At 43.7% G+C, this 72,089-nt stretch overlaps 1 long non-coding RNA gene and 1 pseudogene across 1 annotated transcript; both read left to right on the top strand.

Moving 5' to 3' along the window:
* Positions 1–25,272: 25,272 nt before the first annotated feature.
* On the top strand, positions 25,273–70,473 carry LOC141132961 (uncharacterized). Its single transcript, XR_012242993.1, has 4 exons — positions 25,273–25,359; positions 69,561–69,765; positions 69,959–70,043; positions 70,339–70,473. It is a non-coding gene; the product is annotated as an uncharacterized lncRNA (long non-coding RNA).
* LOC141124340 (U2 spliceosomal RNA) lies at positions 40,698–40,862 on the top strand (annotated as a pseudogene).
* Positions 70,474–72,089: the final 1,616 nt, after the last annotated feature.

Raw genomic sequence — 72,089 nt, 5'->3', positions numbered from 1 at the left:
GAGTGATTCTTAGTGGGCAGGATGGGACGTTTCCCTATTTTGTCAGAGAATGAGAAAGGGAATTGGATCAGATATTGACAAATACACAAATTAAAAAGATGATTAAATTAACCTATTCCACATCTATAAGTTCAAGGGTGCAGATAATGGCCTATAAATTTCTAACAAGATGGTACAGGACCCCAGTTAAATTATCACAGATGTATCCAACAACAGACGATCGGTGCTGGAGAGGTTGTGGGCAGAAAGGCACATTTCTCCATCTGTGGTGGACCAACAAGGGAAATTTGAAAAGACATGGGCGGGGTGGGTATATTATATTACAGAAATAGGGTAGGGGGGAAGTACCGTTGAGTAGGTGAGATTAAAAATGGTATAGTCCCTAGGAACCTATATAATCTAAGAGATTGACTTAGAAGTGAATTATGAATAATTTGTATACTGATCCTATTTGTTTAGGGGAAAGGGGGAGTACGCTCTTCTCTCTCCTCTTCTGTTCCCTCCTCCCCCCCTTTTTTTTTTTTGAAGAGTCTGGTGTGGTTGATCAGGGCACTTTATATTCACCGTGTGTATTTTGTGTTTATTATACTAGATGGCTAAGCTTTGGGCAATATATGGCAGATAATGGCCTCTTACACAATTTGATAATTATTTGAGGATCACACCTTTTTTTTTTTTTTTCTCTTTCTTTTTGGGCAATATATGGCCAATAATGGCCTCTTACACAATTTGATAATTATTTGATGATCACACTTTTTTTCTCTCCACGGGGGATAAAGAGAAGGGAGTTATTATTAACCCCTTACTCCATCTAGTTATTTGAAGGAATTAGTGTGGTTGATAAGGGCATTTTTACTTTCACTGGGTTTTTTCTTTCTTGTGTGTTTTTTTTTTTTAATTTTATTACACAAGGGTCACTAGGGTTAGTGAGGAGGTGGTTATTATTAACCCCTTATATTTATTATATTTTTTAGATTTTTGGGGTAAACAGAGTGGGGATAAGGGCACTTACACAGGGGGTATGGGAGGAAGAAGGGCAATGCTGGTAAGAGCAGGATGTAATTAGTGGACTTTTGATCAACAATGAGGGAACGAAGGGTAAGGGAGGAGAGAGTTGAGGAACTTTTCCCTTTTTTTTTTTTATTGGTGAAGGGTTATTTATGTAAGATCGTGGAATGAATGTAATTGTATAGTCTTTATCTATGGTTTTGTGGAATATAAAGCTGTATAATGATGAATGGATAAGTTGTATTTATAAAAGGAAAAAAAAAAATGTTGATTATAAAAAAAAAAAAAAAAAAAAAAAAGAGCTTTGGCTGTACTGCTCTTTTTAAAATGGAACTAAACCCATCAAATTGACTGTTTCCCAAAACAGTCCTATTCAAGGCATGGTGTTAATAACTGGTATGGTTGCTCGTGCTCACAACTGAGCTGTCAAGCAAGTAAATGGTCAGTTCATGGAAGTCGCACATCTCTGCAAAACCCTCCAAGAAGGTGCACGACAGCCTCAGCCTGGGCTCCAACCTGGCCACGCCCCTAATATGCATAACTCCGTCCACGGAGCTCAGTCATGGGGATAAGGATCCCATGCATATTTTTCTTAAATGGCAGCTGATGCATTTATTTCCCCCCTATACATGGGATCCTTATCCACATAACTAAGCTCTGTGGGCAGAGTGAAATGCGTTGGGGGCATGGCCTGGTTGGAGCCCAAGCTTGGGCTGTCATGCACCTTCTTGCAGGGTTTTGCCTTCCGTTCCTTTAGACAAAGTTGGCATGTCCACTGCAAGGGATGATTTTTTTTGGTTCCCCGGAATTAGGCTTTTGGGAGGATAAAAGAATAACTTCTTGCCAGGATCACCAGTTGAAAATAAGGGGGGAAAAGAGCTTTCAAAAAAAAAAAACTAATGCTGACACATCTATTAATTGGTAAGCGGCAATATAAAATTTTGTTTTTAAGTACCACTGTAAGCAGACTACGTTCCTGTGAATTTTTTTTTTTTTTTACTCTTTTACCACCAGGAGAATGTTGGCGGCATCTAGTGGTCAAAGTAGGGTATTACTACTCAAATTTTATCCCTAATATTTTATTACCTGGACTGTTTTTTAGAGAAGATAACAAACTGGTTTGCATGAACCCTGGAACTGCTACTTTGTTGAAATTATGTTTGGGGAAGACTAGAAAAATTTTACCACAAGTTCTGACTAGTAACAAATTCGTTCACCCATCATCTCTCTTTGCCAACTGACTCTAAAACTGTCTACTAAGTATGAAGGTTTGCCTTTACAAATATCACCTACGTAATCTGTGTTCTTGTAAGAAAAGCTGCAGCCTCAGTGTCTTTTTCTGATCACTTTGCTGATGTGAGCTTTTCTCTGCATTAGAACACTTTTTGTGGTTTGAAAAGAGTTATTTAATGCATATACAAATGTGTGAAACAATCAGCGCCACCCTAAATTAATCAAGCGCAAAGTTGCAGCTGCTATACACTTTAAGTAAAATCACCACTACACTTTAAAAAAAAAAAAAAAATTATATGTGTACCAAAAGACGCACACACACACATAGTGCAGCGCTACTACAGTGATAATTCACTGCTATACTTCGTGCTATGTGTACATGCAATAAAATTCAAATTCATAATAAATGTACCAGAAATCAATATCAAGCTTGATAGTAGTGCTCCAGTGTTATCATATCACCGTGCTTCTCAATAATTCTTATTGCTTGTGCAAACCACCACCAAGTTAATCTGCCCACTTCAAGGATGAGTCAGGAAGACTCAAATGAACTCTATGGGGTTGATTTACTAAAGTAATAATACATTTATTATGAATTTTTTATGAATTTGAGTTTTATTGCGTGTATACATAGCACTAATGCCGCGTACACACGGTGGGACTTTTCGACCGGACTGGTCTGACGGATGCCGACGGACCAAATCCGGCGGACAATCCGATCGTGTGTGGGCTTCCCCGGACTTTCAGCGGACTTTTCCAGTCGCAAATCTGACAGACTTTAGATTTGGAACTTGCTTCAAATCTTTACGTCGTAACTCCGCCGGACCCAGAAATCCGCTCGTCTGTATGCTAGTCCGACGGACAAAAACCGACGCTAGGGCAGCTACTGGCTACCAACTTCCTTATTTTAGTCCGGTGTACGTCATCACGTACGAATCCGTGGGACTTTTGTTTGATCATATGTAGTTAAGTCCGTTCATTAGAAAGTCCGTTGAAAGTCTGTCGAAAGTCTGTCGGACAGGCTGTCGGACTTTTGTAGCCGAAAAGTCCGACCATGTGTACGCGGCATAAGTATAGCATTGAATTATCACTTTAGTAGCGCTGCACTGTGTGTGTATGTGCGTCTTTTGGTACACATACACATATATTTATATATTTAATGCATATGTTTGTTCTGTATGTCGTCAGTCCAATGAGTGGAGAATGTGGAAGCCCTGAGATGGGTGTGACCTGCGTTTTTTCCTTTTATGCCCCTCATATCCGCCCACTGTCTGCCAGCTTACTCCAACTGTAGGAAAAGAGCGGAACGAAAGTTTCGAAAAAAGTGACTATGGATTGCTACTGGATTTGCTGGGGGTATGAGCATGTTTATGTGGATGCAACAACAAAAAAGGTAAGGAGGAATTAAAAAAAAAAAAAGAATAATTAAAAACAAACCCCCTACCCCAGTGCTAGAATTGTAGGAATAAATTGTCATCCTATAAAGAATTGGCTGAAATGTAGAAAAGCACAGTCAAACCATACAGTGGGGAAAACTATTATTTGATCCCCTGCAGATTTTGTACGTTTGCCCACTTACAAAAAAATGAAGGGTCTATAATTTTTATCATAGGTGTATTTTGAATGATAGAGACAGAATATCAACCAAAAATCCAGAAAAAAAAAACACATGATACAAATGTTATAAAATGATTTGCAGTTCAGGGAGTAAAATAAGTATTTGATCCCCAAGCAAAACAAGGCTTAGTACTTGGTGGAGAAACCCTTATTGGCAAGCGCAGAGGTAAGATGTGTCTTGCAGTTGGGTGACCAGGTTTGCACACGGTTTGCACACATCTCAGGAGGGATTTTGGTCCACTCTTTTTTACAGATCTTCTCTAAATCCTTAAGGTTTCTTGGCTGTTACTTGGCAACTTTAAGTTTCAGCTCCCTTCATACGTTTTCTAGGATTAAGGTCTGGAGACTGGTTAGGCCACTCCATGACCTTTAAAGTGCTTCTTCTTGAGCCACTCCTTTGTTGCCTTGGCGGTATGTTTTGGGTCATGATCATGCTGGAAGACCCATCAACGACCCATCTTCAGTGTTCTGGCCGAGGGAAGAAGGTTCTCATCCAAGATTTTACAATACATGCCCAGTCCATTGGCCCCTCAATCCGGCAAAGGCGGCCTGTACCTTTAGCAGAGAAACAGCCCAAAATCATAATATTTCCACCTCCGTGCTTGACTGTAGGGATGGTGTTCTTAGGGTCATAGTCTGCATTTTTCTTCCTCCAAACACGGCGAGTCGAGTTGATGCCAAAGAGCTCAATTTTGGTCTCATCTGATTACAGCACTTTCTCCCAATCCTTCTCTAAATCATTTTGATGTTCATTGGCCGGTACATGTGCCTTCTTGAGGAGGGGGACCTTACAGGTGCTGCAGGATTTCAATCCATGTTGGCGTATTGGGTTACTAATTATTTGTTTGGTGACTGTGGCCCCAACTGCCTTGAGATCATTCACAAGTTCCTCTCGTGTAGTTCTGGGCTTATCCCTCACTTTTCTCATGATCATCCTTACCCCATAAGACAGAATCTTGCATGCAGCTCCAGACTGAGGGCAATTGATGGTTATTTTGTATTTCTCCCATTTGTGAATAATCGCTCGATCAGTTGTCTCCTTCTCACCAAGCTTCTTGCTGATGGTCTTGTAGCCCATTCCAGCCTTGTGCAGGTCTACAACCTTGTCCCTGACATCCTTGGACAGCTCTTTGGTCTTACCCATGATGGTCAGGTTTGAATGGAAGAAAGAGATTCTGTGGACAGGTGTCTTTTATACACATAATGAGTTAGCGTTAGGAGCACCTTCTTAAATTGACAGGACTTATCTGTGTACCACAAGAGCACATAATGTACTCAGTCTATGGGAGCCAGAATTATTGGTGGTTGGTAGAGGATCAAATACTTATTTCACTTGCTGAACTGCAACTCAGTTTATAACAATTGTATCATGTGTTTTTTCTGGATTTTTGGTTGATATTCTGGCTATCATTTAAAATGCATATATGATACATTATAGACCCTTCATTTCTTTGTGTGTGGGCAAACTTACAAATCTGCAGGGGATCAAATAATTATTTTCCCCATTTTGTGTATATAGGGTTAACATTTGTACCTATCACTCCTGCATCTTTCAAAGACGTTGTTTAAATGAGAACATTATGATGATAATGAAAGAAACTGTGTTGCTACCTTGTAAATAGTGGGTTATATACTGTAGGTTGTATATTTACTAGTAGCACCTGAAAAGTCCCAGTATCATCCTCCTTTTTTTTTTTTGGTGTTCATATTGTCGATTTAGGATATGGTGCAATCACATTGTAGGCTGGCCACCTAATGTATGTAGCAATGATATACTATACTTCAGCTTTGGGCTGCCATTTTTCTAGCTCAGCCCTGTCTTTTAAGAGTAAGGGCCCCATACACACTATTAGATTTTCTGCAGATTTTTGTCTTCAGATTTACCAAAACTATATAATATGAAGTCGAACCTTAAGAGTTTCAATTTGTATGCAGTCAGGCAGGCCCTTGCACTACATGTTTTGGTAAATCTGAAGACAAAAATCTGCAGAATATCTAATAGTGTGTATGGGGTCTTATTCCAGGTATGGATCTTTAATACATTACCATATCTGGATGGTTCCCCCTGGAAGCTTAAGACTACTGAAGTAGACACCGCTACTTCAATGATCCCCACTTGTTTCCCTTCTGCATACTGAACACAGAAGGTGAGCAGCTCGGCACTGGTGGCATTTAGAGGATGCTTTGAATTTTCTGATTGGATGTGGTGGAGAGGCGGAACGGTGATGTCACGCAATTCACCATGTGAAATCATAGAATGCTTTGCATCAATTCACAAAATGCAACACGTTTTCTGAATGGTGCCCAAGCCAAGCAGGCGACCTCTTGTGTTCAGAATGCAGCAGGGCAGTCCCTTGGCACAGGACCCGGAAGCAAGTGGAGATCACTGGGGTAGCTATGACAATGTATAAAATATCAAGAGAAAAACTCAGCCAAGCTCTACCGCTATATAGTATAGTTGGATTGTGGAGTAGAATGTGCTCTGGCTAATTAAGATCACAAAAGATCCATAGTACTTTCTATAGATCTTTTATGTATAAAATATCCATATCTGGAATTCTTCTTTAATGTAAAAAAAAAAATAACAAAGCTGTGAAAGTATTTGCCCCCTTTCTAATTGATTTTTTTTGCATATTTGTCACACTTAAATGACTCAGATCATCAAATAATTTTTATTATTACGCAAAGATAACCCGAGTAAATACAAGATGCAGTTTTTAAATGATGGTTTCATTTATTAAGGCAAAAAAGCTGTCCAAACCTGCCTGGCTTTATGTGAAAAAGTAATTGCCCCCAAAACCTAATAATTGGTTGTGCCACCTTTGGCGGCAACAACTGCAATCAAGCGAATGCGATAACTGGCAATGTGTCAGAAACCATGAACCAGACCGAGACAGAAGCACAGTAAAATCACACTTGTTTATTAATAAAAATAAAAAGGTAAATAGAGTAAGCGTAGTCAAAGCATAGCCAGAGTCCAGTAACCGGATCGGGTAGTCAGCCAAGCCAGAGTTCAGTAACCAGATCGGGTAATCAGCCAAGCCAGAGTTCAGTAACCAGATCGGGTAATCAGCCAGGCCAGAAGTCAGGGATCCAAGTAGAGGAACAGCAAGCAGGATAAGGAGCCAGAAGGGATGTCAGCAAAGCCAGTCTTTAAACAGGAACGCAGGAGATGGTTTCTTGTGATGTGACCAAGGCGAAGGCAGGAATGAAGTGAGCTGGAGATCTTTAAGTAGGCGGGACTGACGAACAGATCCACAACAGCTGGTTAACTGTGGAGAGAGATGAGAGCTGGCAATTAGCCGACAGCTGAGCAGCCAGCTCAGAAAAGGAAGGGCTGAGCCAGCACTGACACAATGAGTCTTTCTCATTGCTGTGGAGCGATTTTGGCCCACTCTTCTTTGCAGAATTGTTTTAATTTAGCCACATTGGAGGGTTTTCCAGCATGAACGGTCTGTGTAAAGTCATGATACAGCATCTCAATTGGATTTAAATCCAGGCTTTGACTAGGCCACTCCAAAATCTAAATTTTGCTTTGTTTGAACCATTTGGAGGTGGACTTTCTGTTGTGTCATTGTCCTGCTGCATAACCCAAGTGCGCTTGAGGTCACGTACTGATGGCCAGACATTCTCCTTTAGGATTTTCAGGTAGAGCTCAGAATTCATGGTTCCATCTATTATGGTAAGTCGTCCAGGCCCTGAAGCTGCAAAGCAGCCCCAGACCATCACACTGCCACCACCATGTCTGACTGTTGGTATGATGTTCTTGTTATGAAATGCTGTATTAGTTTTATGCCAGATGTAAGAGGATGCACACCTTCCAAAAAGTTCAATTTTTGTCTCATCAGTCCACAGAATCTTTGCCTAAAAGTCTTGGCGATAATCAAGATGTTTTTGGTAAATGTGAGATGAGCCTTTGTGTTTTTTGGTCAGCAGTGGCCTTGGAACTCTCCCATGGATGCCATTTTTGCCCAGTCTTGCTTATTGTTGAATCATGAACACTGCTCTTACCTGAGGCAAGTGAGGCCTGCAGTTCTTTAGATGTTCTGGGTTCTTTTATGACCTCCTGGATGAGGAGTCGTCATTATCTTGGAGTAATTTTTGTAGGCAGACCACTCCTGGGAAGGTTCACCACTGTTCCAAGTTATCTCCATTTGTGGATAATGGCTCTCCCTGTGGTTCACTGGAGTTCCAAAGCCTTAGAAATGGCTTTGAAACCCTTCCTAGACCGATACATGTACATTAGAAACAAAGTAATCTGTTCTTGAATTTTTTTAGATTGTGGCATGATGTGTGCCTTTTTGTGATTGGTTAGCGTGCTTCCCTTTGTCAGACAGCTTCTATTCATGTGATTTCTTGATTCAACAGGTCTGGGAGTAATCAGGCCTGGGTGTGGCAAGTGAAATTTAACTCGGCTTTCCAAAAAATTGTGGTTAATCCCAGTTCATTCATGATTCAGCATGGGAGGGGGCAATTATTTTATTCACATAGGGCCAGGCAGGTTTGAACAGCGTTTTTCCCCTTAATAAATGAAATAATAATTTAAAAACTGCATCTTGGATTTACTCGGGTTATCTTTGTGTAATATTGAAATTTGTTTGATGACCTGAATCATTTAGGTGTGAGAAATATGCAAAAAAAATAAAAAATCCTGGAAAAATACTTTTTCACAGGACTGTATAATAGGAAATGATCCACTTAGCCTTCTGCTCTCCACAGCTGAATCGTGTACAGTCCACTAGATGGTTAGTAAAATTCTCCTTATGCTACGTACACACGGTCGGACTTTCCGGCGGACTTGGTCCGGCACACTTTCTGACGGACTTTGTCCGCCAGGTGCGCCGGACTTTAAAACACGACCGGACTTTTCCGGCGGGCTAAGTCCGCCCGTCTTTCAGACGGACTTTCGCCGGAGGTACGGCAGACTTTCAGAATGAACGGACTTGCCCACACACGGACAAGTCCGTTCATTTTGAACGTGACTCATGTGCGACGGGACTAGAAAAGGAAATCAATCTTGCCGCTTTTATCGGCAAGATTGACACCTTGCGAGCCCCGTCGCGGGGCATACCAGGCCCTTAGGTCTGGTATAGATTATAAAGGGGAATCCCCTACGCCGAAAAAAACGGCGTGGGGTTCCCCCAAAGATCCATACCAGACCCCGATCCGAGCACGCAGCCCGGCCGGTCAGGAAAGGGGGTGGGGACGAGCGAGCGCCCCCCCTCCTAAACCATACCAGGCCGCATGCCCTCAACATGGGGGGTGCTTTGAGGGAGGGGGGCGCCCTGCGGGGCCCCCCACCCCAAAGCACCTTGTCCCCATGTTGATGAGGACAAGGGCCTCTTCCCGACAACCCTGGCCGTTGGTTGTCGGGGTCTGCGGGCGGGGGGCTTATTGGAATTCGGGAGCCCCCTTTAATAAGAGGGCCCCCAGATCCCGCCCCCCCACCCTATGTGAATGAGTATGGGGTACATGGTACCCCTACCCATTCACCTAGGGAAAAAGTGTCAATAATAAAACACACTACACAGGTTTTTAAAATAATTTATTAAACAGCTCCGGGGGGGGTCTTCCTCCGGCTTCGGGGGTTCCTCCGGTTCCTCTTCTCCCGGCGTCCGGTTGGTTCTTCTCCGCTCTCTTCTCCCAGTGTTCCAGTTCTTCGGCCGGCTCCTCTGCTGTCTTCAGGTAGCTCTCTTGCCAGCAGAGGTCCGGGCTTCTGGGCTTCTGGGCTTCTTGGCTTCTTCCCTCTTCTCTTCTCCAGATGTTGACACGACGCTCTCTCCGGCTGGACTGCTCTCTGAGGGCTCCGTTGTGACTTATATAGGCGGAGACCCTCGCCCCCTAATGATGTCACAGTCCCTGGGCATGCTGAGACTGTGACGTTTTAGGGGGCGTGGTCAATATCGCCCGGTGACCACGCCCCCTAAAACGTCACAGTCCCAGCATGCCCAGGGACTGTGACATCATTAGGGGGCGGGGTCTCCGCCTATATAAGTCACAACGGAGCCCTCAGAGAGCAGTCCAGCCGAAGAGAGCGTCATGTCAACATCTGGAGAAGAGAAGAGGGAAGAAGCCAAGAAGCCCAGAAGCCCGGACCTCTGCTGGCAAGAGAGCTACCTGAAGACAGCAGAGGAGCCGGCCGAAGAACTGGAACACCGGGAGAAGAGAGCGGAGAAGAACCAACCGGACGCCGGGAGAAGAGGAACCGGATGAACCCCCGAAGCCGGAGGAAGACCCCCCCCGGAGCTGTTTAATAAATTATTTTAAAAACCTGTGTAGTGTGTTTTATTATTGACACTTTTTCCCTAGGTGAATGGGTAGGGGTACCATGTACCCCATACTCATTCACATAGGGTGGGGGGGCGGGATCTGGGGGCCCTCTTATTAAAGGGGGCTCCCGAATTCCGATAAGCCCCCCGCCCGCAGACCCCGACAACCAACGGCCAGGGTTGTCGGGAAGAGGCCCTTGTCCTCATCAACATGGGGACAAGGTGCTTTGGGGTGGGGGGCCCCGCAGGGCGCCCCCCTCCCCCAAAGCATCCCCCCATGTTGAGGGCATGCGGCCTGGTACGGTTTAGGAGGGGGGGGCGCTCGCTCGTCCCCACCCCCTTTCCTGACCGGCCGGGCTGCGTGCTCGGATTGGGGTCTGGTATGGATTTTAGGGGGGACCCCACGCCGTTTTTTTCGGCGTAGGGGGTTCCCCTTCATAATCCATACCAGACCTAAGGGCCTGGTATGCCCCGCGCTCACCGCAATAGGAAAATCTGTTTTTCCTATTGCAGCGAGCGCGAGATGCAATACCCTGCCCTCGCGTCGTATCTGGTCCGTCGGACCAGCATACACACGAGCGGACTTTCCGTCGGACCAGCACACAGACGAGCGAACTTTCCGCCCGAAACTGAGTCCGGCGGATAAATTTAAAACAGGTTTCAAATCTTGGTCCGGTGGACTTTGGTGAAAAAGTCCGCCGGAAAAGTCCGCTGGTGCCTACACACGGGCGGATTGTCCGGCACACTCTGGTCCGCCGGACCAAGTCCGCCGGAAAGTCCGACCGTGTGTACGCGGCATTAGGGTCAATAGGTAAGGATAGAAGCTTCAGGGATGCTTGCAGAAATGAAAAACAAATAGGATCAGAGAGCACAACAATCTTGCACAATAAAACTTTTTTTATAAATAAATAAAAAGCTAATGCATTCACCACATGTACCAAATGGAAAAGGGCCCAATAAGTACAGAGTCAGATGGTCAGGATGTGGAAGTCAATACCAGTGCTCATGTCCTTGTCCTGTTAACTTCCTAGCAGCCACGTGGTTACCAGGACATGAACACTGATGAGCAGCGCTGCACAGACAAGGGCTATCACCGAAGCAATTCAGTGTGGCTACCAGGAAGTTAACAGGACCTGAGCACTGGCACTGCCTACCACATCCTGACCATCTGACTATGCAATTGTACCCTGGGTGGTGCTTGTGAGTGCACTAGCTGTTTTTATTTATTAAAAGTTTAGTTTTGTTGCACAAGACATACATTCAATTTAGATGTGATTTGATCTGAGTCGATCAACCAAGGAGGAAAATTGTTTTGCATTAATAGGCAGCACCAAGATACTTTGTTTATAAATATGATCACCCTTCGAGTGATTAGATTATGAGATTACCTGGTCGAAACAGAGATGCGATCAACAGTTTATGATCATAAATTACAATTGTATTTTAACTATTGAATATTGACTAAAATTCACTTCTCTGTGTGCGACTCATTGATCAAATGGGTTGTCAGCTATAGATCCAATCGGAAGAGAATGATTGGACAAGAACCAAAAGGCTAATATATATATATATATATATATATATATATATATATATATATATATATATATATATATATTCTAAACTTTTTGGGAAATGTAAGACACGCCACTTTGTACGGTGCTTTTGTTGGATTAAAGAGAATGTGTGCAGCTTTTCTTTTGGGAAATGCACTTTTCATTGCTGTGAATTATAGTTTTGATTGTCAAGCGAACTGACTTAAAGTGTTAAGCTTTTTTTTTTAAAAAGAAACTGCCAGCCGCCCTATTAGAGGCTGGCATACAACACTGCGTAAATCCTTTATGAAAGCGAGCAGTGTAAATAGGTATTTAGAGCTGTCTTCAAGCCAGTCACGTGACTCGCAGCCGCTTTTCAGCTCTGATACACAGCTACTGCAGGAGGGACTCCCTCTGACGTCAGCCGGGGAGATCACGTGGCCGCTCGGCTCCTCCCGCAGAAACCATGTCTCGGAGCTGTAAAGCGGCAGAGAGTCATGTGACCGGCCTGAAGACATATCTAAATAGCTATTTACAGTGTTGTATGCCAGCCTCTAACAGAGAGGCTGGCAGTGACAATTGTAGGTGTTTTATTTTCAATAATAGCGGTAGGGCAGGTTGGAGACAGAGAGGGCGCTGACAGGCAGGAAGGAGGGGGGTAAGGGGGGAGAGAGGAGAGCAGGGCAGCGTATGATGGAGGGACGCACTGTGACCACGGTGATCAGGGCTGAGTAGCCCTGGTTATCGTGGTCAGTTTAGAGAGGGGCATAGAGAAAGTGGCAGATTCAAGGAGGTTTTTTTTTTTACAGTTTAGAGGGGGGCAGATTACACAGCATAAGCACTGTGCTGTTAAGTCTGCTTTAAAGGACCAGGATCTGTATTTTTTTTTGGGGGGGGGGGGGCGGGGGGGGTTAACAAACACTTTAATATATCCCTTTTATGAGATTTACAGCTAACTACAATCTGCCATGCTTCAAGCTTCCTTCTATGCATGGTTCGGTACACTTTCTCAGGGTATTATGTTGATTTACGCCCAGATGAGCATTCATCCTCTGCAGGAGATGTGTTGAATATTTGCCTGGTTTATTTGACATTCCAGTTTGATATATAAGCCAAATGCTTATCAACCAAAGCTTCTGATGATATATTCATTTTGAGGCTGCACAGCAGCGTTGAATAATTCCTTCAAAAGACATCTGGTATAAGAATAATGTCATCATATCTTTTAGTCTGACAACTCCCCAAACCTTCAAAGTGCTCAGACAGAAACCCGGAGAACTTATCCAGCTGTTTATTGTTTTCCCTCAAGGTAGAACAATTGCATGTGGGGTGTCCAGAAGATCAAGTGCAAGGCTGTGACTGAAAACCAGCATGTGTACATAATACAGCCCATGGCCTAATACACAGGGTTACGGCTATGCGCACTTGTTTTCACGCTGCTACACCTTAGCGTGTGTGAGCATGCATGTGTGACACTGTCTTTGGTGCATATCACCCTATTTAAGACAGCACACTGAGGAGAAGTTACTGAGTGGTCATTAGTTCCTGTGACTTGTGACCAGACCTGTATCCTGCTATCCTGTGTTTTATCCGGTTTGTCGCCTGATGTCTGCTGCATCCAGATCCCCTGTTGCTGAACTTGGCTTTCGTCTGCTGTTTTGGTGCCTCCTGCTTCTGGTTGGTTATTGACTCTGGCCTGGCTTCTAACCCTGCTCCTGCCTTCTGATTTGGTTCTTCTGCTACCTGGTGGTTGTTAACTCATGTCTATGGCTTTGCTTTCGGCCCCTGTGAGTTCTATGTCCCACCGGTATGCTACAGTTCTGCACAAGTTCCAGTTCAAGCATCCACATCATTTCAGCAGTATCCCAACTGTTGTCTAACCACCCACACTGTCAGGACCTACCACAGGAACCTATTCCTCTTCTTTTCCTGATACACTATTGCGCCAACTCCAGAGGTTATCAGACAAGAAGTGTATGGGAAGCCCTCTCGTCAGCTTGGCCTCTACCAAGTACGTGACAAGGAGACATGAAGAATATGTACAGTGTAGGTAAATTTAAAAAAAGTTTTAGATGTGTTTCCTAGTAAACACAATGTACGGAGATAAGGAGTAATAGGTAGTGATTGTAAACACATAAAAACACAGGTTGAACTGGTTGGACAGATGTCCTTATTGAAACTTAACAACTATGTAGCCATGTAATATCTTTGTATGATTGCCTTTAGCTAGATAGAGGGGCCTTTGGGTAAGTGTGACTGATTTTGCATTTAATAATTTTTAATAATTCTGGCAGCATTTTGGCTACAAATGATAGAAATGCATTATTCACTTATAGCTATTTTATGGTTCCACTTAGAGAATGCTATTTCAATCTATTACATGCATTCCTGAAGAAGACTACATCCTAGAAACGCATTAAGCACCTTCAGAGGAAAATAACATCCAATGTTGGATATGTGTTGCTATCTTGGTGTATCAGGGTTATTTTGTTCTATTTTATTGAAGTGACTTTTTGTGCTGCTTTGTATTGTGTACATTGTAAAAATCAGCGTCTTAATACCCTTGAACAGACAATATAATAAATAATAATAAAAAGTCAATCGGCGCAATCACTATAGTAATCAGATTTTAAAAGGATATTGCCAGCTGAACACTAAGTACCAAAAATAGTGCAGCGCAAAGAAATGGATAATAAATGGTAAACGCTCAATTGAAAGATATAATAAACATAAAATGGTCTCATCATAATTTCATGTAAAAAGTTTATAACAAAGCCCAAAAGACCCGAAATGAGCTATAGAAAGTCCATATATTTGTGAAAAAAGATCAGAAGCACATTTCACTCCAGGTGGTTGGTCCCTTCACCCACAGATAAACACTGCGCTCACCTCAATAGAATGACCCCTGTATTACCAGAAGGTCACTATCGCTTGTTCCATACAGGAAAATAATGTGTGAAGCAGCAGGGGTCCCGGGCACCAACTCGATCCCAGATGCATGTAGAGAAATAACAATCTATTTAAAAGTAAACTACTCACAAACACTCCTTGACATAGAGCATATCACGATACACAGCAAACGCTGATCTCCTGTTGGCACCGTAGGGTAGCTGCGGGTGACCTCATCAAATGCGGCTTCTCCTCCTCCTACGTGTTATGCCCAATGGGACTTTGTCGGTGGGGTGGAGCCTCATTGTGACTCTCTCCTTAATAAGCAACAGGGGCTGCCATGGAAGTCGTAGCTGCCGCCATCATGGTTTTTAGGAAGTGTGCCTGAAAAATCCCATTTAGTTCTCATAATTTCACGTTTAAATTTTGGCTAAAAAGGTTAATATACTATATGTCACCTATGTAATGCATATATCTGAGCTTTCTGTGCTGAGAGCACACTCCCAGCATAGTGACTGAGCTGTTATAGACAGCTCCTGATCTCTCATTATGACCAGGAGCTGGCGGGACAGGCAGCACAGACAAATAAACACCTGACAACCTGGGTGGGCATCTGCCTATAGCACACCACTCAGCTTCTCAGAGACCGGTATATAAGAAAGTAAGGCTGGGTTTCCTCTCTTCTCACTCAGTCCCATATGTCTGTCCCCCAAGGGATGGCAACCTGTGCAGGTACAAAGAGCACCATATTGTAGCTGGTAGAGTACTTTTTTTTTTTTTTTAATCTTTTAACCTGCCAACCACAATATGGTGCCATTTGCAATGCTCAGATTGCACAGTAAGGTATTATGGAGTCTTAGTGTACCACCTGAGTGAAGGGACAGCATCTTGTGGTAGGCAATGTATTAACAGCTTTTTTTACCTCCTTAGAAACATTTCATATAATTCCTTTACACACAAAGGCAAAAAAAAAAAATAAAAAACAGTGAATGTACTGCCTGCCACAAGGTGGGGGCCTTTGCATCTGCTCAGGTTGACTATAAGGTTGGCTATTATCCAGTTTTGGGTCTCATTAAGACATCCTAAATAGCCATGGTGTTGCAGGTATGCTGCAAATACCTACCGCCAGGATCTTAGGTGTTCCAATCAACGTAAGTTGCTCAGCCGGTACACCTGAATGACAAGCTGAAAAGAGCCAGGGCTGTCCACTGTTTTAAGCATGTATCTGCTCATCCAGTAGTTACCTGCGGATAGGGATAGATGTCTGCCCCTGGACGCAATATACATCTGCATCCAGGATCAGATATTTGTCCCCAACAGTAAAGTAGTGTCAGTATATTTGCTGCACCATGGCCATTTAGGACCAATAAATGAGACCAAAGACATGACCAAAGCTGGACCTCCACCCCAAGGCAAAAAGAAATATCTATGGCCCTGTACAGTGACGGCCCGTCCATAGAGGGCGCACGGGCGCTGCCCCCCATCCATTGTCCGGCCCCCTGATCTACATATCGTGACACCGGACTATGGATTCCAATGCCAGAGGCTCTAATAGGCTTCAAAAAAGGGACGGCCACCCAGTTGTGTGATGATAGCGAATGAATTTCCACTATTTTCACACTAATGTACCTCCCCGCCAATCAGGAGGCAGATCGTGAGACCTGATATTCCTTATTATGAATCGAAAATTACACACACACACACACACACACACACTTTTGTGCACTGAAATTTGCACATGCAGTTTAAGGCTTGACATATTTGGTATCTATTTACTTGGGGGAGCCTCATATTTTATATTTTACAAATTAAATGAGTAAAATCTAGTGTTGGTGTGCAATAAAAGTAACTTTAGTGTTTTTTACTGAAAATATGAGTTTGATAAACTGTTGTACTAATATAATGTAACTTAAAAAATCTGGAGTTTTAACTAATCTTCAGCCCTAAAATGTGCATTTTAACATGTGTGCAATACATACCAAAACAGCTCTAGCAGTGATAGGGTTAAATATCATTATTCATTAATCTTGACTACAATAAGCTGCCATTTAAAGTACCTTATGGCCTCTTGCTATGGCATTTTATGTAAAATGGCCAATGTGACAAAATAGTAGACATGTGCATTCGTTTTTGTCCGAATGCATGTTCATCCGAATTTCGGGTATTTTCGTTATCGTTTGTTAAAACGATAACGAATGTGCAGAATCCGAAAACCGAGAGATCTGACATAAACAAATGCTTTATTTTCGTTTTCGTTGCGACAACAGTTCGATATTAATAGAAGATTCAACATGACGCTGACAGTAGTGATCTGTGTCCATCGAACCTGTGGTCAAATGTGCCTAACCTTAGCTCTATTAGTCCAAGATTATTCTACATAGAGAGAAAAGATTCGACATTATAGAGACAATAGCAAAAAAGGTCGAATGTGCCTAACCTAACTCTATTAGTCCAAGATTATTCGACATAGAGAGAAAAGATTCGACATGAAGATTCGACGAAACAGTCGCCACGAGCGGACATTTATGGTCAAATGCTCCACCCATAGGCTATAGAAGAATTCTAATGTTGGTTGACTAGTAATAATAATTAATAAATATAATTATTACTAGTGTCATACAACATTAGAATTCTACTATAGCTTGTAGGCGGTACATTCGACCGGAAATGTACGATTGCGGCGTCGTACAGTTTAGCTGCTCCGTCGAATCTTCTTAGAACATTCGACAGACACCATGAGCCTTCAATGACAGATTCAACCTTAATTATTTCGGATTTTCGGACGAATGCATTTTTTAACGAAACAAAATAAATAAAAACAAATTTCGGGAGTAACTAAATAAATGTATTTTTTTGACGAAAACGAAATTTCGAAACAAAATATTTCAGTGTACACATGTCTACAAAATAGACGGAAAACATGTTCTACCTTATGAACTTGTTCACACGGCCAATAAACTGTAGGACCATGTTTTGCCAGCACGGGAATGAACAGGCGTTGCGTGTATGTGTTGCGTCACATTGGGACACAGCGGCTGTCTGTGCAGCCACATGTCCCAATAGACATCTATGGGACTACTAGCACAGGGATGCACACAACCAGGGCAGGACTTAGGGTGGTGGGGACCCTGGGCTTGAGTCACTTTCAGGCTCTACCTTCTATACGTATGCACAGCTCTATATGACAGAAATAGAAAAGTACAAGGTGCGCCAGACTCAGTGCAGTGCAAAGAACTTCTGTTTAATTGGACAAGACAAAACAGCCAAATGGCTACTCACAAAAGTAGATAATATATAAGCGTATAAGTGGGGGATACTGTACTGGTATTCGTCCTGGGTCCACGAATAATAAAAGCAATAAAAATTGATAAACTGATAATTACCGTATTTATCGGCATATAACACGCACAAAAGTTTAGGAGGGAATTTTAAGGAAAAAAACTTTTAGGAGGGAAGTTTAAGGAAAAAAACTTAAATGCCCATCAATGCAGCCATATCAGTGTCCATCTGCAGCCTTGTCAGTGTCATTGCAGCCTTGTCAGTGTCAGTGTAGCCTTGCCCCAGTGTCGTTTGCAGACTTGTCAGTGTAGCCTTGCTCCAGTGTCATTGCTGCCTTCTCACTGCAGCCTTTCAGTTTAAAAATGGCGCCGCCAAGATACAGAGCTGGCTTTTGGCCGCTGTCAGAGAGGTCCCAGAGCAGGGTTAACGTCGGGCACTCTGGTGTGCGCCGCTTCGCGCTGGCGCGCGGCCACGCCGTTGTGCGGGCGCGCACGATGTTTGGCGCCAATCGCCCTATTTAGTGTGCTGGTGCACTGTGCTCGGTGCTGTCCAATCTGCAGCTTCCTGTTCCCGTACTTCCTGTTTGCCTGTCTGAAAGTTTGATCTCCCTGTGACCCGGCTTGTCTATTGAATCCTCCCCTGCTATCTGCCTGCATCTGACCCCTAGTTGCCTCTGACTTCGAATCTGCCTGCTCCCTTGTACTGTGCTGACCGTCTGCTGCCAACCCTGCCTGTGACCTGGACTTTGAATCTGCCTGCTCCCTTGTACTGTGCTGACCGCCTGCTGCCAACTCTGCCTGTGACCGGACCTGCCTACTCTGCTCCTGCTCTGCACCAGTTAACTGTGCTTCAGCCTACCAAGTACCTCCAATCCGCTTGCACCAGGATCTGGGGCCTTATCTCCGCAAGTCACCCGCCAGGCTCTCATACCACTCTGCGCTCCTGTGCCTTCTGTTTGCTCTACCAAGGGCCGGGAACCAGATGCGTAAGGGAGGCCTTCCCCTGCTATATCGGGTTCGTCAGTCAGGTACGTGAAAGTCTGACAGTATCGGACAGCCATGTCCGAGCCCGAGCAGGGGACCTCTCCCATGGAGGAACTGTGCAGACACCTGGCGGGTATCACACAAGCTGTGAAGAGCCTTCAAGAAGGTTATACTAGACTGGAGGAACGAGTCCAGGTGTTGTCCTCACCTGCTAACCCTCAAGTTTCTTCCGCTGCTGGACTCTCATCTGCACCCTCTGTGGTTATGTTACCCCCTGAACCCAGGGTCCCTACACCCGAAAGATTTACTGGTGAGCGTAGTAAATACCGATCACTCCGCAATGCCTGCAAACTTTACTTCGCTTTGCAAACACGCACTTTTTCTTTGGAAGCAACCAAGGTGGGCTTTGTGATTTCTCTTCTGTCCGGTGAACCACAGACCTGGGCCCACCGCCTTCTGGAGCAAAAATCAACCTTTTTGGATAGCCTGGATACCTTCTTTGCCGCTATGTCTCAGTTGCATGAGGATCCCCAGTTAAAAGCAACCGCTGAATCCGCCTTGCACACCTTACAACAAAGGCGCAGACCCGCTGAAGACTATGTTCTGGAGTTCAGGCGTTGGAGTTCGGATACGGACTGGAATGACGCTGCCCTGCGTTACCAATTTTGTATGGGGTTATCCGATTCACTCAAAGATGAACTGGCACGGGTTGGAATACCCCAAACACTGGATGACCTTATCAACCTGTCTATTCAGATTGATTGGCGTCTAAGGGAGCGCCGTTCCGAGAGGTCCGCCAACCAGTTCCGTCCCACCTGGGTCCTCCCCAAGGTCCCTAGTGCTACCAGCTCTGTAGGCCAAAGCCTTCATCTACCACCTACCTCAGTCCTCAAAACCTCCGAACTGATGCAGCTCGGGTTTCTCCGCCCATCCCTCACTCCAGAAGAGCGACAGCGCCGACGAGTCAATAATCTATGTATGTATTGCGGAGAATCGGGTCACTATATGAGATCTTGCCCTGACAAGACACATAAGTCCCTTTCAACTTCTTCTAAGTTTGCACCTGCCTTGCCTAACCTTGCTAACCACCTGGCTCTCTCCATTATTCTCCAGCTTCCAGGACAGGATCTGCCAGTCTCGGTCATAATTGACTCCGGAGCATGCAGCTGCTTCATTGATCTAACTTTTGCTGCTCACCACAGCATCCCTCTCCAACCGAAGTCTCAGGGACTTGCTGTCCACCTTGCTGATGGTTCCACCCTTAGCTCTGGTCCGATCACCCAGGAGACTATCCCACTGCTGGCTATCATGAGCACTCATCATCGGGAATTTCTTCGACTGGACGCCATATCTTCACCACTCTTCCCTATTATTCTGGGGATGCCCTGGTTGCAGGCCCATAACCCTAGCATTGATTGGATCTCTGGGGAAATCAAGTAACTTTCCAGTTATTGCCAACAGCACAGTTTGTACAGCACTCCTGTGAAATCCAATCAATTCCTGTGTCTGGACATTGACACTGAATCGCAGCAGGCGATTCCCGCTCCTTATCGGGACTTTTCTGATGTCTTTAGTAAAAAGGGGGCAGAGACCCTTCCGCCTCACAGGCCTTATGATTGTCCAATATAACTTTTGCCTGGATCTGAAGTTCCCTTTGGGAGAATCTTTCCCTTAACAGAGCAGGAGCTGGACACCCTCAAGATGTATATTGATGAGAATCTGAAGAGAGGTTTTATCCGTCCATCCACTTCGCCAGCCGGAGCCAGCATTTTCTTCGTTGAAAAGAAGGATCACTCTCTATGGCCTTGCATCGACTACAGAGAACTAAATAAAGTGACCATCAAGAATCGTTACCCTTTACCTCTCGTGCCAGAACTTTTTCAAAGACTGGGTTCAGCAAAAATCTTCACCAAACTTGACCTCTGTGGAGCCTATAACTTCGCATCAGAGAGGGAGATGAGTGGAAAACTGCCTTCCGTACCAGGTTCGGGCACTTTGAAATCTCGTCATGCCCTTTGGTCTGTGCAACGCACCAGCGACTTTTCAACACTTTGTTAATGACATCTTCCGTGACCTTCTGGACTTATACGTTATAGTATACCTAGATGACATTCTGATCTTTTCCTCCTCAGTCATTGAACATCGCAGGCATGTCCGGAATGTGTTAATCTGGCTCAGGCAGCATGGACTTTATGCCAAATTGGAAAAATGCGAGTTTGAACTCCAGTGCATTCAGTTCCTTGGCCTAATCATCTCTATCAATGGCATTAAGATGGATCCTCAAACGGTGGCAGCTATCCTGGACTGGCCCACTCCCTCTGATAAAAAAGGGGTCCAACGCTTCATCGGCTTCGCCAACTTTTACCGGAAGTTCATAAGGGGCTTTTCTGCAATAATTTCCCCATCACAGAACTGACCAAGGAAAGGAGCCGATTCTGTTGGTACCCTCAGGTGCAAGCCGCCTTTGAAAAGCTCAAGGAACTATTTACCTCCGCCTCTATTCTGAAACACCCAGACCCTGCCTTACCGTTTGTCCTTGAAGTGGATGCATCAGAGTTCGCAGTACTTTCTCAGCGGCAAGGTGCCAAAGCTCTCCTCCATCCAGTAGCCTTTTTCTCACGGAAGCTCTCCACTGCGGAGAAAAATTACGACGTAGGAGATCGGGAGCTCTTGGCCATTAAAGCCGCACTAGAAGAGTGGCGCTACCTATTGGAGGATGCCGCTCATCCCATTTTGGTCTACACAGACCACAAAAACCTAGAGTACCTGAGAACAGCCAAGAGATCGAGACCACGGCAGGCAAGGTGGGCCCTGTTCTTCTCTAGATTCCAGTTCCACATTACGTACAGGCCGGGTACCAAGAACATCAAACCGGATGCATTATCCTGCATGTTCCATGACTCTAGGGAATCCTTGCCTCCAGACACCATTCTCCCTGCTGGAAATTTTCTGCTACTTCAGGGGGATCTTATATCTCAAATTAAACAAGCCTCCAGGAGTTGGTCTTCTGCGGAAGTTAATGTAAGCATGCAAGACGGCCTGTTCCGATACAAGGACAAAATCATGGTCCCAGAGGATCTGAGGGTGGCAGTACTGGAACTCTGCCACGACCACAAGTTGGCTGGGCATTTTGGTATTTTGAAGACAACAGAGCTGGTACAACGTACCTTTTGGTGGCCTCAGCTGGCAAGCGATTGCAAGAGTTTTGTGGAATCACGCATCACCTGTGCTCGAAGCAAGAATAGCCGAGCGAAGGCCTGGGGCCTATTAAGACCCTTACCCGTTCCAGAAAGGCCATGGAAAATGATTTCGATGGATTTCATCGTAGAGCTCCCTCTGGCAGAAGGTTTCTCCACCATCTTCGTCATCGTAGAGAGACTGTCTAAAATAGCCCATTTCCTGCCCATGAAAGGTACACCTTCAGCTTTGGAAACAGCGAAGATCTTCATCAAGGAAATAGTGCGACTACATGGAGTGCCTTCAAGTATAGTATCGGATCGTGGTGTTCAGTTCACTTCCAGGTTTTGGAAGGCTCTCTGTAGTTCCCTTGAGATTGAATTGGCGTTCTCGTCTGCCTACCATCCCCAGACGAATGGGCAGACAGAGAGAACTAATCGGACGCTAGAACAATACCTCCGATGCTTTTCTGCCTTCTCACAGGATGATTGGGTCTCTCTTCTGCCTATTGCTGAGTTTGCCTACAACAACTCTGTGCACTCGGCCATTAAACAAACACCTTTTTTTGCAAACTACGGTTTTCACCCGTCCTTTCTGACAGGCTCCTTACCTGAATATGCGATTCCCGCAGTCTCCGAAACAATGAACTTCTTCATCACCAACAATAAGTTACTATGAGAAACCTTGGCTAAAACCCAGGAATGCAATAAAAGGATGTATGACAGGAAGAAGCGAGGAGAACTCATGTTAGAACCTGGCAACCAGGTTTGGCTGTCTACTGTTAACTTAAAGATGACTTGCCCCTTGAGGAAGTTGGGTCCCAAATTCATGGGTCCCTTTTCGGTCAAGAGGAAGATCAATGATGTGACCTATGAGCTTGACTTACCCAATACTCTGAAGAACCACCCGGTCTTCCACGTGTCCTTGCTTAAACCTGTTACTCCCAATTCCTTTTCGGGTCGTAATAATGGCCCGCCTGAACCCGTAATCATCAACAATGAGGAAGAATTTGAGGTGGAAGCAATCCTGGACTGCAGGAAGAGACACAACCAAGTCCAATACTTAATCAAGTGGAGGGGGTATGGACCAGAAGATAATTCTTGGGAACCGGAAAACAACCTGCACGCTGAAGAACTCTTAAGGGATTTTCAGAGTGCCCACATGGATAGACTGGCCCAGCTGGGCATCCGGAGGCTGCCCTTAAGGAGGGGGCACTATCAGAGAGGATCCCAGAGCAGGGTTAACGTCGGGCACTCAGGTGTGCGCCGCTTCGCGTCGGCCCACGCTGGCGCGCGCCCAGGCGCGCCGTTGTGCGGGCGCGTGCGCACAGTGTTTGGCACCAATCGCCCTATTTAGTGTGCTGGTGCACTGTACTCGGTGCTGTCCGATCTGCAGCTTCCTGTTCCCATACTTCCTGTTTGCCTGTCTGAAAGTTTGATCTCCCTGTGACCCAGCTTGTCTATTGGATCCTCCCCTGCTATCTGCCTGCATCTGACCCCGGCTTGCCTCTAACTTCGAATCTGCCTGCTCCCTTGTACTTTGCTGACCGCCTGCTGCCAACCCTGCCTGTGACCTGGACTTTGAATCTGCCTGCTCCCTTGTACTGTGCTGACCGCCTGCTGCCAACTCTGCCTGTGACCGGACCTGCCTACTCTGCTTCTGCTCTGCACCAGTTAACTGTGCTTCAGTACCTCCAATCCGCTTGCACCAGGATCTGGGGCCTTATCTCCACAAGTCACCCGCCAGGCTCTCATACCACTCTGCGCTCCCGTGCCTTCTGTTTGCTCTACCAGGGGCCGGGAACCAGATACGTAAGGGAGGCCTTCCCCTGCTATATCGGGTTCGTCAGTCAGGTACGTGAAAGTCTGACAGCCGCTCTCGGCGGCTTTCGGCCGATCTCGGTGGCTCTCGGCCACTCTCGGTGGCTTTTGGAACGGGCGGGGCTGACGGGGCCCGTGGGGCCCCCTATTGGCCGGGGCCCATGGGCTTGAGCCCCGTCAAGCCCAATGGAAAGTTCGGCCCTGCACACAACACCTGTTCATCCCCATGCTGGCAAATCATCCTTATTGTGATCACAGGTTCTCTTTTAATAGTCAGGGTAATTTTAAATACCTACTGACAGCAATTAAAAGGACCATATAGGATTTTTAATAATACTTATGAAATAATCAAGGCTGCAGGTTACATAATAAACACTTTTGCTCTAATTAGCACATTTGGAAGGGTCAGTGCTTCTAAACGGACATCTCTATAAAAGCTGAGCTTTTAAACTCCACTCACACTTTCCCTGTGATCCCAACGCACTTTAGAATTAAGTCTTTTGGTCGGTATAGTGATGTCATGGGACATTCTTGTGGCGCGATCCCTAGTGCTGCACTGATGGCGCTCATGTAATGATGTGTGAGTGCTGAGCCCAGGCTATATTGACATCCCCTTGAGCTAGCCTGAGTTCAAAGAAAGTGGATTGAATGAAGCTGCCCATTGTTCAACCCAGAAGACTAATAGCATCTGGTCCTGAAAAGAATTTACTGCAGGGGGAGGGAGGAGGTGAGCTCCGAATTGAGGGTTAGTATTGCTCCTAAAGCCTTTTTTTTAACTTTGGGCTTTTTTATTTTTTACACATGTGTAAAAATAGAGTTCTGCTTTAGGCCTCATTCACACGAGTGTACTTATCCATACACTCATGTAAAGGTGGATGAGTTATATAGTTACATACAGTAGCCAGGCTGAAAAAAGACACTAGTCCATCTACTTCAACCAATTAAAAAATAAAAGTTGAAGTTGGAGAGGTCGTATTCCTCTTTTAATGAGTGAAAGGTACAGAGGTTGCCTGTCTGAAAGATATAATTGAGGACTTGAATGCCAACCCTGCCAAATAGCAGGATTAATTGTTAGGTGAGGGTCGGGAGCATGGGGTTGGGATTAGAACAGGCCTCAAGAGTACGTGACTAGTTACCTTGACTAGTGTCAACCTATTTTCTTCGGTTGAGTAACAGCCAGGGAAAAGAAAAGTGCATTATTACAGGAACACGGAAGACTATTGTTTCAATTACAATTAGTTGGCTCTTGGTCACTATCTCATTATTATTCATTCTCCCGTAAATGTCCCAGCTGGTTGTTCTGTATATTTTTCATAGATTGTCATGTGTGCTTCATTTGCATGTATTTAATTAAAAAAAATGTATGATGGATGGCTGCTGATTGGTATCGGAAAATTCCAGTCAAAACTCTTGAGCAATGGCAATATTATTTTCCCATGTTCCTGGAACCAAGCCTTGCTTTCTGGCCAGGTACAATGGTATTTCATCTGCCTTGAGCGAGTCAGAGGTTCTGGTGTGCTGCTGTAGCAGCGGAAAGGACTGCCTCTAGGTAAGCCTGCTCTTAATTTATTTATTGCTATGTATGTCCCATAGGGGGAAACCCAGATAGTTTAGAGTTGGGGACCACAATTCACAGAGGAATCTTGATGTGGCAGTGTGACTTCCACATGTATTTGCAAATGTATGAAACGAAAACCTCTTTTAACCTAAAATGTTAAGTGCTTGAGTAGAATTTTTGGACTCGGCTGATCACAGATTGGGTAAAGGGCCAATTCCAGTGGGCCCTTTACCGTGTGATCAGCTGTCAGCCAATGACAGCTGATCACTGAAGCAAACAGAAGCTGGTTATCTTTTTTTTTTCTCTCACACTGCTGGTGTGAAGAAAAGAAGAAAGCCATTAACTGGCTTCTGTTAGAGGGACATCGGTCCCACACAGTGCACATCAGTACCGCTAATCAGTGCACATCAGTACCGCTAATCAGGGGGAACTTGGTGGAACTCAGTTCCACCACCTCTGGCTCAGACCCTTGGGGGGCTGCTCACCACAATTACTTGTAAACATAGAAGTCAGGTTTCTGTGTTTAAAAGTGTAACCCCCCTGAACTCTGCACTTTATATGTAATGCAATCCTGGTATTTAATGCCCCTTTAGGACCCTCCTACTGTTCGTGAAATTTGACTGACCACACCCACTATTTGATGTGATTTGGAGGGTGTGTGTAGGGGGAGGGGTTTTGGGGGGTCGTGGTTGAGTTCCAGCACCTATTGTTTGGGGAAAAAAGCCCTGCCCCTAATCCGTGCACATCGGTACCGCTAATCAGTGCCCACCAGTGACACCTATCAGTGTTACCTATCAGTGCCCATCAGTGCTGCCTCATTAGCACACATTAGTGAAGGAGAAAAATTACCTGTTTGCTAAATTTTATAACGAAATATGAAAAATGTTTTAATTTTTTTTTCAAAATTTTTAGTCTATTTTTTGTTTGTTTAGCAAAAAATAAAAAAACCAGTGGTAATTAAATACAACCAAAAGAAAGCTCTATTTGTGTGAAAAAAATAATAAAAGTTTCATATGAATACAGTGTTGCATGACCGTAAAAATGTCATTCAAAGTGTGACAGTGCTGAAAGCTGAAAATTGGCCTGAGCAGGAAGGGGGTATAAGTGCCCAGTAAGCAAGTGGTTAAAAAAAGAAATAGTTTTACCAAAGTTGTTGGAATAGACTCCCACAGAGTTTATAAAGTCTCTGTTCATCCTAAAACGTACACAGGATAGGTTGCTTTATATATAGGGGAACAGATGTTAGTTCGATGAGGCACGGTCAGGTGAGCAGCAATATTGATGGTGATCATGACAAGTTTGCTTGGAGATTCATCTTGAAGAATTCTTGTCAAATTTGTTTTGTGTTTTGATTTCAAATGCTGAGTTTCCCTCACGGGGCAGTACAACATTCCACAGGCATTCCTTTGACGTTCTTCTGCCATCACCTTTCCAGCATACTTCCTCCTTTTTTGGAGTAGGGGGCAGCCTGCCTCCATTGTTTTGACTGGGGCCCGTGTGTTTGTCAGCCATTTGACCGGCTTCTGTCACATGAGCATGCGGAAAACCAGCAGCCCAGCGGCTCCCGATCAGCGGGGCGGGGGGGTGAACAAAAAAAAATCTGGGTTGAATGAAAAAAACGACTACTACCACTGACTCCAAGCTAACTTGGCGTGTACCAGGCTTTACCCTGCGCAGGGACAATCATTCCCTAGGGAGCTCAGCAACCTCACAGATAAGAGGACACCATTGCAATTTACCTTCTCTTCCTATATTTCATACAATTATCTGTCAAACTAATACACCATAAAGAACTCTCCCACAGCCTCTGTCTCTTTTTCTTTTTTCTCCTTATCTTTGGAGGTACCCCAGTTATACAGCCATTCAAACGGCTGGAGCCTGTGAACCGGGAAGGAAGACCAAACGAAGATGGAAGCCCTGGAGGTTATCGTTTTAGGTCAAGTCTGTCATAATGTCCTAGAATTGATATTGACGTGCTAGCACATGTTGACATCATCCTGCAGGAGCAAAACGTTTTTTTTTCGTGATGTACTGCAGTTCTAGTTTTCAGGTCAAAACTTTAAGACCTCCCTTACTTTAGCCAACTTACAAATGATTAATGCTTTGGAAGCTGTGCAAAAAGAGAAGGGGCGGGCAAAGGACTAGTCACCAGACATTGCATAAATTTGCCATCATGGCTCTTGTGGGTTACTGACTAAGGTAGCAAATTTAGAGGACAGAACTAAGCCTCATAATTTACAAATTGTGGTAACTTTTTTTTTGTCTACCTCTAGACATCTGTGGCTTAAATCATCAAGAGAGCTGTAGGGGAATGGGGCTTCAGGGGATTTGAGAGTAATCAGAAGGCTTGTGATAGTTCACAAAACATGAAATCAGCTCCTCTTTCTTTTGTAGGGTGAACATAAACATAATAAAAACATAATCCTGCATGTAAAAGATCCAGTGCTGCTCCCAATAGCACATGCTTACATTAGTTTTAACCAGGGCTTTTTTTCTCAGAGAAAAGGTGCAGGAACTCCTCCTTTTCTCCACCCCTACCCACCTCCAAGCACCGTTTCTTGGTTCCACCCCCTACCCAGCTCCCATACTGCCCTTTTAGAGAATACAGAACCAAGTATTTTGTGCTGATCAGTAATTTGTATGGCGTGTGTTAATGATAACAGAAAAAGCAGTAAAATAGGTCCACTGTAGCCAGTAACAACAGAGCCCCCTCCAGCAACAATAGACCCCCCCCCCCCCAAAAAAACAATAGACCACAACAAACAGCTCCCCCCAGCAGCAACAACAGATCTACCAACAGCCAGCATCAATAGACTCTCCAGCAGCCAGCAACAATAGACTCATCCCTCAACAGTAGATCTCTCCCAGCAATAACTGACCCCCGAGCAATATAAGACCCAGCCCCAGCAACAATAGCTCCCCACCAGCAACAATAGACCCCCCCCTGCAAAAATAGATCCCCTCCATCTAGAATAGATCCCCTAGCAACCAGCATCAATAGACCATGCAGCACACCCCAGCACCCCTTACCATTTCACACAGTCAGTGCTGGAGGTGCCGGAACTGCGTTCCCCCATGTTCCTGCTGAAAAAAATCCCTGGTTTTTACTAAAATAATCACATGGCCAAGGGGCCAGACTTATAGCAAAAGATGCCACTATTCAGCTATGTCCTGGGAAACGGTATATAAATGTACGAAGGGAAATGGAAGGGGAATATGGGACTTTAAATAAAGCCGTGGTCTGGTAAGGCCACGTGCTTCCATCCCTATCAACATGGTACAAAAAAGGAGAGCAAGAGGATGGGACTGAAACATGTAGCAGCAACTGAGTATTAGGTGGACATGTAAAAAAGTGTTTATTGGTACAAAACACTGATATACACACATAATATAATCTATCTATCTATCTATATATATATATATATATTGTAATGTTTGGGGTATTTAGCTCAAGCGATAAATGCGTTTTTAGTGCAGTGAGTCCACCTCAGACAGGCATTATAGTTAAGGGCCTGGTAGCCCGCGTTTATTAAACCGAAAAAACAAAAAGCAAACAGGTCCATTCAGGATTCCCACGCAGGGGTTTAACTTCATTAAGCACTCCAAAAGTAAGGAAAACATACCAAGCCACCTGGCTCTCTTGTCAGCAGTTCCTCTGCTTGCTCTCAACAGATTTGCCAATTCTTTACAGCCCCCTGGACTCACTGGCTTCCTCAGTCTCCCCGACTCTCAAGGCTGGCCAGCCTTTCCCAGTCCCTGGGCAAAGAATCCCCTTTACATAGGCTGCAGACTCCCACAGGGCAGACCACTCTCCAGACACAGGTCTGTCTTCACACAGCAGTAGCAACAAGCTACACACACTCCACCTTCCTCCACCCTCTGCTCTCACTAGCCCCTCGTTATATGGGCTGTGTGCACCTGGGCACACAACCTGCTGGCTCTCCATAAGACATGGACACAGGGTTAGAGATCCCATCCCTTTTCCCAGTGACAGGGACTATTACATATCCCCCCCCTTTGTTTCGATCCGGAGGGAGGAACACCAGCACCCGTCATGGTTGGGACACCTCTGTGCTGGCTGTCAGCCACGTAGGCCCAACCTTTTTTTCGGGTGCGCTTCCAGGTACGTCCCACCCTGGATCTTAACAGGGTCCTACATTTCCCTATACTCCCCCCTTGTTTCGCACCGGAGGGAGGAACACATAAACCAGTCACTAAGAATGGGACACCTCTGTGCCAGCCATTCGCTGCGTAGGCCCATTTCTTTTTCCGGGTATGTTTCCACCAGCACTTCACCTTGAACCATGGGCTCCCACTAATCTCTCTATCCCTTCCACCTTCTGGCCACGGGATCCTCCTTTTCCCTCCCACAGACCTACTCTCCTGGGACTGTTGGGGACCCATTTCCATGAAATCTGTCAGGGACTGACCCCTCTCACTACCTGACGCAACACTAACCAACAACATCTGTTTATCAGGTTCACTAACCCCTGTGTGGTTACCCTTGGCAACCAAATCATCTGAGATCAACACCACATACTTCTGTTTAACCTCGATAGCAATGTTCCACAAGGGGTTATTTAATTCAATATCATCATCATCATCAAGACCTCTTGTCACCTGGTTTGCTAGGACAGGGTCTAGGGAGGGACCATCTACAGGCAAGCAGTTACTCCCTATGGGACATTCCCGCAGTTTCACATCGCTCCCGGTTGTCCAACACTCCAATAGCGACTGTCCTACCAACACACATTTTGCGCCACATTTTTCCACACCAATCTCTTTAACCATTTCTGTGTCCATTGGTACCTCAACCAATACCTCTGAGTTGTCCGACAGTGCTCTACAGTGCTTCTCATACACTTTTTCATTACAGTTACCAACACTGCCATTTCCTGTCAAAGTGTCTCCGGGTACCTCAAACTGCACCTCCCTGCGAGTGATGGATTGAATTCCCACTACTGCTGCGTCTTTTCCGGGCCCTTCCCTTTCACGAGGTCTAGCGGGTGAGACAGCACACGCGCCATGTACCAACCACTGCTCAGCTGCACCTCGGATCGCACCAGCAGGAATGCACCTCATCACACCAGCATACGGAGAGACTTCTACTATGTCTATCATTTCTGATTCCTTTAGCAGTTCCCCTGAACGCCTTCCGCACATAACTGTCGCTGGAAGCATTCTCGCAGAGAACTGCGAGACCACTTTCTGCAAAAGTAACCAACATTGCAGTAACCAATTTTTATCAACATTGCTTAACATCGCCTGTACCACGTGTCTCCACTGATTGGTACTACGCAGTACCAGGTCGCCCATCTGCGGTGGATACATGCAGGTATACAGCGGAAAGATTTTCACCAATTCCAACAACATCTCAGTTATTTCTAGACATGCCACATCTAAACACAGAACTCTAGGGACTTTTCCCTTACTAACGACGTGGAGGGGCTCATTTGCTAAGGCTTGAGAGGCTGAGACACTCAAAGAGACCTCCACCTCAGAGGCCACTGACAAAACTTGCGGCTCCCAATGAGCACCGCTAAATGCATGTGTCACACTCATTGTCTCATTTTCAGCAACACTGAGCCCTTCCAAGTCCCTATCCATTATCCCATCATCCTGGCACTCAACATGACTCATCTCTTTTGCTGTGGACAAAACTTCTGCTATATATGCGCCCTTTTCCGATCCTTCCGCCTGGAGGGGGTTAAGTTCTGCAACAGCCAACGCACCTGTGTCTACTGGCTTTGCAGCCTCTCCATTTGTCACAGCAGCAATAGTGTCCAGCTTACTATTACCTTCAGAAATTTCTTTCCACCACGCTATCACCTTAATGGCGAGACTATCCCAGTCTATCCTGTCTGTGCTCCAGTCATCAGCACTCTGTAGTACTGCTCCCTCTGCCCATGGAGACACAGGTGGACAGAGTGGTTTAGCAGCAGACAATCTGCACCAGTCACTGTCAACCACATCAGATTGTGATAATACATACTCCCTCATTTGAGCTATTTTCCCATTGTTTTCCACCTGAGCAGTATCAGAGCTGTCCTGGAGCCCCGCCGGCTCCAACACTGGGAATCCTCCTGAGATTTCCTGGGACAACTCTGCTGCACTACCTGTGGTTACCATGGGAGACACCAAACCATCAACATTGTCAGTAATACACTTTTCAACATCATCATTACTTTTGAATACATCACAATAAGTACATGTATCATCAGCCATAGACATAGCAGTGTTATAAGCTTTAACAGGCTGTTTTTGGTCAGAACACACAGCACCCCGTGTAACGCTCAGCACACCACCCTTCCTCTCCAAAGGCATTCTTTTGCCCACTAGGGCGGCTCCACAGTTGTCCTGGGAAACCATGTGCCTCACCACTGCGGGCTCCTGGGAGGTTTCCCTGGGCATCTCTGTAGCACCTGTCACTAGGGAACCTGGCACACAAACTGTATTGGTCACCCCTAGGTTACCACTTCCAGCACTCTGGTGGATTACACCAGGTACATACAGAGTCCAGTCTTTTTGAGTTCTTAACCTTGCTGCAGGTTGAGCTTCAACCTGTGTCTCCCCACTACTCGGGGTAGCAAACTGCAGCAAGTCCATTTTTACCACTTCTGCTGATCTCCCAGCCGGATATACTCCCACTTCACTGGGATCAGTCCCGCAAACTGCAACAGTCTTACCATAATCTGTAGCAGGTAACTCTGGCTTCATTTGAGTACGTTGTCTATCCTTTATCGCACTTTTACTGACTAACTCTCCCTGGTGGCCATGGGATGAAACTGCAGCAGCCACTTCTGACTCCTTAGCACCCCCTGCAGGCACAACAGGTACTTCCTCACTGTTGCCAGAGGTGACTGAAAATAGGTTTGCACAAAAATCTGGGCTTGCAGACAAAGACTTCTGCCCAGTAACCACATCTCCAGGCATGTTCCATAACCTGGGACAAGAAAAAATTTCATGCCCCAGTTGACCACATTCCAGGCATGGTACATTTTTACACATATCTTTAATGGGATGCCGCTCCACATCTCCACTGTATCTCCTCCTTCCGGTTAACACCCGATCCCTTGTTGCTAAGGGAGATGGCACTCTTCCAGCTGTACTTTGCTGACTCTCCCAAAAACAGCGACTTTGCGCTCCTTGAAGCATTGTTGCTTTAAACATGCCACGATCCTCTGTCGGCAATACGTTTCTCGCGTAGTCCACAGACTTGACATCACTGCCGTTGCTACGGGCAACCACATACTTGTCAAACTTCTGATAAGCCTTTTGGACACTCCTGGGACTTAAATCAGGCTTTCTAAACATTGTTGCAGACCTCTGTCTGGCCGTGTCGCCTTGTATTGGAGACTGAGACAAAGGGCACTTGGAGATAACATGCCCCCACTCTCTGCACCGAAAACAGCGCTCTTGCTTCAGAGCCTTGACAGGGCTTCCCAAATTGCATCCTCTTGTAAGCTTGGGACTTTGCACCTTAATAGCTGGCCTGCTTGCACCAGCGTTGCCAGGGGCAACAGCATGCACTTCCCCTTTAAGTGTAGCAAAAAACAGTCTGCAATATTCTCCGGCAGGCTCAAACTCTTGCTTCATCTCTGCAGTCACTCCACCACACTTTTGCGCTTTCCAGCAAAAAATGAAGCACTGTTACTTTAAAGCAAGTTGCTTTTCACTTCATGCAAGCTTTCCTCACCTGCACAGTGCACACACAGATTGTGCTGTCTCATGCACACAAACACAGTTCATCAATTTAACTTCTGCGCAATGCAGTTTGCCTGGCTGCCACACACCGCTAGCAGCAATTCCTGAAATGACTCACTACTGGCGCAGAGACCCGGACTTCACCGTCTGTCTGCCCGCATTCGAACACCACTTGTAATGTTTGGGGTATTTAGCTCAAGCGATAAATGCGTTTTTAGTGCAGTGAGTCCACCTCAGACAGGCATTATAGTTAAGGGCCTGGTAGCCCGCGTTTATTAAACCGAAAAAACAAAAAGCAAACAGGTCCATTCAGGATTCCCACGCAGGGGTTTAACTTCATTAAGCACTCCAAAAGTAAGGAAAACATACCAAGCCACCTGGCTCTCTTGTCAGCAGTTCCTCTGCTTGCTCTCAACAGATTTGCCAATTCTTTACAGCCCCCTGGACTCACTGGCTTCCTCAGTCTCCCCGACTCTCAAGGCTGGCCAGCCTTTCCCAGTCCCTGGGCAAAGAATCCCCTTTACATAGGCTGCAGACTCCCACAGGGCAGACCACTCTCCAGACACAGGTCTGTCTTCACACAGCAGTAGCAACAAGCTACACACACTCCACCTTCCTCCACCCTCTGCTCTCACTAGCCCCTCGTTATATGGGCTGTGTGCACCTGGGCACACAACCTGCTGGCTCTCCATAAGACATGGACACAGGGTTAGAGATCCCATCCCTTTTCCCAGTGACAGGGACTATTACAATATATATATATATATATATATATTATATATGTATTTCAGTGTTTTGTACCAATAAATACTTTTTTACATGTCCACCCCATACTCAGTTGCTGTTACGTGTTTCATTCAAAGTCCCACCCTCTTGCCCTCCCTTTATACCACCGAAATAAACTGTGCTGCTTCTCCTTTCACTGTCCAGTCACAGGTTGGGGGTGGGTCCCAGATGACCTGAGATCAGAGAAAAAGGTTGAATGATGCTGCCCATCACACTGAGGACATCTAGTGGAAGAAAAGAGTACTGCTGGGGAAATCTCTCGGTTACATGTGAATATTGTATGCCTCCCACCTTTTTGAGATGGGAACGAGAGACACCTACAGTGCCTTTGAAAAAGTATTCATACCCCTTGAAATTTTCCACATTTTATCATGTTTTATCAACCAAAAATGTAAATGTATTTTATTGGGATTTTATGTGATAGACCAGCACAAAGTGACACATAACTGTGAAGTGGAAGGAAAATGATAAATGGTTTTCAAAATGTTTTACAAATAAATATGTGAAAAGTGTGGTGTGCATTTGCATTCAGCCCCCCTGAGTCAATACTTTGTAGAATCACTTTCACTACAATTACAGCTGGAAGTCTTTTTGGGGATGTCTCTACCAGCTTTGCACATCTAGAGAGTGACATTTTTGCCCAATTTTCTTTCTAAAATAGCTCATGATCTGTCAGATTGGATGGAGAGCGTCTGTGAACAGCAATTTTCAAGTCTTCCCACAGATTCTCAATTGGATTTAGGTCTGGACTTTGACTGGGCCATTCTAACACATGAATATGCTTTGATCTAAACCATTCCATTGTAGCTCTGGCTGTATGTTTAGGGTCCTTGTCCTGCTGGAAGGTGAACCTCTGCCCCAGTCTCAAGTCTTTTGCAAACTCTAACAGGTTTTCTTCTAAGATTGCCCTGTATTTGGCTCCATCCATCTTCCCATCAACTCTGACCAGCTTCCCTGGCCCTGCTGAAGAAAAGCATCCCCATAACATGATGCTGCCACCACCATGTTTCACAGTGAGGATGGTGTGTTCAGGGAGATGTGCAGTGTTAGTTTTCGGCCACACATAGCATTTTGCTTTTAGGCCAAAAAGTTTAATTTTGGTCTCATCTGACCAAAGCACCTTCTTCCACATGTTTGCTGTGTCCCCCACATGGCTTCTCGCAAACTGCAAACAGGAATTCTTATGGCTTTCTTTCAACAATGGCTTTCTATTTGCCACACTTCCATAAAGGCCAGATTTGTGGTGTGCACGACTAATAGTTGTCTTGTAGACAGATTCTCCCACCTGAGCTGTGGATCTCTGCAGCTCCCCCAGAGTTACCATGGGACTCTTGGCTGCTTCTCTGATGATCGCTCTCCTTGCTCAGCCTGTCAGTTTAGGTGGACAGCCATGTCTTGGTAGGTTTGCAGTTGTACCATGCTCTTTCTATTTTCGGATGATGGATTGAACAGTGCTCCGTGAGATGTCCAAAGCTTGGGATATTTTTTTTTAAACCTAACCCTGCTTTAAACTTCTCCACAACTTTATCTCTGACCTGGCTGGTGTGTTCCTTGGCCTTCACGATGCTGTTTGTTCACTAAGGTTCTCTAACAAACCTCTGAGGGCTTCACAGAACAGCTGTTTTTATACTGAGATTAAATTACACACAGGTGGACTCTATTTACTAATTAGGTGACTTCTGAAGGCAATTGGTTCCACTTTGTTAGGGGTACCAGAGTAAAGGGGGCTGAATACAAATGCACCCAACACTTTTCAGGTATTTATTTGTCCCTCATTTTGAAAACCATTTATCATTTTCCTTCTACTTCACAGTTATGTGCACCACTTTGTGTTGGTCTATCACATAAAATCCCAATAAAATACATTTTACGGTTTTGGTTGTAACATGATAAAATGTGGAAAATGTCAAGGGGTATGAATACTTTTTAAGGCACTGTATTAGCAAAAGTATGTAGGCATAGTTAAACCCACAAGTTCTTTTTTATCGCCACTATTCTTTTATACTGGTTTTTGAAATTTACAAATGCAGCATTTTAGAAATTGGATGAAAGGTTTAGCACTGTAAAACACTTTTTGAAAGATAAAAAGTCCATCTTATATACAACTATATAGATCAGACCAAAATGAGGGACAAATAGGGAGGAAAGAGGGACAGAGGGACTTTGTTCAATATCAGGGATAGTCCCTCAAAATCAGGGACAGTTGGGAGGTATGAATTATTGTAGCAATAGCTGGTTTTGTTGTTTTATCTTTTGATGCACTATTCATTTTTATCTTTTTGGATGGAGTTTTGTTTTAATATATAAGCAGAGTCGCACTTTACCAGTAGAAGGAATTACCTATTTGACAGCTTAATTTTCTGGTGCTTCTACAGTCTTGGCTGTGATATGTCATGCAAAGATCTGCTTATACTAAGAGGGCAGAGGCACCATAAATGCGGGTTATCCTGGTTTTGTGGTAAGGTGGGAACAGCCACCATTTCATCATCATATAGAAGGAAAGACACATGAGTGATATGAATCCTACATCTCTACTACTACCACTGACTCCAAGCTAAAACAAAGGCTTCTATTTATTTGTTAAAACTGTAGTTAAAGTATAATTAAAGACAAAACTTTTTTTTCAGTTTTGGATAGAGTGGAGAGGGATCAGAACACCTGCCAGGTTTTTATTGCTGTCTGTGTGCCCGTGTTATGGAGATTCACCCTCTTTATTTATCCTGTGTACTGTTAAAACTGAGAGTCTCACATTTTTGGTTGTCACCAAAACAGGAATAAGGGGGAAATTTTCCAATGGGCAGGGCTGTTGTAAAGCAGGGGCACCATTGGGCACTGCCCAGGGGCCCCAGGTGCATGGGGGCGGCCCAATGATAATCTTGCATTACATCATACTTGCCAACTGTCCCGGATCTGTTGGGATAGTCATGCTTTTTACTAAACTTTCCTGGGATGGCCAGTGTTCTACAACCTGAACTTTACCCTCCTGATCCCAGTATCTTGCCCCCCCCCCTTGTGCATTTTGTGTTGATTTAGTCTATGATTTATGACATGTCTTCTTATATATTTGTTAGTACTTTCAGTAAGATCAATTTTCAACTATTTATACTTAAATTCTTGAGAGTAGGTGCATACATTTGGGTCAGCCTGGTAGGGGCCCAATGGCATTACATTACCTAGGGGCCCATGATGCTATTAGGATGGCCCTGCTTATGGAGGAACACTAGTTCTGGTGACAACAGGGCATCCCTCACTTTAGAGGGATTTCCTCTCACTTCCTGTTTTGGCTATGGTTTGAAAAGTAAATGGAAATCTCCCCAAAGGGACCCAAAGGGGAAAAAAGTGACAGTTACAACCCTCCCTTATTTTATGCAAAATAAAAACAAAGTTTTGCCTTATTTCTAATTTATTTGGGTTTATTTACCCCCTTGAGCTCCGGAGGGTTTTCTACTTTAACTGGCAATTGCACAGAACGCTATATACAAATTAAATTTGTATCATTTTTTTCACACAAATAGAGCTCTCTTTTGGTGGCATTTGATCATGTTTTTTAATTTTTTGTGATGTAAACGAAAAAAGACTGAAAATTTTGAAAAAGAAAATATTTGATACTTTCTGTTATAAAACATGTCCAATAAAAAGATCAAATTTCTTTAAAAATTTCGGCCAAAATGTATTCTGCTACATGTCTTTGCTAAAGAAAAAAAAAAAATCCCAATAAGTGTATATTAACTGGTTTGTGCAAAAGTTATAGCATCTACAAACTATGGTATATATGCTGGAATTTACGCAGTTATGACACTATAATGGGAACGGTGTGATCAGCAACTTATAGTGGGACTGTGATAGTGTGGCGGCAATCTGGTGCTAAAGCAAAAGGAAAAAATCGTCCGCACGCCACCATTGAACTGAAGCAGATAAAATCCTTTATTATCACCGTAGCCAGACAACAGAACAGGGCCAAATGTTATGCCTTTCATTTGGAGATCTCGTGCTTAGTCATAACAATGGAGATATCTAAGACCCAGCTATCTAAGTGCACGCCCCATGGAAATGCATCTGCAACAGATTGAGTGTCTGACTATCTCCTACCAAACATATGGACACAATTATTTAATTAAATTTATTTAATTAGCATATACAAACTTAACCAAAGAGAGGAAAGGGAAAGAAAAATCATAGGAAAGACAAGTGCCATAAAGAAAAAACATTTGTATGATGGTAAATATAAATGCAGACAATATATCAAAAATATATAAGAAAAAAAAAGTACATTGTGACTCTATCAAAGATTACCGTATATGTGTGTGTGTGTGTGTGTATATATATATATATATACTATATTACCAAAAGTATTGGGATGCCTGCCTTTACATACGCATGAACTTTAATGACATCCCAGTTTTAAGCCTTGTACACACGATACGGTTGTTGGACAACCGAGCGTCTGATTTTTGTTAAAAGGGAGTGTGCCAGGATCTTGTCTTGCATACTAACGTTACATACTAACTAAACAAATTGTCGTGCCACAAACACGAACGTAGTGACGTACTACAAGGAATTTCAGCTCTTGAGCATCACCCTTTGGGCCCCTTCTGCTAATTTCGTGTTTGGCGAGCATTGATTCCGAGCATGTGTGTTTGTACTTTCGACTTTTGTGTGACGGATTTGTGTACTGACCATCCGAAAATCAGACGTGGAGCTGTCGTTTGACAAAAATTTACTAGCCTGTCATCCAACATTTATTTGTTGGCCGAAAATTGGAAAACAATTGTTGAAAGGAGCGTACTAACGGTAAGAACTTCGGACAACAGCCTGTCAAATCACAATCCCCTTCTTAGTCCGTAGAGTTCAATATTGAGTTGGCCCACCCTTTGCAGCTAAAACAGCTTCAACTCCTTTGGGAAGGCTGTCCACAAGGTTTAGGAATGTGTCTATGGATATGTTTGACCATTCTTCCAGAAGAGCATTTGTGAAGACAGGTACTGATGTTGGTATTATAGTGTATATGTAAGCAAACCACCACACACAAAAGCATAATTGATAGAGAAGAAAGGAATATGGTATCGATTAATCCCAATATTTTTTTTCTCCTAAATCTCTTTATTAGTTTTCTTTTTTTTTTCCCCATACAAAATATACATTTCACAACTTACATTTATCTGCTCTCTTCGGAGCTTCCATAAAATTCCACTAACATTTATTTAATCCAACACAAATAACCTTTATACATTAATTTCTCCCCCTTTATTCTATGGTGTGGTTTATCCTCTCTTCATACCCTGTTTATCCTGAAGCCGTCATGGGATTCTCTATCCAACTTGCCCTCACTCTTACATATTTCTCCCCATATCCTCTATTACAATATGTCTCCCTATACAATGGCAAGTTACTATTCACTAAATTTTTCCAATGTACCAGCGAGGGAGCTTCCACCTTCCTCCAACTTAACACTATTGTCTTTCTTGCATAGAATAGTAGTAGGCCCACGTGTATTCTCTTTCCTGTAGAGGTAATATTCTTCGCATGTCTGCGCATCTCCAACAATTTTGGGGATTTAATGGGGAGATCTTATATAGCTTATATGGTGTATAGTAACTCCTATGTGTTATTTTAAATTGTATTGGTTTGTCTTGGAGTGATACTAATATCTGGAATGGGAACCTTCATATCTCCTCCCAATTCTCTTCTACTAAATTTGAGACATCTCTTTTCCAACTTTCACAATATTTGCTTATTTCGGACAATGTAGTCCTTGATAAGTAAGTATACAGATTTGAAACTGACTTCTTTTCACTTCTTTTCCTTACCGTTTGCTCTAAACCCAGTTACATTAATTGTGGGGTACCCTCAGGGAAGTGAGCTAATAAAGCATGGACAAGCTGCATTATATTCCAACATTGCCTCATTTATGCAAATGAGGCAGATTTTTCCCCGTGTATTACTTGTGATAGCTTTTTAACCCCAAATATGGTCCTGGATCTTGAATAGAGTCTAGATATGGCAACTCGGGATTTCTCCATAATGGGGTATTTGGGGATAGATTCGTTTTCGAGTGTCCCTCTTTTACTACGGCAGCTCTCCATATTTTTATTGTTGTTGTCATTGAGGGGGTCAAATCCCGCCTGGATTTTAGCCCCCTGTATAGCAATCCCTGAAGTGCCTCCACCGATTGGACCACTGCTGCTTCCAACATTGTACCACAGACTGCTATCACACACTTTGCTGTGTTGAACGGACTCTTCTGTGGAACTCATTCACAGGAGGACATTGACGGTGCCTGGCGGGTGCTGTGCTGCTTTAAGGACGCTTTATGGTGCGCCAGAAAGCGCCTCATCCACCAGCGGGAGAGGATGTCCATCGAGGACTGCCGCAGACTGGTTCACAGTCTGCTCAGAGACTATCACTTGATGGACTTCAAGGAGGAAGAGGAGGTCTGAAGATTTCCCCATCCCCCCCCCCTCCCACCCGTGTATCCTTTGGCAGTTCAAATAAAGCTTCGGGCCTGTGAACTCTTTACTCCCTCCCCTACCCCACCTTCTCCACCCCCCCCATCACACCCGTTGCCAATTTGAATGTTATTTGACTGTATAACTGGACTTTTTGCGAAATGTTTTTTTTTTAAGTACTGCTTTCAGGGTAATGCGGCGTCATGCATGATGTGATGTTTCGGGGTATTACTACTCTGCACAACACATTAGGCATCATACCGCAGGATGAATGTAATTTATTTGTATGCTTGGCAATGTATTGTTATGTAGTGTATTTATGCGCTGCGTCGCAGTACAGAATGTACCCTGTTTAAGTATTTATTTTTTGTATATTTTCTTGCAAAATAAAGTATACATTTTCAATCAAAAAATCTGTTCTTATCAGTTTAATATCTGATACGTCCCCTATCTGGGGACCATATATTAAATGGATTTTTAGAACAGGGAGATGGAAGAAGAGCTTGCTAAAAAAACAAAACAAAAAGGACTGCTGCTTCCAACATTGTGTGAGTCAAGCACATCAGGGTTCAGCCATCGCCCCACCATCACTAACTGTGTAGCTAAATAGTACTTATAAAGGTCTGGGAAAGCCAATCCCCCCTGTGCTACCGGTCGCATAAGAGAGCTTAATTTAATTCTAGCTGGTTTGTTTGCCCATATAAAGACAGAAAACATACCATGCAGCTGTGTAAAAAAACTTTTGGGCAGCCATTGTGGAGAATTTCTAAACAAATATAGAAATTTAGGAAGAATCTTCATCTTTATTAAATTTATATGTCCTAATAGCGACAGGGGCAGCATTTCCCATACTTTTAATTTCTTCCTAAATTCCTGTATTACTGGATCCAAGTTCAACATTCGAAAATCTTCAGCCTGTCAAGATATTATTATGCCAAGGTATTTCAATTCCGTTACCCATTTTAATGGGGAGTTTGGAGCCGCTGTATCTTGTGCTCCTTGGTCAATGGGAAATAATATAGACTTACCCCAATTTACTTTAAGCCCTGTAAATAATGAAAAATTATCTAGTAATTCTAAGACTCCTTCCAGAGATGGACCTGCATCTCTCAAAAATAACAGCATATCATCGGCATACAGGGCTACTCTCTCTTCCAGCCCCCCCACTCAGAGTCCTTGAATATTTGGCAAAGTCCTAAGAGCCTCTGCCACTGGCTCTATTGCTATCGCGAAGAGTGCCAGAGAGAGAGAGGGCAGCCCTGCCTCGTGCCTCTATATAGCTGGAAAAACGATGATAGCTTTCCTCCCAGTTTAAACGCTGACATGGGTTTCCTATATATTATTTGTACTCATTTAATGAATACTAATGGGAATCCCATCCTTCTAAGTATTTCACATAAGAAAGGCCATTCAATTGTATCGAAGGCCTTCTCTATGTCTAGGAAGGCCACTGTCATAGATCCTGAGTATGTGATGAGTATGTATATTTGTATATAACCTACATAGATTATCATCTGTTGTTCTCTGTGGCATGAATCCTGTCTGGTCTGAATCTATAATATTTCTAAGCAGGGGTTGTAATCTTAGTGTTAATATTTTTGTCAATATTTTAAAATCTATATTTAATAGTGCTATTGGCCTATATGAGGAACATCATTTTGGATCCTTCATTTCTTTATATATTAAAGTTTTATATGTGCCTCTCTCATTGAGTCTGGAAGGGCCCCTTTCAATAACCCACTTGTAAATACTTCTGCGAGTTTTGGGGCTATTAAAGCTCCATATTTTTTATAGAATTCTACAGGAATTCTGTCTGGACCTGGTGCCTTTTCCCCTGAAAATGTATGTATCATTTTCATGATCTCCTCGCTTGTAATTGGGAAGACCAATGCCGCCCTCTCCCTGTCCGACAACCACCCAAGGGCTACCCGGTCCAAAAGGTCCGCCATAATCCCCGGGCGGAAGTTGGAGGGGAGAGAAGAGGCATGTAACAAACTACAATACTCTCTGAAGGTCTCCAATATCTCCTCACGTTCTTTCACTCTCTGTCCTTTTAAAGTCTCAATTTCTGATATAGTTGTAGCTTGATATTCTTGTTGTGCTAATCTCGCCAAAAACCTCCCACTTTTATCCCCTTGCTCAAAATTTTTTTGTCTATTTCTGTATAATTCTAGCCTTGTTATTTCCTCCATATGCAGATGTAAATCTCTTTGTGGGGCCATCATTAGATCGAAATTAGTACCAATAGAATCTTGACCATGTTTTTCCTTCCGAAATTCTGTCTGCATTTGCAGCTCCTGCATCCTAGCCTTCTGTTTTTTATTAACCGCTGAAATATTTGAGATATATTGTCCTCGCAGATACGCTTTGAATGCATCCCAAACGATTTCCACCAAGGACGATCCCGCATTATCATCCCATTATTCCGTTAATATGGATGTAATTTTTTACGCTATTTCTGGGTATAACACCCACTGCGGAGTTAATCTCCACAGTGATGCATGCCTCGGAGTAGGGATACGTATCGACAAAAATAACGGAGAATGATCTGAAAGGCCACTCGGTAGATATGCAGCCTCCACATTGTCTGCTAACATTGCGGGATCGGCAAATGCTAGGTCTATTCTGGACGCCGTTTTATAGCAGGTAGAGAAGCAGGAGTCAATTCTTTTTTCTGGGTTCCTCCATCTCCAAATCTCTGTTACCCCTATCGCCTAGGGAGGTTTTGGATAGACCAAAAGCTCCCTAGGAGGGATAGGACCAAATTAATATCTCCAATAAGCAGTAACTTTGCTGGAAGATACTGAATCATTTTTTGCATTATCTCATTCATAACTTCCACAGAAAACGGGGGTGGAATATATACTGCTACTGTAATATACCTCTGTTGTCCAATTGTATATAGCCATATATATCCAAGCTTTTTTTAATGTTATTAGTTTTTTTCCCATTAGATGTGTCTCCTGAAGTATAATCAACTGGGGACTATATTTTCTTATATATTGAAACATTAGTGCTTGTTTGATCTTCAAATTTAATACTCGACCACTCCAGGATAGTACCGAATAGCAGTTATCTTTTTTACCTGACATTATACCAAAAGTCTGGGAGGGATATGTTCCTCCACCATGTCTTATGCCCCCTGGTGTTTACAAGAAGCATCCATAGGGTCCTTAAACCACACCATTGTTGCACCAATACATACTCCCCCCTTACACTCACTTCACCTCCTTCCTTCCATCCGACCCTATCCCTCTCCACTCCCTTCTCTAGTGTGCAGCCCCATCCATTCATGAATGGGAGTGGGGAGGAACTTCTCCTATCCCCTTTTTACTGACCGTAGTATCTATTCTTTACTCAGTACCCAACATAACCCAACTCAATCCAAAAAAAAAAAAGAATCTGATATCCATCATACCTCAGCTTAACCCCACCACAACAAACACCGTGTAAGGCTGGATTCACACCTATGCAGTTTTAGTGCTTTTTGCATTTTGCAGATTTGCACTAGAGTCCATTTAACATTGTCTCCTATGGAACACGTTCTGTAGTGCAAATCTGCAAAATGCAAAAAGCACTAAAAATGCATAGGTGTGAATCCAGCCTAACCGTGTATTCCCCCGTGTCATTTCATCATACCGTCTTATCATATCAAACTAAAAAAAAAAAAAACATTATTCCCTCCTCTTCCCTTCACCCTCCCTCCCCCCTTCCCCTGTGCTGCTATATCACTCACTTCATTATTTAATATGTGTCCTCGCAAAAAAAAATAAAAAATTTAATTGTTAATTAACTGAAAACTGTATATTCCCACGTGTAATTTCATCATATAGACCTCTAAAGACCACATTATTTTCCCCTCTCTTTTTCTCCCCTCCTTCCCTCTTTCCCCTCTCCCCATGTGCTGTCATATCACTAATTTCTTATTACTTCATTATTCCATATATATCTTCACATCCCCCACAAAAAAAAAAAAAAAAAAAAAAAAAAGAAGCGTCCTCTTCAATTTGCTAAAAGTGTTGAAAAAAAAGAAAAGAAGAAAAAAATTGAAACAAATTTATCAAATTGCGATTTTCTAGTGTCCAACCACTCTGCCACAGCAGCTGGTGTTTCAAAAAAACATGTGTGTGTCCCATCAATTACCCTTAATTTGCTGGGATATAGAAGGCTGAATTTTAACCCCTTCTCTCTGAGTCTTCACCATGCTTCAGTATAAGCTCTTCTTTGCTGTTGTATCTCCGGGGGGTAATCTGGGAAAAATAATAACTTAATGTTTTCATATGGTATGTCCACCTTTATCCTAGTTGCTGATAGAATTTGATCCCGATCTCTATATAGTTTAATAAACGCATCAGAAACGGACAGGGAGGTACCCCTGGTTTTGGGAGATGGAAAGAAATCCTATGTGCTCTCTCTATTGCAAATTTTGGAGACCTATTTATAAGGCCAAGGATGTCTGTCAATAATTTTTCTGAAAAATCCACTGGATTATCTCCTTACGCCCGTTCTGGTAAACCCACAATCCGAATATTATTTCTTCTCAAACGGCTTTCTGTGCCAATTGCTCTGTCCTGTAATGCCATTATTTGTTTTTTCATTATATGCCATTCTCTATTGTCCGTTTTTAATTCATCTTCTACCTTTGCCACCCGGTGTTTCCATTTCTGACATCCTTTGCTGTATTCTGTCAAACTCATGTTTTATTAAACTGACATCAGCTGCTAGGGCATCAATTTTTATTATAAGAGCCTCGCTGCTTATCTTAATAGCATTCATAATATCTTTACCAAACGGTGCCCGCTCTATCTCTGATTCCTCTATCGCAGTCTGAGTCTCTGCTGATACTCCTATTTGTGGATATTTTATTGGGGATTTTGTTGTTGACTTCCCTGTTGTCTTTCCTGCTGCTGATGTAGGAGAGGAACATGGAGTAACGCTCTGTGCTTTTGTACGCGGTTTACCTGGCGCCATTTCCAATACACCGACAAGGCATCCAACTGAAAAGCTTAGAAGTCCCTTACCACTCAAATAACAATGTCCCCGTCCTACCTCCCTGGGTTCTCTCCTTTTTTGCAATGTCTATACAGGCATACCCCACTTTTAAGTACCCAATGGGGTTTATCTACTAAAGCTGGAAAGTGCAAAATCAGGCTCACTTCTGCATAGAAACCAATGAGCTTCTAACCTCGGCTTGTTCAATTAAGCTTTGGCAATAAAACCTAGAAGCTCATTGGTTTCTATGCAGAAGTGAGCCTGATTTTGCACTTTCCAGCTTTAGTAAATAAACACCATTGTGCACTTAAAAGTGGGGTATGCCTGTACAGTGTTTATATGATATTTGCCTCTCTGTTCACATAGACAAGTTGCAGTTTGTTTGTTATCTGCTATCACTGTAGCATAAGGAGTCTTAACACCATAGCTGTGGGCTTGGCGCTGTTTCTCCAATTTCTCCCAGGGGCGGGGATCGTCTGCCCATCTGCCTGTCTAGTGCAGCTGATGTATGAGACCTCCAGCCCATCAGAAGCGCAGGAATAGGCGAAATGCCTGAGCATCTGCCGTCTCCTCCCACCACTCCACCGCTCGGCCACCTCACTACCACCGTCCGAGGATCCACTCCATCCCCACCGCTCTCCCCCTCAGTCCGCCTGGCTGGCGTTTCAACTGGGGGATCAGCCGGGGACCAGCTAAGGTCGGCGTCTCCCCCCCCGCTGGAAGCAGCACTTGAGCAGAGCCCGCCCACCATGTCACACGTCACACGTCCTCACATGTCCATCAGTGATCAATCCGAATATTGATAGTAAAAATAATAAACAATTTTATGCTAGCTGGATGAGAGGTCCACTAACTGACACTGACATCAATAGTGACCCTAATACAGTGTTTAGTGCTACTAATATAATATGTCACTGTACTAATGAGGCTGGGAAGGGGTTAACATCTAGGGGTAATCAAAGGGTTAACCATGTGCCTAACAATGTGTAATATGCGCTGCTTTTACTTTACTATCTATCTGTTTTTTCCCTATCGCTGTAGTTCAGTGTTTTTATAAACACAGAATTCTTTGTGTGATTGGTCAAAATCATTCCCTGGAATCAGCTGCCAAACTTGGGCTGTGTCCAATCACAGTGTGCGCATGTGTGCCCCCAAACCCGGAAGAAAGGCTGCAACGTACATGTGCGTCTCCTGGCCTGGAGCTGCCACCCTGCTCGCACTACAACTACTGGACGGTGGCAAGTAGTTAAAATGGTACTGCCTTTTCTCCCCCCCCCCCCCAAAATAGTATATATACAAGGGAGATTTAATACATTATATCTAAACCTAGGAAAAAATTATAATATATTGCAGTTTACCTGTCTTTAGTTGTGTGAGCACACTGGATTTCAGGCAGGATCAATAAGTATGTACTTTTTTCCTCTTACCGCACATATAAAAAAACACTTATGCTGCGTACACATGACCAGACTTTCCGGCAGAATAAATCTGGCGGTTTTTTCAAGGGAGTTCCGCTGAAATGGACTTGCCTACACACGATCACACCCGATCGTTTAGAACGTAATGACGTACGACGGGACTAGAAAAGGGAAGTTCAATAGCCAGTAGCCAATAGCTGCCCTTGCGTCGTTTTTGGTTCGTCGGAATAGCATACAGACGAACGGTTTTCTCGATAGGAATTGATTCCATCGGAAAGATTTAAAACATGTTCTATTTCTAGGTCCGTCAGAATTTTCTAAAGAAAAAGTCTGATGAAGCCTACACACGATCGGAATGTCCAGTGGAATGATTCCGTCTGACCTTTTCTGCCGGAAAGTCCGGTTGTGTGTACGTGGCATAAGACGCTTTTCAGGCATTTTAGTGCTAAAAATAGCGCCTGAAAAGCGCCTCTTAAGCCCCCCTGGGGCGGTGCGCTTGCAGGACCGAAAAAAAAATCCTGCAAGCAGCGTCTTTGGGGGCGGTGCTGGAGCAGTGTATAAGCACCCCACTAGCGGCCGAAAAGCGCTGCTATAACAGCGGTAAAGTGCCGCTAAAACTAGCGGCGCTTTACCGCTAACACACCCCCCCCCCTGCCCCAGTGTGAAAGTAGCCTTAATCTGTTGAAAAGAATACATGAACATTGAACATTCCTAATCACAGAGGTCAAGTAAGCCCACGAGCAGGTTAAATGCATTAGGGGGGCGTAGTTCTGGGAGGAGATGAAGCTGAAGCCTTTCTAATATACTAGAAACTGGGTTGGCTGTCCAATGTGCACTTCTATTTCTTTTCTACAGATCGGCACCTAGGTGATCAGCTGTCCCCGCCGGGAAAAGACAGTGAATATTACAGCCACTAGCGATAATAGCTGGTAAATCTACCATGCTGGTTGTACTCAAATTGATCGATCAACTTGGTACATTCAGCCTGCCCATACATGGACCGAGATTCGAACCGCACATGGCCTGCCTTAGTAAAAAGCACACACACCTCCATCCTGCAAACACGGTAAAAAATGACCTTTACAATCACTTTAAAGGGGAAGTCCAGCTAAAGCTCGTTTGGCTGTACTTCTCCTATGGATCACAGGAGTGTAGTTCGTTTTGCACTCCTGTGACCCATTTTCAGCAGAGAGCGGGCTGAAGTCCGCTCTCTGCTGATGTCACAGATGTCAGTCCAGGCGCCGCGTCATCATGACAATAAAGTCTGAATATGCCAGGTGCCTGGACTGACACCCTGCTCAAGCTCTCAGCGGGCCGCTAAGAACCTGAGCTGGCCACCCCCGCCCCTTCACAGCTCAGCACTCCTATGAGCGAGGAGGGGGAAGAGCAGAGAGCTGTGATTGACAGTCTGCAGCTCTCTGCTCATTGAGCACTGAAAACTGAGCGAACGGCTGTGTTCGATCGCTCGGTTCTTAGTGTAGAGGTGCCTGGGGGACAGATGCAGCATCCACCTAGGTAAGTATGAATCTGAAAAAAAAAATCCTTTACTTCTCTTTTAACCACTTCAGTCCCGGATGCATTTTCCCCCTTAATAGCCAGGCCATTTTTTGCAATATGGCACTGCGTCGCTTTAACTGACAATTGCGCTGTCGTGCGATGCTGTACCCAAACAAAATTGACGTCCTTTTTTTTTCCACAATTAGAGCTTTCTTTTGGTGGCATTTGATCATCTCTGCGGTTTTTATTTTTTACGCTATAAACAAAATAAGACCGACAATTTTGAAAAAAAAAATGTTTTTTTACTTTCTGCTATAATACATATCCAAAAAAAATTATAAAAAAACAAATGTATTCTTCAGTTTAGGCTGATGTATATTCTTCTACATATTTTTGGTAAAAAAACCGCAATAGGCATATATTGATTGGTTTGCGCAAAGGTTATTGCATCTACAAACTATGGGATAGATTTAGAGACTTTTTTTTTTTTTTTATTGTTTTTACTGGTAATGGCGGTGATTTGCGATTTTTAGCAGGACTGCAACATTGCGGCGGACAAATCTGACCCCAAATGAAACTTTTTGGGGACCAGTGACATTATTATATTGATCAGTGCTATAAAAATGCACTGATCAATGTAAAAATGATAGTGGATGGGAAGGGGTTAACACTAGGGGGCGATAAGGGGTTAAGTGTGTTCCCTGGGTGTGTTTTAACTGTAGGGGGGATGGGCTACCAGGGACATGACATGCTGTTCCTGATCACTGGGAATAGTAGATCTCTGACATGTCATCTGGCAGAACGGGGAATTGCCATGTTCACATAGGCAGTTCCCCGTTCTGCCTCTGTACACCGCAGTCGCGGGTCGCCGGCTGACATCGAGTCCGTTGGACTCGCTGGCACGTGCCCGCTATCCCCTGTGCAAAGACCGACATACACCTACGGCGGTTTGCGCAGGAGAGCCGACCTGCCGCAGTATAATGACGGTGGCTGGTCGCAAGAGGTTCAGCCCCCATTCAAACCGGTGCAACTTGTCATGCGTTTTGACAATGACATGACGCATGACAAGTCGCACCCTATTTGTGCCTATGGAAGGGCTGACATGCTCCCCCCGTCTGACTTCCGGGTTTGTGTGCTTCGGTTATGTGATTTATATGTCATTCAGTTCAGACATCAAGCTCTTTACTGCCACCTCTGGCTCCTATGTGCATGTGCACCCCTCGTGTGAGCTGCCTGTACTGTGCTCCTCTGTGTCAGAAACGTGTCAGCTTTGTGAAAACAAGCTGGGACTAGGTAGGAAGATTTCCTTTAAAATTAGGGTCTGTGAAGGAAAGGGAGGGGGGCTGTTTGTGTACAGGGAGGGGCCAGAGGCTTGTGTGTTCACAGATGTGTGTATGTGTGGGGCTGACATTTATTTACAGGTAGGCGGGCTGGCATATATACAGGTGTGAGGGGGGCTGGCATATAGACAGGTGTGGGGTGGGGGGGCTGACATATATACAGGTGTGGGGGGGCTGACATATATACAGGTGTGGGGGGCGGCTGACATATATACAGGAGACGTGAGGGGGCTGACATATAGACAGGTGGGGGGGGGCTGCTGACATATATACAGGTGTGGGGGGGCTGGCATATATACAGTTGTGGGGGGCGGCTGACATATATACAGGAGACGTGAGGGGGCTGACATATAGACAGGTGTGGGGGGGGGGGGCTGCTGACATATATACAGGTGTGGGGGGCTGGCATATATACAGGTGTGGGGGGCGGCTGACATATATACAGGAGACGTGAGGGGGCTGACATATAGACAGGTGTGGGGGGGGCTGCTGACATATATACAGGTGTGGGGGGGCTGGCATATATACAGTTGTGGGGGGCGGCTGAGATATATACAGGAGACGTGAGGGGGGCTGACATATAGACAGGTGTGGGGGGGTGGGGCTGCTAACATATATACAGGTGTGGGGGGCTGACATATATACAGGATTGGGGGGGCTGAGTACGTACAGGTGAGGTGGCCGGTGTGTAAATTTGGTGGGATGGCCCGTGGGCAAGCCCTGGGCAATGGTGGTCAGGCTCAGGGGGCCCAGGCCTAAAGCTGTATAAGGGGCCAAAAAATATCTGATGGCTGCCCTGTTCAGAGTGCAGAATTTAACCAGTTAGATTCCAGATTAATTTTCACATATCAGCTATTTCACATATCACCAATTTAACAATAGCTTTATTACTTGTGATAGAGAAGTGAGGCATATATTGGGATTTTGGACAAAGAAGGTTTTTCTTTGGTAGTGTTGTATTCAAAGTTTTTTTTTTTATAATTACTATTAAATATAGAAATGTATATTTGATATTTAAGGGCAAAAAAAGAAAAAAGAACATAGTTTTACTTAATTTTAGTAGTGTTAATTTTTTCGAAATGAACAAAAACATTTATATTTTAAACATTTAAAACATAAACATTAAAGAGGTTTTAAAGTCTCATGGTTTTTCACCTGTTTGCATTCCATGCATTAAGGTGAAAAACCTTCTGTGCCTCAGCTGCCCCCAGAGCCCCTCCCCTTTTTCCTACCTGAACCTGATCATTCCAGCGTTGTTCATGAGCCCAGCGACTCCAGCCACTGTTTCGGGTCCTCATTGAATTGATTGATAGCAGCGGGAGCCATTGGCTGTCAATTAAATCTAGTGACATGGAAGCAGGGGGGGGGATGGGGTCCGAGTCCTGCTGTCTGTGTCAATGGGTGCCCCCAGGGAAAGCGGCTCGTCGTGGGGGCATACGATGAAGAAGTGGAGCTAGGAGCGCTGCCGGGGCATCCCAGCAAAGGAGGATCGGGGCCCCTCTGTGCAAAACCCTTGCACAGAGCAGGTAAGTATACCATGTTTGTTATTTAAAAAAAAAAAAACCTTTAAAACAACCACTTTAAAGTATAACTAAAGGTAAAACTTTTTTTTTGTTTTGGATAGAGAGGAATAGAATTAGAACATCTGTCAGTTTTTATTGCTGTCTTTGCCCCCGATAAGCAGATTCCCCCTCTCTATTTGTACTGTTTACCATAATCATTGAAAGTGAAAGTAAAAGAAAATCCCAAATATTGGGTTGTCCCCAGAAAAGTAATAGAGGTGTAGTACTAACTCTCAGTGGAGCTGCTGGTTTAAAGCGGGCTGTTACCTTCACTCTCGATACCTCTGTTTCACCGGCACCGGGTCTAGGGTCCCGTTGAGTTTACCTCTGGACAATGTAGACACCAAACACTTGAGTATATTTTACAATGCTTTAATGAACCAGGTAATAAAGGAAGTAGCAGGAAAGAGGCAGAAGGAAAGCTGCAGGGAAGCTCAAATACCTTTCCTTAGTATTCTTTAGAACATTCTTTGGAATTGAACACTTGGAGTTGAATGCACTCTCCTTATGGGATTCAATCTTTGCCCGCCTGGATGGGCCTCTCTCACTTGCCTAGCAGCCAGTACGCAGCACGAACAAAAGTCTCTGCCACAGACTTGTTTGGAATAAAACCCGTACGATCCTCTGCCACAGGATGTATTGGTTTGAGATGAATGTCAGATACAGTACTTGAACTTTTAAGCCAACCCGGCAGTACTATGCAGTAAGATTACTTCAGGATACGTCTTCCAACCGAGTCACCAGGCCCCTCTCCAGACCAGCACTCTGCATGATCCTTCCATGACGGGTCCTCCTCTGGGATCTCCTCGGTTGTCCAGCTTCTTCACTCAGGATAGACAGCTCAGGACCATTCCTCTGCTGCTGTGGTAGGCCCCAGACAGGCTTCTGGGCCCACCCACACGCTGCAGCCGTGTGGGCCTCCCCATCGGAGGACCACGAGGTGGTACTCCTAACGCATACCTGTCGGCCAGGAGGGCCAGCAGGTGCCTGAAAACGAACCCCCAAACATGGCGTCTGTCCCATAAATACCCTCTCCCAGAATGCAACTCAGAGGACCACCTCCACCGAGTTGTCTCCGGGACAGAGGAGCACACATACGCTTCAACACGTTGCCTTTCCAACACCAGCCCATGGTGACAACGACACCCACCAGCACAGTGTGGAACTTACACGCAACTCAGCCAAGCTGGAACAGAGGCAAATCTAACTTCACCTAACAAGCAACCCACAAAATTTGCCTATCAGCGGTAGATTGAAAATCTACCAGCGCTACATACTCCCCCCACTACAATAGACGTTGTCCTCAACGTCTGTCAGAAAAAATAATAATAACTCCCAAGCCTGAGAGCAGGTATTGGAGCTTAAAACTTGGATTAGGGCAAAGAAGAAGGAAAGACAGTATAGAGATATACCGTTTTAACATTTATATAACAGTATGTTCACATCCGCAAACAAAATCACATCATGACTGTCACAACCCCACTATCTATCTAGCTGAAAATCCTAACAGCTTGATGGAGGATCCAATTGCTCCTGAAAAAAACAAAGTCAGACACACACTAAATATGTACAATTCCCTCAATAACAGTTTAGAAGCAGTCTCATTCCAGCAGGAGAATTACACTTTCTTCCCGTATATTTTCTCCTTTTAAAGAAACAAACTAAAGAAACTTTAGAAGTCCATCCCTATATATATATTTTTTTTTTTTAGAAAAATCACATCCTTTCAATAAGGAAATCCAGCTAGCAAAAAGAAGTCCTTGGATTTAGAAACACTGAGATGAACATCAAATCTTGATCACGAAGATCTCTAAACGCTGACACTGTCTATCTACATACCCCATAGTTCTTTATCCATAATCACCAGTAGAACCGAGGATCTGGCAATGTCAGTGATTTTCCTTGTTTATCCACTGTAGTAATAAAGTACACAATGTCATCTTTTCCTGGTCTGCAAATGACCACTTTGTCAGCATAGATGTGCCGACCAGAGTTCCAGTGTAGGAAACACCAACTGAAGCGTTCATCCATAGCAACAGAACATCCAGTTTTCCGGAAAGGCTTAGGCACAGACAAATAGTCCCAAACAGCTTCACTGTACCAAAGCTCCCGGTTAGCTTCAATCTCTTGCATAATGTCCTGGGTAACATATGGGTACTCCAAACCATATTCCCTGGCCACACGTTTATTAAGCATTCTCTGTAAACGTGCAAGTTTGGGCAACGATCTATTTTTCCCCAAACCAGGGGAAACACAAGAGTTCAATGACTTGCTCACCATAGACCCGACGGTAGTCGGCAACAAAGTAATAACTTTAGGCAATGTCTCCCCAACAGTACAGTGTGGCTCCAGACAAGGTGATGCTCTCCCAGAATCCAGGGCTGTCCATTCCGAGAAAGTCAAGGCTGAAGCAACGTCTTCACCCTGGGATCTCATAACAGTTCTTGTGACATTGTCTCAAATAAATCATCATCACCGGAGAGATTCGACATGGAATCTGTCTCCGAATCTCTCAACTCTTCTGCCGGTAAATATTTACACAAAGTCCCAGATACATTCCCCTGTGAACTCTCACCCGTTCCCGACGTGGACTTCTCCGGTTCGGGCAGTCTCTGGGGTAGGCCTCGACCACGGCCGCGGGAAGCCTATACGTATCCCAAGTACCTCTGGACAGGTACAATAGGGATAGGCGTAGTGGACGCAGAAATCAGGGTAATGTCCGCTGATGAGTCGGTTACCGCAATATCTCTCTCAGGAACACTTGCGGTGACAACAGGCGAAATCACGGCCTGCCGTTCTTTTTCAGCAGTAGTAGCAGCTTCTACTGTGGTGATACTTGTAGCCCAGTCCATACGATAAGCATGGGGCGACATGGTAGGTTGCTCCACCACAAACAAATATTCTCCACATTTGCGAGCAGCGAACAAATGTACGGAGATGTATGACCAGTCCTTCACACTTGTGGCAAAGCATGCCCAGTCCTTCAACATCTCCAACTGTATAAAGAACCAACCTCCCCTGCGGTCTCAGACGAATATCCATAAGCAAGGTTCCGGTCAGCATAGCACCCGCAGCGGTGCTGGTAGTGAACATCTTAGGCCCCACAGTCGGTTGCATCACCGAAAAAGACATGGCCACACTCTGATCTTCTCAGCACGATCACGAGGCCTCTCTTCTTCTCTGGCGCCAACACACACACGCATCCCACGCGGTATCAAGTAGGCTAGGCTCCTCCCACTTGTTCTTCTGATCACGTAGCTCCCGGGCTTTCTCTGGCGCCCGCCACCTACGCAGTCAGAAATAAAGTCCTGCAACTTTTAACCTCTTCCTCTCCTGAGAAATTGACAAAGTCCAGCTCTCACCGTAATCTCCCGGTGAAAAACTTCTCCAGGTTGCGAGAACTGATGGCCAACAAATCCCGGACGACGCCCCCACATGTAGCACTAACTCTCGGTGGAGCTGCTGGTTTTAAGCGGGCTGTTACCTTCACTCTCGATACCTCTGTTTCACCGGCAACGGGTCTAGGGTCCCGTTGAGTTTACATCTGGACGATGTAGACACCAAACACTTGAGTATATTTTACAATGCTTTAATGAACCAGTAATAAAGGAAGTAGCAGGAAAGAGGCAGAAGGAAAGCTGTAGGGAAGCTCAAATACCTTTCCTTAGTACTCTTTAGAACATTCTTTGGAATTGAACACTTGGAGTTGAATTCAATCTTTGGATAGGCCTCTCTCACTTGCCTAGCAGCCAGTACGCAGCACGAACAAAAGTCTCTGCCATAGACTTATTTGGAATAAAACCCGTACAATCCTCTGCCACAGGATGTATTGGTTTGAGATGAATGTCAGACACTGTACTTGAACCTTTAAGCCAACCCGGCAGTACTATGCAGTAAGATTACTTCAGGATACGTCCTCCAACCGAGTCACCAGGCCCCTCTCCAGACCAGCACTCTGCATGATCCCTCCATGACGGGTCCTCCCCTGGGATCTCCTCGGTTGTCCAGCTTCTTCACTCAGGATAGACAGTTCAGGACCATTCCTCTGCTGCTGTGGTAGGCCCCAGACAGGCTTCTGGGCCCACCCACACGCTGCAGCCGCGTTGGCCTCCCGATCGAAGGACCACGAGATGGTACTCCTAACGCATACCTGTCGGCCAGGAGGGCCAGCAGGTGGCTGAAAACGAACCCCCAAACATGGCGTCTGTCCCATAAATACCCTCTCCCAGAATGCAACTCGGAGGACTACCTCCACCGAGTTGTCTCCGGGACAGAGGAGCACTCATACGCTTCAACACATTGCCTTTCCAACACCAGCCCATGGTGACAACGACACCCACCGGCACAGTGTGGAACTTACATGCAACTCAGCCAAGCTGGAACAGAGGCAAATCAAACTTCACCTAACAAGTAACCCACAAAATTTACCTATCAGCGGTAGATTGAAAATCTACCAGCGTTATAGAGGGAAAATCCTCCAATGGGGACATTAGTTCTGGTCCCCAAGGAATTCCCTTAGATGGCAGGAATTTTCTCTCACTTCCTGTTTGGCTATGGGACATGACGTGAAGGGAAATCTCTGCAATGGGACACAGATGGTGGAAAAGAAAAAAAATCTTACAGGGCTTGCTCTTTCCAAAATGGAAAAAAAGGTTTTCCTATAGTTCCACTTTAAAAAAAAACAAAAAAAGTGATATGAAAAAGCTAAGGACAGCAGGGAGAGGAAGTGATAAAGGCTAGTTAGGCATAACAAGGCTTGAATAGGAAAGGCAATTTGTATACCAGATTTCCGAGGACCCCATGGTGGATTCAAACTCTCAACCTACATTTACAGTTTTAAAAAATAAACCCATATAAAACCCAGCTGTTGGCGCAGCATGTAAGGAAAGACAATTTATAAAATATATATATATTTTTTTCTATTTTAAGGTTTGCTTCAGAAATTCCTGTTTAAAAATAAAAAAAAAACTGATTATTATTATTATACAGGATTTATATAGCGCCAACAGTTTGCACATTGCTTTACAACATGAGGGCAGACAGTACAGTTACAATACAATTCAATACAGGAGGAATCAGAGGGCCCTGCTCATTAGAGCTTACAATCTAAGAGGGAGGGTCAAGTGATACAAAAGGTAATAACTGTGGGGGATGAACTGATGGAGAAAATGAAAATACAGTTGTTAGGAATGGGTAGGATAGGCTTCTCTGAAGAGGAGGGTTTTCGGGGATCATTTAAAAGCTAATAGAGTAGGAGATAATCGGACAGATTGGGGTAAGGAGTTCCATAGGATTGGAGAGGCTCGGGAAAAGTCCTGGAGGTGAGCATGGGAGGAGGTGACGAGGGAGCTAGCACGCAGGAGGTCTTGAGAGGAACAAAGAGGACAATTAGGTTGGTATTTAGAGACTAGGCTAGTGATGCAATTTGCTGTTCTGAGACTCCAAGCTAGCAACAGTGCATCAGTGTTTTCCCATCAGTGACTAAATAGTTGCTAATAGCAGTTCTGGTACACCTCAGCCATCAAACTGCTGGCAGGACCTAGCCGCTAGATATGTGCATGTGGGCTCAGTGAAGAAGGATTACAGTATGTAGGAATTACGTCCTAAATTCTAAACTGGCTTATATTATAATTTCAGTATTTTCCTTAAAGCGATTTACATATTTATACAGAATTTCACATTTATACCTGCTTGCACTTCCAAATATTTATTTTTGGCATAAATTTATCTATGCAGACCACTATAGCCACCTCAATAAAAACTTCAATATTTATTCAAAAAGATGGCATTGCATATAAATAGACAATGACAGCAATGTATTACATAATATATTACCCTGCAAAGGACGTTTAGTGTACTGTATAAAAAGTGCTGATACAATATTAATGCCCCAAGGGCTTATATAGGAAGGGGAATACAGCCCCAAATAATGTTTTGACATCTATTTGCTTTAATTGGTCAAATAAAGAAAGTGGAAAAATGGACTTTCCAGGCACCAACCATAAGAAATAAACATTCAATTTTTATTAACAATTAATACATAGAGGTAAAAAACATATCAAAATACTGCAGTGTTACCACAGTAGCAACTAAACCTCTCCGATATTGATCATAGATGTCAAAAACATGTCGTAGAAGACATGTGTGGCTAGACTAAATTGTAACATTCAAATAAGCTCTACATGTTTCACTAAAATCGCTTCTTCAGGAGATTTATATCCATTCTAAGGAGAGAAAGAGACAGTCAATAATTATAACAACTATATATAATATAAAGAGTAAGTATATAGTCTCAAAATATGCGAGGAACACCGAGACCGCACCCAGGAGCAGCTAGACACACGGCATGCAAAGTGCACAGCAGGCAACATGTGGGGGCATACCAAGTAGAAGAATAAAAACGTGTATATAGACGCACCAAAGAAAAAGAGTGCAATACCTAAACTATGTAGGCATAAGGAAACTGGAAACATGAGCTATGCACAATAGTAAATCAACCACGCCAAAATAGAAATAATGTTGTGGAATAAAAAGCACAAAGTACTATCTATGCCTACCTTAATATAAACAATGAGTAATTGTAATTTGTGTCTGTGGGATATGACTGAGATCTTCAATTTTGGCTTAAATTGTGCTTAACGGCAATTATGTGCAATCTATGGAATATAAAAGTCAGACTGGGAATGGCTCTAATGCCCTGTACACACAGGCGGACTTTTCGGCAACAAAGGTCCGACAGTCTTTCCGACAGACTTTCGACGGACTTCCGACGGACTTTCTAACAAACGGACTTGCCTACGCACGATCACACCAAAGTCCGACGGATTCGTATGTGATGACGTACGACCGGACTAAAATAAGGAAGTTGATAGCCAGTAGCCAATAGCTGCCCTAGCGTCAGTTTTCGTCTGTCGGACTAGCATACAGACAAGCGGATTTTTAGACCGGACTCGAGTCCGTCGGACAAATTTGAAACATTCCAAATCTAAAGTCCATCAGATTTTCGACCAAAAAAGTCCGCTGCAAGTCCGATGGAGCCCACACACAGTCAGATTGTCCGCCGGATTCGGTCCATCGGACCAGTCCGGTCGAAATGTCCGCTCATGTGTACGCGGCATAAGAAAGAGCAGTTCACAAAGTATGACTGGTAAAAAGTTAGTCTCACCTGGTAGTTATACTTAGTATAAAAAGATAATGCCAGTGTCAATAAACTGGAGCTAACCCAAGGAGATTTACTTCGTAAGGGAGTCATTTAGAAGCACAGAAAACACAAAGAGGACTCAGAGCCCCGCCATCTGTAAAGATAGGAGTATCACCAATGAATAATCTAGAGGTCCTGAGAGTGCTATCAAACACTAAGTAAAAACAATAAGTACATACTAGGCCAGATAGGATCGTAGAGTACAGGTTGGTCCGGAGAGGAATCAAAGTTGGGAGTGGTTGCTATGATATAAGGCTAAGATTGTGCCTTATATGCACGCCCCAATCAGGTTTGCTTTGCGAGACTTCCGCATCACCTGACTCAGCCGTGACAGGGTGTGTGTGCAACACCGCCCGGCCGCGCATGCAAGGTCCGCAAAATCAGCAATCAGCAAACTAGGCCAAGCGGGGAAAGTGCCCCAGTGGGAGATACAGGTCTGGGAGCTCCCCCCAGTGTGGACTCCGGAAATTGCAGTGCAAGGGAGCATTCACTGCATGGGTCAGAGTGTAAATGACTTAAGGCTGCTAGATGGAATAATGGCAAACCAGGGAAAACAACTAATGGGAGAAACCCAGCCTAAATCCACATTGGCGCAGAACTGTCCAACATAGTGAGAAGGGACTGCGCTTACTGGCCGCACATGTCGCCCGCGGTGCCAGCACGCCGTGAATTGACAGTCCATCGATACTGTCAGGTGGTCCTACGCATATAGAGAGACTAAAACAAATTAGAAAAGTAGAAATGACAAATATAATAAAATCAAAATAGTAATGTAAATTAAGTTAATACTAATAAACATTTAAGATATAATTTGGACATTGAGTGCATTTAGGCAAGGAGTACCATAGAAAGACTGACCTTATTACATTGATTTTTAACACCAAACAAGTACAACAACAGAAATCGCATCAAAAAGGGAAGAACAAAAAATATATATATTTATAATGGCAAAATAGCGTAATAGGCACAACATACGAAGAAAACATTTACTGTGGGTAAAAATACCCAATACCCTTTCAAAAATGATTTATATTATTGTAGTTCATTAACTCCAGGCAGATGTGTAGCATTTAAACGTTCTATCCATTTGGTTTCTTGTTGCAATATTCTTTTATCCCAATCACCTCCCCTAGGGTCCTGCTGTATAACTGTTAGGACTATGAAGGTGACCAGGGATGTATTGAATCTGTGGTATAGATCCAAATGTCTGCTTATGGGGGTCAGCATCTTACCATTTGTAGAAGAATAGATGTGGTCATTTATTCTTTGGCATAGTTGGCGGATAGTCTTACCAGCGTAAAACGCGCCGCATTTACATGTCATAAGATACACGACACCTTGGGTAGTGCAATCAGCCCCAAAATGGGGATAAAAGAGTTCCCCATTGGGCAGTTTAAATCTACAACCCGTAGACACCCAAGGACAGAATCTGTGGATCCCTTTTTCCTGGGTACCCAACCCACAAGTAGGAACATAATGGCTATTGGTGAGTTTATCACGTAGAGAAACAGCACGTTTGAAAACAATCTCAGGGTGATCACAGATGTATTTATTGAGAGTTGGATCGTTATGTAAGATGTGCCAATGTTTGGCCAAGACATCTCTCAGTTGGTGTTGCTGATAAGAGTATTGAGTAATGAATTTTACCGTTGGGTTCAGGTTTTGTGAAGTAATGCATTTTTAGATTGCTGGAGTGCTTTGTTGAATGCCTTGCGTAAGAGCAATTTCAAATAACCATACAGTAGGAGTTGCTTCCTCAACCAGCCTGCGTGGTATTTGAAATAGCTGTCATGAGTACAATTCCTTCTAAGTCTAATGTATTGGGCATAAAGGATGCTGCGGATGAGTGTAGTAGGGTGTGCACTTGAGGCATGCAGGATGGTGTTTCCAGCAGTCTCTTTGCGATAGAGTGTGGTGGCAAAACAATTGTCATGATCTTTGAAAATTAGGAGGTCAAGAAACTAAATTTTATGCGGGTCACTCTTCACAGTAAATTTAAGATTGTATGTATTGTTATTAAGGAGGTCCACAAAGCTGTCCAATGCTTGTTGTGTACTGGTCCACACAATAAATATATCATCGATATACCTACGCCACACCAGCACATGGTTGGTGTGGCTGGCTAAGGCCTCGTTAGAAAAAATGTCACGCTCCCACCCACCCCAGGTACAGGTTGGTGTAGGCCAGGGCACAACAAGTGCCCATGGCCACGCCCTGGCCACCAATTGTGCGTGAGAATAAAAAATAGTAGTTTCAAAAGAAACTCACTAAAAGGCCAAAGATGGTGGTCCTGCTCTCTGATGCGTACCATCCCAACACCCTGCTCGTGAGGGATGCTGGACTAAAGAGCCTCCACATCCAAAGTCACAAGCAGGGCACCGGGAGGGACCACCAAGCCCTCAATGTGCTTGATAAGATTGAGGGTATCCCTGACAAAGCATAGCAGACGTATCACATGTGGAATAAAAAAAATTCAATAAGCCTACTGGCATTCTCAGTAAGTGATCCTATGCCGGATACTATAGGTCTGCCTGGAGGGACATGCGAGTCTTTGTGTATCTTAGGTAGTAAGTAGAACGTAGCTGTCCAGGGGAATTTAGTATTAAGATATGCATAGGTATCATGAAGCGTTTATTAAGCGTTTAGCAGAGATAATCACAATTCTGCGATACCAGGACTGGTTCGTAAGAATATCCATACATATTTTGGTATATTGTTTATTCGTAAGTAAAACAATATTCGCGCCTTTGTCAGCCTGTTTAATCACCAGGTCCAGATGATTCTGTAACCTGGTGATGGCTTGTAATTGTTGGACAGATAAGTTCTTAGACATAAGATCCAAAATGAAACGCTTAATATCACTGTTGGTAGCCATCAAAAAGGCCCAAATATGGGGACTGATAGTGAGATCCGGAAATTTGCTTGATTTGGGTCTGAACCTATTTACTGGTATGGACACTGGTGGAGGTCTTTATTTCTTATGATTGGTGCCTGTAAAGTCAATTTTTTTCACTTTGTTTAAGCTCCCACAGTTCCATCCTGTGCTGGTGCTTTGGTAACTCTTTGATTCATCTATTTGCTTTATAGTTGTAGCACTCTTTAGTGTGCTACTAGTGTGAGAGCAGGTAAACCATAGTTTGACTCAGGGTGAGTCTGAGTCATGAAATCTGGGTCAGGGTTTACTAAAGTTCAGGGCTGGATGACTCATGCAGGCAGCTCTTTGGTGCATCCCCCCGATTCTAGAAAGTCGGAGAACATTCTGAAAGCTGGAGGGCGGAGGGTAGGAGGGCTGTCCTGCATGTTTAAGGGAGCTTAGCCAATCCCCAGGTGATGGGCCTGGTAGGGGACTAAGTGAGCCCTTAAATATGTTTGAATCATGCCCAGGGTTGCCACCCGTCCAGGATTTACCCGGACAGTCCGGGTTTCAGACCACCTGAAACCCGGACACATTGTTTAGAATGGACTGTGGCTCCCCAAGTACCACAGTCACAGAGTTCATAGGTGTGCACATGGGTCCCACACCCATACATGGACAGGAGAGGAAAGAGGGCTTGATCTGCTCCTCCTCCACCTCCTGCCACCTATCCCTCTATCCGCCCACCCACATTCCAATCCCTTCTGTGCCTCAGGAAAGGGATGTGTATGCTGGAAATTTGAAGCTCAGCAACCGACAGATACATCGTGGATCAAAGGTGTCCAATGCCTGAGCCTCCATCCTCGGGTGAGTGAGATCGACATCCATTGTCTGTGACTGAAGCCTCCCCGCTCCCTCCCTTCTCTCTCCTGCCTCCAAGCAAGTAAGTACACTAAGGTAAGGGGGACCCAGATGTAAGGGGTGCCATGTGGACTCTGATGTAAGGGGGGCTTTGAGAACCCTAATTTAAGGGGGGGTGCTGGGAACTCTGATGCACGTGGGAGGTTTGGTGAGCAGAAACCCCCTTACATCAGAGTTCCCCTTTACACCAGAGTCCACAACATTGGCCCTTAAAAATAAAATGTTTCCGTGCATGGCTAAAGTGTTCGGGGCTGGGGCTCAGGTGGCTGGCCTGGAAGGATCCTTCCACAGGAGAAGTTGGAGGAGGCTTTCCCGAGAAGAGGGCGAGAGGAGGGCGCTTGGGTGAGGCTGGGTATTGGATCCTATGTAGCAGTGGATATAGCACTGAAGGTAGTGCTTTGTAGAGAAGAAGTGGCTCTGGAGGGTCATAAAGGAAAGAGAAAGGCGCCTCTAAGTGCAGTGGTTAAAAGATTTATTACAGGCACAATGGAATTAAAAACACTTACAAGATAGTAAGAGGTCATAGACGCATAACGATTTGTCTTTATGCAGATCGCTGTAATCCTTGTCTGTCTGGGGGAGAGAGCGTTTGGCAGCTGTCAGAGTCCCTGGTGACGTGGATTGGCGAGGAGGTGAAAATGCAATGAGGCGGCCTGGGTTCTGGAACCAAGCTGGAAAGCACATGACCAATGTAACATCAGGTGAAGGTGGTGGGCGGTAATGCATTTTGGAGCATGCACACTCCTTTGTCAGACCTCTGAGAGGACAGTGTGAGTACTGCAGCCCAGGACAAGGGACATACAAGGAGAGAGACTGCCGTAGGTAAGCAGGTTTCCCTGGAAGATAGCAGTGTGCTTAATCACCACAACTACTTATAGCCCGAGGGACTTTGTGAGTCACATCACAAAAATGTATTTTCATAAAAACATATTTGTTGTTTACAGAGATAATTCACATTTATCAAAACATGAGTATCATATAATATATCAACAGTAAAAGTACACACGTCACATTACGGTATACAAATTTGGAAAAACCTTGCATGAGCCAGATTTGACCATGCTAAAATCCATTGGCAAATAATTGTACACTCCAGTACACAAAGAGTTTGCTGTTTTGACAGAACAGCAGCTAAGGAGGAAAAAGTTGTCACCGCCTCGGGGGTGGTCATGTTGTTGGTTAGTATCGGGCGTACTGACAATGGACGCTCATAGTAGCGTGTACTGGAGAGTATACGGTTGCCGGTGTTACAAAAAAAACCCAGCAACTCGTCTAAATCTCCAATTACTGATGCTTTACAGTAACCGAAAGTGATGTGATTGGAGATGTCCATGAATTGGCTATTTTGACAGAACACAGGCTCCCAGCAGGCAATGGACCAGCACTGGTCCAAGGCCTGGGGGTTGGGGACTCCTGCTTTAGATAGTAGAAACACATGACCCTGCACACTTGCTGTAGAGAATCACTCTTGCTCTCTGTGTGGAAGCAGAGGTATCTCTGCAGAGTTCTGTAATGCCCACCGCTGAGGCAGAATTAGAGCTCTCCAATCATGAGAGTTAGCTTTGCTGATAGCAGTGCTATAGGTCTGTGTATGTGATGGGCCATTATGTATGTCCCCAAGTACGTAAATCATTAATAGTTATATACTGAAATAGGATTTTTGATTTATATCGGGCTGATCACATTTTATTTGTCTGCAAACACAGTACATTCACTTATAAAATCCTGTTGCCTGAGTAATATTTATTCTAGCAGAAGACAGCTGAGAGTCACAAAGGAGAGGAATATCCCATGGTCTCCTTACCGGGCATCGCTCATACAAAAAGTTCACCTTGTCCTATGCTAGGAACAGCCCAAATCACAGATATTTGCCCTCCATGCATTAGATAAATGCACCACTGTGGATTTCAAATAATTACAGGTATGGTACGGTTCTAATGTCCCCCCCTTTCGTTTCATGCAGAATGATTTTACTGGAAATCACAGTTCTGCTAGAAAATAGAATCTAAACCCTACAACTATGTATTTGGCCTCCAGCAGTGAAAGTCCCTACAGTAGGAGTGACATCTATTCATATGGACACACCCTGCGTCTTCTAGAGTGAGGAATAATATCCAGATGCCAGAGGCGTGAACTGTGTTATTTATTATTACACGGAAGGATGGGGAATTCTATGCAAAAGGTGTTTCTCAGAAGGGGAAATAAAACCAGATGGGGAAATCCAATGAGGACCTATTAAACATCTCTCTGATACATACTACAAACAGACTGGTAGTTGTCTTCAGTGCCTATTATTTTTCCACCAAAACACAAGGACGGTTTTAGTTTGTATTTTAGCCAAAATGTGTAAGCATGCCACTGGAACCTGGAGTCCTTACATCTGTTTAGACAAAACTAGCGCAATGTGGGTTTCAGGGCTTCATCCTAGACTGCACAGGTTGCCCTTTCAGCACCTGGATGGTGAGTTTACATGTTCTGCCCAAAATACAAACTGATACAAACTGATTCAAACATGACCTTATTTTGGATTTAAACTGTAAATTATTTTGGTGAATCTTCAGTTCCAACCAGCCTTCCTTTTCAATATGTACTAGTTGTCTAGTTGGTCTGTACAACCAAACCTAGAATGCCCTTTCTGTTTTTCTGTATAGTTCAGGCACTTAAAGTGAAACTTCAACCCAAAAGGGGACGTTCTGCTTGTTTGCATACTCCCCCCTCTTCTTTAACAATTGATACTTTGGGGGGGGAGCGGGTACCTGGTTTTCTGGTTGGTGGTGCCAACCTCCCACAGCATTTTTTACTGACATAACCTGGAAAATTTCAAGGTGGAGCACATTTTTTTACTGGCAACTTGAAAAATGACAGAACTCCTTTAAAAAACTGAATCAATATTTAAACCATATATGGAAACACTGACAATACCCTAACAAGTAATTTGTCTGGTTTACACTTAAAAAGTCAACATAGCATGACAGATTTTCCACCCCCAATATTAACAGACAGTTGTGAAAATGACAGTGTTTTACAAACTGTCCATAAATTTACTGATGGTTGGCAACCCTGCTCCACATCTTGTGAGATTGGCAGTCAGAGGACGCAGTGCCTCAGATGAGCTCATATTGCAGATATACTACTATTATACATAAAAAACAGGTGAGCCTAGGTACAGGAAGTGCACTGCTATTTACTAATGAGAAATGCAAGAAAAAAAGCTAGATCTTTCTGGTTCTTGTCTAGGCACTAATTAGGGTGGTCAGATATAGCTTGCAGAGAAACATACCCTGTTTCCCCGAAAATAAGACCTAGCGTGATTGTCAGTGATGGCTGCAATATAAACCCTACCCCCCAAATAAGCCCTACCCTGTTTCCCCGAAAATAAACCCTACCCTGAAAATAAGACCTACAAGGACTTTAACTAGGGCTTATTTGGGGGGTAGGGCTTATATTGCAGCCATCACCGACAATCACGCTAGGTCTTATTTTGGAGGAAACAGGGTAGTTTCCTGGAACTCTCCAAACTGTCAACCAAGCAAATGCTCTCACATGCAGACTGCATGTTTGTAATGGACATTCAAGAGGATGCAGACATCATAGCGCAATGTATAACATTTATTAAAAAGTGATTTGGGGCCACTCTGTGCAAAACAAGCTGCACAGTGGAGGTAAGTATGACATGTTTGTTATTTTAGATTAAAAAAAAAAAAAACAATCACTTTAAGTTTACTTTACCAAGATAGAACTTTTTGGCCTTGATTCTAAGCGGTATGTGTGGAGAAAACCTGTCCAATACAGTCCCAACAGTGAAGCATGGTGTCTCCTTCTCCCAGAACTAGCCTCTGGCTTTGGCTTCTAACAGAAGAAGTGGCACTGCTGTCACTACTTCTGTTAGCCTGTAGGCAGGTGTAGCACTTTTTCTTCCAATCTGAAGATGGCACTATGCTGTTTCTTTAGGCTGGCAGATGCCCATTGAGGAATTATTGTCCCCTGCTATGGACTCCAGGCAGCCATCTTGGTGAGGACAGGAATTCTGTTGGATACTGCAGTCCCTTGAGATTTGGAAGGCTGTTATGATTCATTGAATCATTGACTCTTGATTCCATATAAAAAAGAGATTCTGCATCATTTGGTTTGCCTGTAGTGGGGGGTAAGTTAGGGACAGAGTCCCCGCTGGATAGGGATAGAGTAGGGGCAGTATTAGGGAGAGGTACCTGTTGAGGAGGGAAAGAGTAAGTTTCTCCCCTGCCAGCTTTCAGTACAGTCTCCCTCTGGCAGCTAGATATCTGCAGAGACGTTTGGGGGATTGCAGTATGACTGAGTAATACCACCATTCCTACAAGGTAAGTGCTCATCTGGCATCCTGAAATCTGTGTGTATCCTAACACTGTTGGAAAACTGCTTCACTTAAAAAAATTACTTTTGCTGCCTGAAGAACTGTAAAACCTACAACATGTAGTACTATTTCTGTAACTGCCTTGTTTGTGCCTATGCAAATTCTAAAATACATAATCAGTGGTCAAATATCCCCGTGTGCTAATTTCCCTCAATCTACGGGTGCACTGATTGGGCCCTACCCTGAAGCCAATCCCAGCAGAGCACGAGGAAACTCCCGGAGAGCCAGAAGGCAAATTAAAAAAATAAAGTCTCCGGGCAAGGATCTAAATTTACCAGGTAGAGTTACCAGGTAGCCCACTTGCTTACTGGGCACTTAAACCCCCCTCCTATCCAGACCAATTTTCAGCTTTCAGTGCTGACGCACTTTGAATGACAATTGCGCGGTCATACAACACTGTACCCAAATGAAATTTTTATCATTTTTTCACCACAAATAGAGCTTTCTTTTGGTGGTATTTGATCACCTCTGCAGTTTTTACTTTTTGTTAAAAAAATTTAAAAAACTGAATTTAAAAAAAAAAAAAAAAAAAAAAATTTTTTATATTTTGTTATAAAAAATTTAAAACAGCGTGTGCACAGGGGAGGCCGTCATATGACGGCCTCCCAGGAATGCAGGTCTGCGCTGTGGCTGTCATTCGGCCATAGCGCGGATGCCAAGTGGTTAAACTCATAAATCTGTTTTAGCAATATTATTGCAGCCCCATTACAATTGTGCCATTCTCAGTGTTTATACAGTGTACATTGTACATTGTTGTAAACGTTTAATAAGAAATTTTTCCCTCTCTCATTATAATGATGACAACTGGGAATTACGGTCCGCCATGACAAGGAAACTGCTAAATGATAACATCACGTTGGATGTTAGGGAGGGATGAAACCTTGTGATATGCATACTGTATGAATTTAGCAAGCTGATGAACTTCCAGTTTACTTTAAGGATTAATGTACACGGGTCGTCTTACAACCTCTCCTGAACAATTTAACTTGACAGATAGTAAATGACCTTTTAAAACGTCAGTTTTGCCACGTTCACATGCCACGTTTGCGTTTAGAAGCATTTTATTTTAATTTTTTTCAAAAAGTAAAAAATTTAAAATGCCTGTAAACAAAACATGGCTAAATGTGTTTGGCTTTCAAATGCCTCTGAACATCCGTCCTGAACGCATTTTTTTGCTATGCAAAAAATGCTTCTAAACTCAACTGCCTAGAAAAGACTATAAACGACCCTGTGTACATGTACTGATAAGATAACAGGAGGAGAGTTCAGGGGCAGCTGAAAAAAAAAAACGCCAAACTGCTCCTAAACGTCCGTTTACCAGCAGCAGCAGAAGCCTAATTGTTCATATCAATTTTGGGACTGTTTTATGAATGGTGCTGAGGCTAGAATTTGATTCAATCTTAGTTTGCTATCATTCGTTTTCATACCATGTAGAACTTATCAGTAATATAAAACAAAATACATTTGTAATAATTTTTTTTTTATTCATTACTTTGTTTTCAGATAGCATACATGTCAATATAAACAATACTGTACGGTATTGCATTAGAGGGGTTGATTTACTAAAGGCAAATAGACTGTTCACTTTGCAAGGAAAGTTGCACTTTGAAAAGGCATTTTTCCCGGAATTTTATGAATGAGATGAAACTCTGCTGACATCTGACATCCAAGGATGTGCAAACAAAATGCTAATTGTCTTTGCAAATTGAAATTTCTTCATATTCTGGGGAATATTACCTTGCAAAATAAAGAGCCTATTTGCCTTGGGTAAATAAAGTCCTTAGTAAATAGAACACTTACAGAAAAACTAAATTCTGATAGGATTGGCAAAAAAAAGATAGGCGAAGCCTCCTTGCAGTTGAACTTTTCCAATCACTGGCTTACCATTAGTGATGAGCAAACTGGGCAAAGTCTGGTTCTAAGGAGGTTTGCCAAACCTAGCAAAAAATCTGCTAAACCCAAGCATAGCATCAAACACTATTGAAGTCTATAGGAACCAATTTTTGTTTCTGGTCTTTTTGTAGGCCAATTTGCAAGCTTTTGTTAAATACTTGCATGGGCAACTTGTCACTGTTATGGGGACATGTGGCAATGCAAAACAACATGGAGCACAACAGTATGATGCACTTTAAAAGTGACTTTCATTTTGTAAACACTAACATGGTTAAATTACAATTCCTTGCCAGCTCAAGTGTAAATATATGGGCAGAGGACCATCAAAAATAACATTCGGCAGCCATTCTACTATTGAAAAGCCACACCTCCTCCTCATCTGTGATAGGCAGAACACTCCATTTCCCAGCAGTCAGCGGTCAGTCTATCAGGGACATTCTCTCATCCCCATACCATGTACGAGGATTAGAGAATGTCTGTGATAGGCTGTACACTGACTGCTGGGAAATTGAGTGTTCTGCCTATCACAGATGAGGAGGAGGCGCGGCTTTTGAATAGTGGAATGGCCGCCAAATATAATGTATCACACGCTGGCCGCCGTCTGTCTGCATGACACGCTGATCATGTAGTCAGATGGCGGTGACTCGAGTATAAGTCGAGGGGGGCACTTTCAGCCCCCCAAAAAAAGCTGAAAATCTCGACTTATACTCGAGTTTATATGGTACATAACGAAATATAGAGACATATATAGATGCTAAACAAACATCATTTGTAGCAATCAATAAAGATAAAATATAATACAAATCCATAAACCCAAAAATTATATTGAATTATTTTAAGTTGAGGTATAAAAATCTCTAAGGTTGTGGGATTCGAGATAAAGACTAATAGACCAATGTAGCGAGTAAGAAGGAAAAGTTAGGCTATCTATGGGGTCAATATGCTTCAGTCAGTAATGTGGATAAATAGCCTATTAGATAATCTGATAAACAAAAATGATTATATTAAGAAAATTATATAGAGTACCGATGCTGGAGCCAATAATTAGCCCCACAGATTGTGGGGCAGGGGAGAAAAGGAGACAGACACAGCGACAGACTCCAGAAAAGGCTTATAGGATTGAGCCTAGCTTACTACTTTAGCAATAATTTATTGCCTCTTTATTTTTTGTTTCTTTTCTATCACTAGGTACTGGCCCTTTGAGCCCCATAAACTTTCCTCTTTGATCATTGGACATTAGTGGCCACTGACTCTACATATAGTGACTTCTTATTAACCTATATTACTGTGATAGACTACCTTCTATCAAAGTGTGTTACCCCCCACTGCGCTCCCTGGATTCGCTGCTTACCAGCTGCTTAAAGTGTTGGATATATGCCGCATTTATTACTTGGTAAGCCTTTGATGTACTATTGATCTATTACACACCCAGTTTATGTATGTGTGCCCTTTACATGTGGCTGGTCTTCTGTTATATCTGACTATGCTGTATATACATATATTGATGTAGTTCTGGTCGGGTTGATATATGTACATATATTTCAATATATATATGTTATTATTACATGTCTCTTAATTGTTTATAGACTTTTCTGACTATCTGGGACAACTCGGTTGACCTGCATCTCTATACAGCTTTTTTGCTGTGTTTTTTAGAAACTATTTTACTATGTAAGTATGCACCATCTCTTGCATAATACAACTACCAATACTTAAAGGTTTTTTTTTCACACATGTATGCCCGTGGGTTTGCTAATCCTTGGGGATACCCCATTACCATAGATGTGTCCCCATGGGGGGGGGGGGGGGGGGGGTTGCTTCCTGCCCCCTAGTGGTCACTGGATTTGGGCCCCCTACTTTACTGGACTCTATCAAAGTGATTATTTAATTGTTTATAACTGTTTTTGTTTCATTTGTTTGGATATTATGATATACTTACTCAATGTTTTTCTGATATATTCATTAGATCTACAAGCTCCTGAAGAAGCGTAGTTATGCGCGTAACATGTAGATCGAATTCTCTGTGTGACCTCATATTCTGACTCAACCACTCCACGCACTTTATTTCCATTGGATGCTGCTACTGGTTAATTCTTCTTTTTGCACCAATCTGGATTAATATATATATATATATATATATATATATATATATATATATATATATATATATATATTCTGGGGGTGTTACTTGATCCCTTGGGGTTGATTATCAACATTATGTTTCTTTTTATTTTATGTATTTGTAATATCATGTTTTTTAACTTTATCCAATTAAAAACTTCAAATTAATTTTATTTACGCGTGTGCCTACAAAGTCCATTTCTTCTATTTCTATTTCTGTTTTCTCTTTCAGTGGTGTATTTAGGTTTTGTGCTGCCCTAGGCCTGACTAAATTCATGCACCCCCCAATTTAAATATGACCCACCCCTTCCTGTCAAGATCACGCCCCTTTCTGTTTAAGACCCACCCTAGCACCTGTAAACATCACCCCTTCCTCTTTAGGCTGCACCTTTTCCTCTTAGAGCTCCACCTCTTCCTCTCAATACATTAGCACTCACTATCACACACCATCAGTTTCATAATATCACAGCTTATTAGTGTATAGGAATTATGTATTGATCATAGCACGGAGCACTTTGCAGTACATGAATGTGGACTGTTTAATGATATTGCATTGATTTCAGCATGGAGCATTTTGCACATGCTGAAATCAATGCAAACTCATTAAACGCTTAGAGACCACCCACGGGATATATACTACCTGTAAGTGGTTTCGTGCATGAGATACTGTGGGCGCGCGCGTGCTGCACGGCGGGGGAGCCAATCTGTGGCCACCTGCGATCGCTCCACCATGTAAACAAGGCAAATCACTGTTCTGATGGTGAAGTACACAGAGATCATCTGTTCCTAATAATCAGAACCAGCGATCTGTGTGTTCTTACTGTCAGTCCATCCCCCACTCAGTAAGCACAATTAGGGAACACATTTAACCCTTTGATCGCCCCTGATGTTAACCCCTTCCCTGCCAGTGTCATTTATACAGTGACAGTGCATTGTTTTAGCACTGATCACTGTATTGGTGTCACTGGTCCCCATAAAGTGTCACTTAGGGTCTGATTTGTCCACAGCAGTACCGCTAAAAATCGCAGATCGCCGCCATTGTAAAAACAATTAAAAAAATTAAAAGTCCTCAAATCTATCCCATAGTTTGCAATTGCAATAACTTTTGCGCAAACCAATCAATACGCCAATTGGGATTTTTTTTTTACCAAACATATGTAGCAGCATACATATTGGCCTAAATTGATGAAGAAATTAACTTTTTTCAAATTTTTTTTTTGGTATGTTTTATTGCAGAAAGTAAAAAATATTGTTTTTTGTTTTTTTTTCAAAATTGATGGCCTTTTAGGTTTTATAGCGCAAAAAAATAAAAAACACAGAGGTGATCAAATACCACCAAAAGAAAGCTCTATTTGTGGGGAAAAAAGGGCATCAATTTTATTTATGTACAGCATCGCACGACCGCGCAATTGTCAGTTAAAGTAACGCAGTGGCGTTTGGCAAAAAATGGCCTGGTCAAGAAGGAAGGGGGTAAATCGTCTGGGGCTGAAGTGGTTAAACAGTCCACATTCAGTGACAGTTCATGTACTGCAGTTTGCAGTACATGAACTTTCACTAAGACCCCTTTCACACTGAGGTGTTTTTCAGGCGCTTTTG

The sequence above is a fragment of the Aquarana catesbeiana genome, linkage group LG01 (assembly GCF_042186555.1).
Source record: "Aquarana catesbeiana isolate 2022-GZ linkage group LG01, ASM4218655v1, whole genome shotgun sequence".
Taxonomy (NCBI): Eukaryota; Metazoa; Chordata; class Amphibia; order Anura; family Ranidae; genus Aquarana; species Aquarana catesbeiana.
The sequence above is the reverse complement of the archived record's forward strand: the minus strand, read 5'-3'. Positions and strand labels throughout refer to the sequence as shown.